This window comes from Falco peregrinus, chromosome 5 (genome assembly GCF_023634155.1).
Source record: "Falco peregrinus isolate bFalPer1 chromosome 5, bFalPer1.pri, whole genome shotgun sequence".
Taxonomy (NCBI): domain Eukaryota; kingdom Metazoa; phylum Chordata; class Aves; order Falconiformes; family Falconidae; genus Falco; species Falco peregrinus.
The window spans coordinates 4,247,859-4,316,229 of NC_073725.1; the positions used below are offsets into that span (position 1 = coordinate 4,247,859).

Below are 68,371 nucleotides of genomic sequence, written 5' to 3' on the forward strand. Positions count from 1 at the left end.
GAGTATGCCAGCAACCAGATTAAAACTTAATTTAAAAAAAAAAGTACTGTCTCAAAATCCTTCACTTTAAGTGCTCAACATCAGGTCCCCACAACAAGTAAATATAAAGAGGGGAACTAAGTCTAAGAAGAAGCTCTTCTGTGGGTACCTCTGTTCATTTCATCATTAAAATAGCGATCGGAACAGTGACAGAGGTTTCAGAGTTCAGACCCAGAATTCCACAGAGCATAAGGCAAAGAAAAAGTTGTCATAGTTGACACCTGCCAGTAGATCATTCCTCCAGTAATAAGCAAATGTGGCAGTGCTGGTGATGATCACAGGTTTTGTTTTCCATTTTGTACACCCAGATCTGTAAAGGGACTGAAAACCATCATGCTCCTTCCCACATTTTGTACGCTGGGGTGTCTGATCCTCTAACCCTTCTACATCAGGGTAGGAGCCCTAGCAAAACCAAAAGACCCTGGAGAAAGACCTCTATCACATTACTTGTAGCACCAGCAGAGAGATATCTCAGCATTAGCAACTCTAGTCTCTGCAGTTTTACAGAGATGAGCGTGAGACTTCATAGTAAAAGAAACCCTTTGCTTGAGTGAGATCTGTATCACCAAAGGCAAAGTTCAAAGCTCTGTAGTCATAAACTCCAGCTCAAGTGAGTACTGATCAATCAGCCCAAAAGCACGAGGGCTGGGGCTGACCTACCGTACAGTCTTTATGCTCCCCAAATCCTGTGGCTAGATAGAGACTGAGATAATCCCTGGCATAAAGCAACTCGGCTTTGGCACTATTCTAACTTATGCCTGGCTGACCGTGATCACTAGCCAGAAATTGCTGGGGCATAAGTCAGCCCTGGCCAGGTCCCCGTCTTCGCTGCCCTAAACTGGGAATAGGGTGAGGCTTGGCTGAAGCGCAGTAATTGCCCATTAAATGGATAAGAGAAATCTACAGTCGTTTTGCACTGCAGGAATGATGCTATCAGATTGAGCTGTACCATCAGGGTCCTAATGACTAATCTGGGGTGGGGGATTTCTGTTATGAGCGGCATGTGAATGCGAGTAGTCAAAAGCCAAAAGGATATGCTAATTCCTGCCAGAGGGTAAACATCAATTTCTAAACTCTTCTCTAAAACAATGTATCTCTGTTTCTTCCTTGACCCTAATGGGTCAAATGGATTAAGCAGTGGGCAAAAAATGGTGTGCGAGTATTTGGGGGACATTCCCTGAAGGGCTTTAATAGCCAAATAGCAGCTGCAGAGGCCAGAATGGAAGACATTTGAAAGGCTGTGGAGCAGTTGAAGTACTTTGTGTTTAGATATTTCTGTTACGGCCAAAAATGGGCTCTCATGTTTCACAGGTTTGGATTCAAGCTTTGAGCTGAACTGTAATAAGGAACCTCTAAGTTTTGCAGTGAAGTAATTTTCTTTCATTGGCCACACAGGTAAAGTCAGGATATCATGAAAGATGCCAGCATAAATTGCTACAGCCCTTTCTCCTTAACAGAATAATGCTCAGCCTCCTCAAACGCAGGGACTGTAAGGGAAGAAGTCAACAAGATGTGGAGTTGTGAAATACAGGACACAATGACAATTACGAATTTTGTGGCTCTGGTTCAAAAGGTTTTCCATTAGAACGTCACAAAAAATACACGAGGAGCAAAGGAGAGAGAAAGATTTGGAGTTATTTTTCAGGGAGTAAGGATTGTTTTACATCTGGCCGTTTTTCCATTTGTAGCTGCAGGGGTTTGAACACGGAAAGGGTGGCAGGTCATTACTTAGCTTAGAATCCCTCATGACATGTTAAGTTTCCTTTCAGTTTAATAAGGAAAAGATAACTGCTTATGAAGCAAATTACCAAAAATATGTTCAATTTGGACTTCTTTACTGAGAAATCGCAGGAGGGCTGTAAGCGTTTTGGACCCAGGGATGCATAATTCCACATGCCTGTGAAGCTCTCAGCACAGGGTAGCTACTGTAGTTTGAAGAGTTAGTAAAAATAATTCCTAAAGGAATTTTACATGCTGGTTTCCCAAGATGAGGACAGAAGATCTTATTTACTTGATGCATCTTTATTGGTCTGTCTGAGAGAGGTTTTTCATCTGCTGGCTGCTGTTCAACAATTTCTTTAATTATGCCCATCATACATACGCCACTTCTTTTGATATCTTTGGTGGCATAAAAATCAAGTTATTTGTTATCTGGTAGGAAAGCACAGTCTGAACCTGTTAAAATAAAAATTGATACCTAGTAGGTTTTCTGTTCAAACTCTACCCCCACATAGTTCTGGCTTTCCCTTCTCCCCAATGCCTCCCAAAGCAAAAGCCAGTGCAAATTGCAGACGGCTTATTATTGAGGATTACCATATGTCACACCAGGCTATCACGTATTCTTAAAACAGTATAATTAAGTAGATTACAGTCAAACTGTACGCTTGGATTTAAAAATTTCTGGAAAAGTTGGTAACAGAAGGAAAAAGTGAATGAAAACAAGCTGAGGAATGAAGTATTGTTTTGGATATGAACATTTTCTTTCCTGGAGCAAATTTTACCCTCAGATATATGATCCAGCTTTAGTGAGAATTGCATACACGAGACTGACTTAATGTTTGCAACTCAAATTTCAGCAAGTCTGGGAGTATCCAAAGGTGAGAGTCTTCACAGAGTCAACCAGAAGCAAAAAGTAAAAGCTGGTCTATTATCATTGTTCAAAGCAAACAAAATGTTTAAAGCGAACGGTGATCAGAAGTGCGGGAAAATCAGTTTTTCACTGCTGTTTCTGTCTCAGTGGTCTTGGGCGTTATTACTGTCGGGGGAAATTTCCACTCCCCTTCCCCTCTGAAATATTTGACTTATCCTTCGCCAGTGTTTCTCTCGCTCGGTGACCGAAAAGGCAGCGCCAAGCGAAACGCTGGCGCGTCCGCCCCTGGACCGGGACGGGGTCCAAACCTGCCCCGGCAAACACCGACCCCGCGTCCCGCGCGGCGTGCGTGTGCTCCGCGGCGCGAGCGCGGGGACACGGGGCGCCCGCGCCCCACCCGCTGGCTCTGACACGCCGCCACGGTCGCCCTCACACACGCTGGCGTTTACACGAGCACACGCGTGCCCCCTCGCACACCCGCTCCGCCCTGGCACACCCAGGCGCTCTCCCCTTCACCCGCGCAGCCCCACGCGCTAGGTGCGCTCCCACACGGCCGCTGCCAGAGCCTGCTGCGCTCTCACCCGCGCAGGCACGCACTCGCACACGCTCGCGGGGGCGGTCCCGCAGGCGGGCAGCGGGGCAGGCAGGCGGCAGGCGGGGGTCAGGCAGCAGAGCAGGCAGCGGGGCGGGCGGGCAGCCGGCAAGAGGCAGGCGGCGGGGCGGGCTGTGGCCAGGCAGCAGATCAGGCAGGAGGGCGGGCAGCAGGCAGCAGGCAGCGGGGCGAGGCAGAGGCGCGCGCGCCCCCTCAGGCGCCCAGCCGTTTGCTCCGGGGAGGCGGGGGAGGTGCTCGCGCGCCACCGCCGCGGAGGCCGCGCGCGCGCGCCGGGCGGGCAGGGGGCGGGGGAGGAGGAGCGCGAGCGCGTGTTACAGGCACGCCGGCGGCGCGCGCCGAGGCGGGCGCAGAGCGGCAGCGGCTGCGGAGCCGGCGGGGGAAGCGGCGGCGCTCCTGGCTCGCGCTCTCCGCCAACCGCCAGCTCGCGCGCCCGAGTTCGTAGATGGGGCTGAGCGGCGCCCGCTGAGGAGGGGACGGGGAGCGGGAGCCGGTGCCAGCCGGTGAGTTGCGGTACCGGCGAGGAGGTCGCGTGTGCGGGGGGGAGGGTTCGTCCGCCCGCCGCTGCCTCCCTTGGAGCCGGCGGGGAAATGGTGGTGGGAGGCGGGGTCCCGCAGCCATCCCGGCCGAGCCGCTTGCCCCGAGGCCGGAGCGGGGCGCGCTGCCCGGCGGAGGGAGCCGCGGCGCCCCGTGTGCGTGCGGCGTGAGGGGGGAAGAGCCGCCCGCCCGCCCGCAGGTACCGGTGCCGGGCGGGCCTGCAGGGGAGCGAACATGGCAGCGCCGGAGCCGGGGAAGAGGGATTTTTGCCCCCAGAGCGAGGATTAACCCTCCTCCTCCCGCCTCCGGATGCGTCCCCGGGAGACTTGCTCTTCATCTGCCGCTCCGGATTATCTACCCGCCCACCCTCCTTCCCCCACCCCCTTCCCGGTATTTTCTCTCCTCCTGGAGATTATCAGGATTCCCGCCCCTCCCTCTCCGGGATCCTCCGCCTCTCCGCCTCCCCCCTCCTCCGCGGGGATTATCTCCCCCCTTCTCTGTCGGATTATCCCCCCCCCCCCCCCCCCCCCGGTTCGCTGTCCCTCCCTCCCCGGTTATGCCCCTCCGCAGCCTCGCCTCTCGGGGATTATCTGCTCGCCCTTTGGGGTGATTCCTCCTCTCTTGATCTCTGCCCCGGCCTTTCCCTGCTTATTTTCCTCCCGAGGAAGTCATCCCTCCCCTTCCGTCTGCTTCGGGCTGGGGAAAGGGGAGAAAATGTGGTCCTAATCGGGTGGGCAGGAGTTTCCAGTAGTGCTATCATCTCCTGGTTCGCTGTACTAGTACTACAGGCAAGTGGATGGAGGTGGTAGGAGGGGCACCAGGGATGCACAAGGCTTGTGGCAAGAGTTCAGCCGCTGGCGTTGTGCTCCGCATGCAGGAAAATTTCTGCACCCTTTCTGCGATGTCACAGATGTTGGTGAAAGAGCCTATCCGGATCGATGCTTTATAAAGACATGCACATGCATGGCTAGGTGGTGGTGGTGGATATCGCACGTTAACCAGAAGCTGTGCTGACGAGAAGCCAACAGCCGCCTAGTTTCGTGGAGGAAGGTGCAACGTACAGTAGTGGCATTACAATGTAAGTGGTAAGGTTCATGGATGACATTGCTGCTGTCCAGGGGTCAGAGCTGGCTTGGATAGCTTGTGTCTTGGCTTTCAAGGCAGTTGGCTTAGCCTGTTGCCCTGTGGTGAGGAGGAGGGAGGCAGGTATCTTTTGCTTAGGTGCTGGTGCTTATGTGGTTCATTACTATCAACATGCTGGCAGAGGAAAAATTTGTTCCTAAAGCAGAGAGAAAAGGTTTATCCCATGTATTTGGTTCCTGTGTAGGTTAGACAATTCTGTTCTCTTTACTCCTGGTTTTACTGCGCATGGGATCGCTGGAGGAGAGTTGCAGATCTTCTGACCATCTTATAGCACAAGGCCCAGGATTATATCCATTAAACTTCCCCGATTTGGCTTTGAGAGGAGGAGAGGCTGTGAGAAATTGTAGAGAGGCTGGGCAGCTATAAATAGATGTCAGAGTAGAGGAGGCTTTGAAATCTTAGCATGCTGCTTCTGAACAGATAGTGTCTGTTAAACTGGTTGAGTTGACACTAGCATCATAATGTTTCCTTTTATTTGTGCCAAGGTGGCTGATGTTTAACACTTTGACATGTGACTGGACCGTACAACATCTGTCACAAAATTCTTCTTGAAGATGCCAAAGAGAAAATTCTCGTTTAAATGAAGCGCTGATAATTGGAGTCTAAGTTTGAGCTCATTTTAATGGGATTTTTAAAGGACTCTTCAGAGAAATCTTCAATTTCCTCTTCCCTCCCTTGAAATGTTTGGAATTGATGATCTTGCTCTCCTTATTTTGTTCTTGAAGGATTGCACTATACAGAATACCTGAGATCCATATTGCTGTGAAAAATCTGCAGTACTGAGGCATGGTGTCATAATGCTGGTACCATTGTTAGTTTTTGATTTCCTCACGTTTTCTAGGTGAGACATTTTACTACTCTCTGTTGTTAGGGTTTGGGTTTTTTGGTGTGGTTTTTTTTTTTTTTTTAATGGAACCTTCAGCATCTAACCAAAAGTGTGTATATTCAGCTTGTTTGAATTCTGGGTGCTTGCATTTGTTTCATATCTTATGGATCATTGCTGTTTCAGCCTGTCTTGTCAAGAACCACTTAATATGAAAATTATTGACAAATATACTGTACCAGCTATGTGGAATGGTGTCTGTTCTGCTGCTATATTAGTGGGCTAACTGTGCGTACTAGAAGTCTCTAAAATGATTGAAAAGCTGTTGCAATGTATGTGCAATTGAATGTTTCTTGAACTACCTTCTTGTTGCTTTTTTTTTTTCATTTGAACAAATAATGGAAGCTAGTAACTTAAACCATGGCTTAATCTTATGTTTTGGGTTTTTTAAAATAAAATAAACATGAGAAAGGAAGTAGTGAAAACATACCTGACTAATATGAAGGAGTTTTAATGAAGGCTAATAGGATGAATCTGCAAGAACCATGATTTAGGACGTTTCATATTCAAAATATAAAATTTTAATCTGATCTTTTTTTATGAATTACTGTGTATGCAAACCTCAGGGAAATAAAAAGGAACAGAAATCTAGGCAGTATAACTTACTAATTTTGGGATTTTTACTTGATGTTTAACCACAGTAAGAGCAGGAAAACCAAATAATTACCAAATAATTTGGCAGGCTTTGTTTTGAGCTGTTAAGGATGTGATCTGATCATTGTTCTCAAACACTCAGCTTCTTCAGTCAGAATCAAGCTCCAGCTTGGTATTGGGTCCCTGTGTTGGGCATTTCTATCTGCAGAAACAAAAGTCAGTGATCTGGGAAAAACTTTATGGTACCGTAATGACAGGCAAAAGACTCTTTAGCATCAGTCTCTTCATACAGTGACTCAGTCCCTGAATCATTCTGTTTTTCTAAAAAAGAACAATTCTGGCTTTCTGTATGTATTTGTAGAAATTACAGTCTGAATGCAGTTTTATAAAAGTTAAGATGTCCTGCTTTAAAATTACGCTTTCTGCTGTAGTTACAAGTGATTTAAAGTTCTGACTTGATGTGACTGTCCCAGGCTCTTGTGAGTGCCCTTTGATCCTCTGTGCAGGACACTCATCTGTAGATCAGTGAATTTTTTTCTCATGCTGTAGAAAAGAGTGAGGAGTTTCTTTTTACTTAAGAGACAGGTATGCACTTGGAATTGCCATAATGTTTGTGGTAGTATTTCAGGTGTTGCAGTCTCTGTCCAGATGTGGAATTAATTATCCTGTCCTAAGATTTGAAAGGATAAAAAACACACACATTTAAATGCCCTGTTGTGTTCTGTGTTTAAGGTAAAAATGGATAAAAATTGACTTATCCTGGTTTGAGGGAACTGACTGAGGTAGTGATGATGCTGTTAGATGAGGAAACAGTATTTGCTGCAGGAGTACCACAGGATGGACAGATGGGTTCTCAGCACTACCTACAGCTGAACTTGCTTTTTGCTGCGTATTGTTTCTCTCTTTCTTAGTCCCCCCGTGTGTCATCTGTCTGTTCTGCGCCCCCCCCCCCCCCTTTTTTTTTTTTGAGTTGGCCTTGAATGAGATGCTTGTGGTTGTTCTTTTGAGGAAAAGAGAGCCAGTAGAGGAGTTGAGCTGTAAGGGAGAAACTCTTGACTTGCAAGCCAAACAAGTTACTGTACCAGTAGGAAGTGCATGATGTAAGTTCTGTAAATTCTTTGCTAAGGCAATTTAGCATGGGATTGGAATGGGTTTGGCCTTGCACGTGTAGGAAAAAAACTGACTTACTAGAAATGTCCTGCAACTGGAGTGGCAGTTCCACTATTGGGATTATTTATGTGGAAATATGAAGTAGAAAATGATGACAGGGGTTAAGAACGAGTCTGTGAGAGGGAAAGTGGATTTACTGTCCTTCACAATAGAAGAAGCTCATAAAGGGTCCTTGGGGAAAAGTGAGTTTAGTTCAGGCTGACATGTGAGGGGCAGACTGAAATACAGATGTGCTGGTCACAAATACTATTATAGGAATGTAATGGTATGTTTTCACTGACAGGAAAGTGTCAATGTGTGACTTTTTATCACAGGATAAATATTAGATGATGATTGTTTTGGAGTGTAAAACTGATTTAAGATTTTATTTGTGTGCTAGCTAGAAGGCAGTACCAAATATCTGGACTAGTAGGTTAGTGGCTAGCTCACTACGATTGTGACTGAAGTCTTTCTAATCTGAGTTCAACACTGTCAGAATAATGTTTCAGATTTTGCGGGGAGGAGTTAAGATAGTTTTGAAGTTAAGGTATTCTCTGATGCCATGGTCATTATAGCCATCTGCAGTTGGATCTCAGGTTGTACTACAGCAAAACTGTTGTCTTTTGCAGTGGAATAAACAAAGCATCATCATGTTAGTGTGCTGTCCTGTGTCTTAAAAATTGCTTTTTTCAGAATAAAGCAATCCTGAATTATTACAGCTGATGTCATTCCTACAAGAATAATGAAGACAAAAAAAAAGAGAAAAAGAGAGGTTGGGAGAGGTGTTCTTCCATCTCAAAACATTTACATTCCTTTTTTGGGTTAATTAGTGTCTTTAAAATGATGTTAAGTGATTTCACAACCTCTGTTACATACTAAAAAAAATAAAATTGAAAGTGGGAGGTTCTCTGCTTTTACCTCATGTTTAATTATTTTCAGGGTCTCTTGGGCTTAAAAAAAGAAAAAGGTGTTGCTTATTGAGAATGCTTCATACTACCAACCATTCTGTGGCTTTTACATGCCAGTTGTTTGAAGAACTTGTTCTAGTGATAGTGTCCCGGTCTCGTGCAAGCATGGTGGAGATTAGCAAGACAGTGAAATTAGATGACATTTCAGGTTTATTGGCAACAAATGTTATTTAAGGCTTGGGTATGAAATTTTAATAGTATTGACTAGTTTTGCATTCTGACAAGCAACTGTTTGAGAGTGGGAACCTTGGAACCTCGTGAAATCCATGCTGAGTGTGGGGCATGTCTGTGATTTCTGCAATTATTTTTTTTTTGGGGGGGTGGGGAAGGAGGGAGAACACATTCTTTGCATCTGACACAAAACCATTGCTCTTACAGCTTTTGATTACCCAGATCTCAAAGGATCAAATTACTGTGTCAGTTGAATTCACTTTTGCAGTAGTAAGTGGAGACACAACTGTTGATTTCAAATAAGCTTAAGTCTTTACTTTTTAATTCCAAACATTTTGTCAAGATACTGTTGAAGTAATGGAAATGAGGAGGTAAGAAAAGTAGTTTAAATTTTTATTTTAAGATCGTTCATTTAAGCCTCTTTTGCTGAGATAGTGTTGACTGATTCCTATTTCTGTAGTAAGTGAATACTCAGTTGGTTTTAGTTTTCTAATTAACACTTTAAATTTTAAAGATTTAAAATAAATGAAATTTATTTGAAAAAAATAATCACCCACTGGTCAAATGTACATTGATGAAAGGTTAAAGTGATGCCATTTTAAATATCTAATCACAGAATGGAGGAAAGTAGTTTGAAGGTAAATGGGGTAAATAGACTGAGGGTAAAAAGATAGGGTAGAGCTTTTGCTTAAGACTAATAACACAATGTAGGGGAGCACTCAAATCTGTAGGGGAGTGAAAACCGGTAGGGAGTGAAAGAAAAATGTATCAGCTGTTCTGATTGTGTTATTACATTCCTTGACGATTTAAAAAAAATATTTGGTTGTATGTTCATTCATTAGTTGCCAATGTTATGTTTGGAGATAGGCATGCAGCTGTCATGAGAGTTTGTATGTAAAACGTCTCAACTTTTTATGTAACATTGATTTTTTTTTTTTTTTTTTTTAACAAGTCAGTGGACCTATTGGTAAGTCAGCCTTTATGTATCTTGTTAAAATTCCACCCCATGCCTTTCCTGATCCACTGCTGAAGTTTACAGAAGTCCTTTTGGCAAGATGAAAGTGCTTATACAGCAGAAGTTCTGAAAGTGGGAAGGCAAGCTGCAGTCTACTGAATGAAATAAGGAAAAAGTTTATTTTGCCTTTCCAAGAAATTCTGGCTTATTGTGTTGTGAACTATTGTACTGTAGCAAAGCACAGCATCCCTGGGCAGAAATTGCCTGAATTATATTGTTTACCATAGTCATACTGCTTTTCACAGCTTCAGTTGCATTTTTCGGGTCACTAGGAGTGCAGGAGGAGGAGGTGTAATTAACAATCAGAAGTTCAGTTTATGCATTCATTAGTAAAGAACATGCGGGCAGGAGAGATTGTTAAGTGAAACTTAATGTTTATAGAGTGTCTGACTGTAAGGCAGTCATCTGAATGCAAGCCATGCATATTCAGTTGCTCTTCCCAGATCTACTGGTACAGTTTTGCTGCTTACAGTAGATTTGGTAAGTAATAGCAAAATGGGATGAGCGCTGCTTGATTTGGTCGGTTCTGATCAGTGAAGCTCTTTTATATAGACCTGATCTATGCGGTATGTGAGCAACTTCCAGAAGCATGTTGCTTGATGTAACTGCCATTTGTTATGTGTGATCCTCCCTCAGAGGACGTTGCTATATGCGATATTTAAAGCAATGCTCAGGTGAAGCTTACTTGTGGAGTGAAACACTGGTGATATTTGGGCTGGCTCTGATTTCTATTTCATTTTTTCATAGCTTTCTGCAGGGCGGCCCGCTGGCTGCATAGATGAAATTTAACCTTGGCATGAACCTGTTGTGTGAGAGGAGTCGCCCATCGTTAGCTCTGTGATAACCTCATAGGTGTCTTTAGCTCAAGACTGATAAAGCGGACAGGCTACATTTGGAGCCACTGTTCTTTGGAAAGCAAGATAAACTGATAACCAGCGTTACTGGGTTTTAAACAGCGTTTCTGTAACATTAGCTGGTCGCGTAGGGGTCGTGATGGTGCTTGGGTTGCTCTGATGGTTGAGAAGAACCCTCGTCCTGCTGCCGCTGCCTGCAGGGATCGTGGCCATTTCATGTTCCCGGGGCTAGAGGGGAGAAATGTTTGGGCAGTTTGGATAGTCCATCCAGGCAACGGATAGACTAAGGGAAGCGTTAGGAGAGCACAGAGGAGTTGGCAGGTGAATTGTCTCTTCAGTTTGACACGTAATTAGGTAGGAAAAAATCTGTCCGTGTCGTCGTCCCCCTAGCTCCCAAGATGTAGGTCTTGGGGATCAAGACATTGTTAGAAGAGTAACTGGTGAGGAGGGTAAGAGGCTTTGGGTGTTGTGAAAAGGTGTAGGAAGGTGGGGGCTATTTTGTTAATTTCAAGTTCCGAGTGTCGAGGCCGAAAGCGGGAAGCCGGGCCCCTGCGGTGGCTCGGAACCGTGGCTCGAACGCCCCCTCTAGTGGTTACGCTGCGGCATTGCGCTGGGGAGGGCTCCGCGGGGCTAAGGTGCCGCTCTGCCCCGGTGACCGTACGGGTGCCTGCCGGCTCAGCCGTGCGCCGCGATAAATAAGCTGGTGCCGCTTAACAAGTAAGGAACTAAAGACATTTAAAAACCCCCACAAACCGTTGTAGCCAAAACTTGATACGTTTAGAGATCATGGTTTAGTAACTGGATCAAAAAAGGAATCTCCCGTCCAGTGTATTCCTTGGGGAAGTCGCTGCAGTCCGTTTGCTGGCACTTTTTGTGCTGGAAGCGTACAAGTGAACTGCTGAATGGAATTTATTAGCTATGAATTGAAGTGTATGCATTTAACTACCAGATCTTGGCAAACAGCTCTGCAAACAACACAGGCAAACTAACCAACAGCAAAATGAAATGCGTAGTTGTTACCAAGTTTACCGTGCAGTTCTCGGTCTTAGGTCAGGTTCCACGCTGTTACAGTTCAGGACAGCTGTGAGCAGCAACAGTAAAACTGTTTAACAGGGGCCTTCAGGAGAAAGTCCTTCATTGGTACTAATGTATAGGAAATGGAAAAGAGAAAGTTGGACTGTTCAGCACCTGGACTCCTAATAAAGTGGAAAGTCTCAAGATGTATTGTAAATAATTTGAAATTTCCAAGAAAACTGAGTATTTCATACCTCACTCCAAACTTCTGCTATTGTTTTGCTTTATTTCTTTTTAACTGTTCAAAACTTGAGCTTCTGGCTCCTAGTAAAGTTCTTTTTTGTAGACAAGACATAAGGTTAGGCCTATTTTGACCAAAATTATTTTGAGACAGTTTTGTATCACATTGAGACTGTCAGCATGTTGCTGTTAGGTCTTGCTATTAACTGGAGATGTTGAATTAAGACACTTTTATGTGGACTATTGAGTTAGAGCTCGTAAGAATACAGTTCTATTTTTTTAAGGTAATCTTATTTGTAAGGTACTGACAAAAACCTATATAGAGAAATTTCCAGTGAAACCAGTAGGAATTTTTTCTTTAGAGTTACAAGAATTAGTCTAATTACAAATTTAGCCAGAAGTGCTTTTGCAAGAAGTTCCAAAACACTGCTACTTAGCTTAGAATGTACAGGCACTATATGGAAAAGTGGAACTGTAAGTCAGTTCATGCTTGATGTCTGGTGTTCCACAGTCTTACCAGTTACACATATGTTTGCTACCACCTACAAAGACCATTACACAGAATGTGTACTTTTGTATACAAAATTCTTTTCTCAGTATTCATGCCATTCTGAAGCTTTTACACGTTTCAAATTAAAAAAAATAATTAAAAAATCCCATGGCCCACCCCACCCCAGGCATAAGTGATTTTACTTTACAAATATAATTACTGTACTTCCAGAAGGTAATCTCTCTGGACAGCCATAGACTAGTTTGAATTAGATTACTCTGTTTTTTCCTCCAGGGTGAGTTAGTACATTGAGTTTTATTTCTCTGTAATTACTTCAAAATTTAGATTACTTTTAATGCTTACTATTCTTCCTTATTACTAGACTGGGATAGCTAAGAATACTTGCATTCTAAAGGTTAACATTAACTTTTTTTTACCTGTAATTTTATATTCTCCAGCTAGATATCTGCTCTACTCCTCACTTAGTTGTAGAGTTTCTTAGTTTGGAAATACTGGAAATACTCACTTAATAAGCAGAGGGTAAGCACACTGAATCTTTCAGTTGTGACATTTAAGTAAGTCTAGTTAAAGCGATGTTTTTGTTAAATCTGTATTTCCAGAATTCTGTGTGTGCAAACTTTTCATGTAATTTGGCAGTAAGCTGCGTGAAGAAAACAAGTTACTACATTTTACCTCTATTACGAAACCTTGGGACAGAAAGCCAGTCAGTATGAAATAAACTGAGGAGCAGAGTTAGTCTTGGGAGGTACTACAGTCAAAAAGTTATTTTTCCCATTTTTCTTTATGAACTTCAGCGGGAAGGGCAATCCTCTGGATAGTTGATTGTGAGCCACAGTGGTACAGTAATTCCAAAATGCAAATGCTTTTATATAAATGGCCTGTTTCTATTTGGAATTTAAGAAGTAGCATCAAGCATTAGATCAGAGAAAGCTACGAAGATGAATTCGTAAGTGAACCTCATTCTTTGAGAATATAGTGCTGCTTGAAATAGGCAGGAAGAAATCTTTGGTGTTTTAAGGTCTCAGGACGTGAGTTCCTGTTTGTGTTGAATCCAAGACTAGCCAGGATATCTGTAGAGGCAGTTCATTTCAATTCTGTAGTTGGCATCTGCTAGCACAGTGCAGGAGTGTTATACAGTAATGCAAGATTTGTTTGTTAAGTGCGTTAATGGGTAAAACTTGTTACTTGCATTGTCAGTGAAGTCCTACAACCTATCTACGTAACGCTTGAGTCCATTACAGACCTTGAAAGTATTTGGCTGCTCTTTACTACATTGTTTTTAAATAGTGAGAACTGTCATTGGATCAGACTGAAGGTCCATCTGACTGACTCCTTTCTCCAATATGCAGTGGAACTTGTCAAACTGTTCAGAATCTATCAGGAGCTCCTGTTAACATTATCTCTGAGCAGAATACCAAGAAAACAGAAAACATGAATGTCTCTTGATGAGAATCAGTTGGGACCAAAAAATTTAGTGTCTGGATAGCTAGCCTTACATTCAGCTTCCAGAAGGTGGTAAAGCAGCGTATCATAATTCCGAAGTGCCTAGACATCATTAGCCAGAAACCGGTAGAGAATTTCATTGTGCTAATCTGCAACAGTGGCAGGATCCAAAACTTAATGTGTTGTTCACGACTAAAATAACATCTTATGTAATTTTCCCTGGGCCTGCACATTAACAGCTTCCAAAAAGATCTGATTGCTTTGCAGAGGGTATTGAAAACGAAGACTGCAGAATGGCTGATAATGCTGGACGTGTAAGACTGAAGGTCTCCAGAGTGTCCATCCCCTTGTAGACAACAAAGATAACACATTTGCCACCCTTTCTCTTTTTCTGTTTTTCTACAAGTCATTAGGGAGCCAGTATAAATGCAAGGAGTGATCTAAAATACCAGGCACAGGTGGTAAGCAGCCGTGGTTATGGCTATGTATAAGAAAAAGATTCCTACTCTCTAATATTGCACAGAAGAAAGACTCTGCATCAGGACCTTTCTCCTCTTTGATGTGATCTTGCTCTTTGTTGAGATATTACCCACTTGAACTGAACGGGGTTGTTGTCAGTAATGAGTTGGAGCTGGCACTCAATCCATTAAATGCTCTTTTAAAAAAATTGTTTTTGTTTGTATGTGTGCGTGTGACTGTATACATGCGTACATAAAAAGAGAGCATTTTTATATTTTATATGTATTTGATAAGAGTGTATGTGTGTATAAATACAGAGATACTTACATATGTATCTTAAAAAACAGAACACTTGTCTGTAAAGAAAAAGCCCAGTATCCTTAAACTGTCTAGGAAAGTATAAAACCAAAGTTAAGCATACATGCTGTTTTCTCCAGGTAGTCTCCCAGAATCCAGCTAATGTTTAACTTGAAGAATTTTTGAACCAAATAACGTTTGTGGGTTGTTTATGTAATTCATCTTGTGTGCTTTTACTGTTCAAGATGTTTCCGTTTCAAAACTAGTCTGAACTTCTTCATGGACTAGTATTCATATATAAATAGCTACTGTGCACTGAAGATCAGTTTGATTAAATGTGAGAAACTTCTCCTTGGACTGGATTTACTCTTTAGTTTCTTTAAATAATTGACATGGATTTTCTCTGAAGCGTTTGATAACTGAGATGTGATACGTGTATCATTGTAGCCTGCTGTGAGGATTGAGCCAGTACTAGTTCTTGTTTTGGTAATAAAGCTGGTGGTAGCTTTGCAGCAAATTAATGATTACCCATATTTGTAATTTAGGAAGCATGTCAGACAGACCAGGATACCCACAGATTGTTCTTTGGTTGGCCATTGCTTTGTGCTGCCTAATGATGTGTCCAGACGGAACAGCAGAAATAGATGTTCGGCCTCCAAGCTGCAGCCTGTATACCTGTTGACATATTTACCTGCTCTCCAGAAATCTGACTGCTGCTGTGTGACGTGCTCCTTCTGATCCCATCTGCCACACAGGCACTCAGCATAAGGTGGACCTAGTCTTGGCCAAGGTCTTGGTGTGGCTTTAAAGGTTCTTCTGCCCTCACTGTGGGGTTTTAATAAACTGGGAAAAGATACAGTGTGATGGGCCTAAACAAAGAACATTTTAATAGTTTGAATTTTGGGTTCGTTGGTCATAGAGTCCTTTGAACTTACACATCTGTGCTGATAACAGGTGGTCACCTGAAGCTAAAGGAAAGACTTCTAGATTAGCAATAGAAATAGTCTTTCAAATCAGACTGACAATATGGTCATAATCATCCCATGATTATGTCATAATAAATCCCATGCTTGGAAACAGAACTTCAACCTATCTGTGGAAATGCAGAAGGAAACATGTAAGGAAACAGTGATCTGTTTTAGATTGCTGTGATTAAAAAAGAATTCTTCCTAAGGTTCCTCTTCACATTGCTCTATATCCAGAATTGGGAACAAACTGTAGCAGCTGGCTCATCTTTCACTCAATTTGGTCATTCTACAAGTAGCTAGCAGTTTGTTATATTCAGAATCACTTGGAAAACACTTCCAAGTTTGCTGTAATACCCAATTACTTGTAAGCTTCTTGATTCAGTCTCTGATGCAAGTAAGAAGGATGGAGTCAGGGCTTCTAGACCATGTTGTGTTAACAGTGAACAGGAGATGTATTTTGTTCTGTCAAATCAGCTTGATATGAGATTGTAGAAATTCAAGCAATGATTGCCATAGAGAGTAGAGACTCATGCTAAAGAAATAGTTTCTGCTACCTGTTGGAAATGTATGACAAAGACACAGATGTAAAGAGTTCTTTCCCCTTTGCCTTTCAGTATTTCATCTTTTAACACCTGCTGGTAAAAGTCAAGGTTCTTGTGTTTTACCCTTTCATCAGTCAGTTGAAGACACAGTAAAGAAGCAGTGCCCCAGTATATTTTTTTTAAATGTCTAAAACAGTATTTTTTTCAAGGTGACTTTCTTAATACCTTTGAACAAGAAGAGCATGCACTGGCAAACCCCTAATTTAGAATAAATGGAACGTAGAAGTTCTCAGGCTTGACATAAGTTGGGAAGTGTATAAAAGTAAGAGCAGTTCCGTTACCAAGAACTTGATCTAAGCTTTTGAGGTGCGCTTTCTTCTTGGGATAAGAGATTCTGATAGTGGTAGGTAAAACAGATAATTGGATATTTTTTTGTTTTGGTTTGGTTTTGGTAGTTTAGTAATAATGCAACAGCAGAGTTCAGGAAAAAATGACTAACTTTTCTTAATCCCAAATTGCACCAGTATGGTAGTAGGTGTTTGTCTAACTATTGGTACATCTTGCTCAGAGAAGTGGTGACAGTATACCTAACTTCTATTCTCAAAAACAGCTATAGTTTGATCTTCTGATGTCTTGAAAGTGAGGCTTGACTCAACTTGTCTCTTCTCTTGCTTGAGAAATAGAACCTTTGGAAGAAAATTGGGATCAAGTGCAGCATGCATATACTTACTTGTGTAGAAATAGGAGAAGAAAAAAAAAATAAAATTTACCAGCTGTACACTGAATATTGTCCGTTCAAGTGATGTCCAAAAATACTCTTGTGCATCTGAAGATGTTGAATGCATCATAAACCTCAGCTAATATTATCTAGAATTACTATACTTGGTTATCTGTGACCAAAATTAGAATCCTGCTGCAGCTTTTATTATGTAGTTTTTAGAGTTCATTGGCAGCTTCTGACTGAGTTAACAAGAACAAGAAAGGAAAAAGAAATGAAGAGTCATCAGTACTCTAGATTCTGGCCAAGTTTTAAAATAGAATTTAAACATGTTAGGAAGATCTCTAAATTTCTATAGCACAGATTTTTTTTAATCAAACTACTCATCCTTGTAATGCAGCTAAGCTGCCATTTTGAACGTTAGTCTCTACTCTTTTTTTTTTTAAGCATTTGGTATACTTGGGAAACAGGAGGAATACTTCCTTGAACAGAAATAGGCGGTGAATGGAAGGATAGGGAGAAAATATTGAGTATATATGAGTATGAATAACCTTTGTGAACCAAGCGGGTTAATCAAGAGTTATATACTATGTGACATTTCACAGTTTGTACTTAAGGAAATATATGCAAATACCTCCTGTCAGCCTCCTTTGAGGCGATCTGAGCGTATAAACCTCCGAATGAGTCTTTCATTCAAGTAGGTCACTTCCTTCCTTCCTTTTCGCTCTTTCTCTCTGGCTTAATTCCCCAAAACAACTTCAACAGATGACTTAACTTTGAAGTCCCCGGGACGACTTACCTGCTTGCAACTGAACATACACTTAAATCATTTCAGTAATACTTCAGCAAATCCCACTTCTCTGTAATACTGTCTAATGAACTGTTCTAAAGGCAGTAGGCTGAAAAAGGAGCACAGTGAGTGGCAAGTTGAACCTACTCAGCTTTTGGAACCTCCCTCTATTTCCCATCAAGGAAGGAACTGGAAGAATAGGGTCATCTTCCATGTAGAAGTGCCAGGCTGTACACATGAAGATGACAGGCCAAGTGTGGTTCCTGGGCCATCAGACTGAACATGCTGTAACCTGTTTAACATTCTTTCTTTGTCCTTCTGAGCCACTCCTTTTGCTGTATCTAGTTTTTCTAACTTCATCATGATCTATTGCCTACTTTCCAGCCATTTTTTTTTGCCTTTATTCAATACATATCCAAATAATTAGCTTTTAAATAGCTGTTCTGGACTTCTGGACCTCAAACAAAATTTTAGTCTTGTTTCTGTGTTGGAGAAGTGACCAGCTTTTCTGTGTATCGTAGGGCTTAAATTTTGGTTAAATATTGTTAAACACTGATATTGGGGTGTGTGTGCATGCATGTGTGTTATGATGGCTGGTATAATTTCAAAGTGTACAAAACAGATGACTGCAAAAAACCCATGAAAGTTAATCAGACACTAAGATGATGAATTTCTGCATCTTAGTGGTGATTAAACTCATTAAAATGTATTTTCTGCCCCTCTCAAAATTATAATCCAACAAAAAACTTGAAAGGATTAAAATCAGCTAGTTCTGACACCTTGTACAAATATGCCTCTATAAAAAGTGCTGTGTCTGTAAGTTTGTTTGAGGTACTCTTATTGTAATGTCTGTCTTTCATGCAATCTATTTCCCCTCCTTAAAAATCGTAGGACACTGTGTGTTGCATTGGCTTTGCTGTTTGCACTGTAGATTCAAGTAAAAATTTTTAGGGAGAGCAAGAATGTCTCAGATGCAGTTGCAGTGGTATTTCTGTGTTTTGAATTTATGGCAGAGTCTTGCAGCTCTACATAACCGGCAAATTTGTGTGCACTGTGCACTTCTCGTCAGTCTTTGCGTTGTTTTTTTTGTATCTATCATACAGAAAACCCTATATCCACCTCTTCTTAGAAAGCCCCATAACTGAAGAGCAAGACTGGCAGAATTACTTTGCCGATTTGTTTATTTTATTGAGTCTTGAACTTGAGATGTCTCTTGATTTAAAGTATCAGGAAGACTGTCTGACATATGTGCCCATACAACACTGTATGAACGTTCCTTTCTCACGACAAGATGCCTGTTTAGGTTCAGGTGTCTGTCTAGAACAAGAACTGTCTGCTGAGTGATGAACCTGGCTAAAGAAGAATTAGGAAAACTGACAGACAGTGCTTTCTCTCTAGGTCTTTGGTGACAGTCCTTTAGTGGAAGGGTTCTACGGTTTCCTGCTGTTCGTCAGTATTGTCTTCAGAATGAATAAAAATATAGGAGTTACATGGAGCCAGAGTATGGGTTTACAGGTAATGTCAAAGCAAGAAAAGCATACCAGGCACAGGAGACCAGGAAATTACAAAGCTCCTTGGTGTACTCAAACTTGTTCAATGTGTTAACAATTCATTTATTAAGCACAGGAAAACCACAGTTTTGAACACACGTGAAATTTATGTAATTGCGTTGTGAATTTCAAGTAAATAGATTCTATACTTTAAAAAATTATCATTAGACTATTTAATTCTCTACTTTCAGTCATAATTTAATCCTATGTTGAGCCAACATGATGCAGGCTTGATTATAGTTTTTTCCTTCATAGCCCTTGATGTCTGTTGTTCTGGAAGGATCATGGTTCCTAACCTGGCATTTCTGATTGTACATGGGAGGGATTTAATTAGGCTATTTTTAGAGTTATCTCCACTTCTGTTCTGTTGGTGGCATTAGTAAGTAATTCTGACCGCTGATACCCTAGTAACTGGGTCTCGAAACTTGTGCAAATCTGAGAGGTTCCCTCATCAAAAAGCAGTGAGGTTCTTGGTTCAGCCAGGTACTGCTTGTACTAACATCTTCCTCTCTTCTCTCCTCCCATGCCTTTCTCTGAGACATCTCAGCAGTGGGGGAAAGAATAGAAAAAAAGGACTTAGGTCAAACCCAAGAGAGTGTGGCTTTTGTTGTTTCACCATAAACGGGATTGAAGAGAGTTAGCATATGTATGAACTGCTTTCAAGAAATTGCAGTTTGCAGTCTAGAAAGAAATTATGTTAAAATTTCTTTAATTTTTTCCCCTTTGTAGACTTTCTCATTTTTCAGATGCACTCAAAAAGCCAAGTTCCATCATGGCCTCATTTTTACAAGAAAACAGATTATAGAAGAGGTCATGAACTAAAGTAAAAGTTGTGGTTTTAAACATATCTGCTTTCAGACATTACAGCAATTTACCTGTCTCAGAAAATGATGAAAAATATAAAATATTTTGATAGACTTGATAGACTCTATTCTTTGACTTAATTTTTGCAGTGGTGTGAACTGTCCAAGAAAAGTTCAGCTGCCTCTACGTTTGCCAGAATTTCTTTCGAAAAAAAAGAAAATAATTGAACTGCAGATGTGCAGAACTTGACTTGTGCAACAGTAATTGAGGGAGCGATTTGTGTAATGTTGGTGACTGGAAGTATGTACTTGAATAGTTACTGCGATCAAAGAAGAGAAATAAACAAGTGAGATGACTGCGTTCCACTACAGTTATTAGGCTTTGTGTGCTTTCATATCAACTGGTGTGGGCTTGGTACAATAGCAGCAGGTTGTATCTGGGCATATAGCATGTTTATAACTTCCCACTTAATCTTTAGCTCTGTCAGTAAGCTGTACTTCATTTCAGGGCATTCTTTGGACACTGGGAGTGAAGCCATCAGTACTTGTTGGAAGCAGGATTTTTGTTCCTATACAAAGCTGGTCATTAAATTTCTGAGCATGAACTATATTCCCTTTTTTTTTTCTGCAGCCTTTCCACTACTCTGAAGTTTCAGTTATGCTCTTGAGTTTCTGTCATCTAGTATCCCACTTCCCAAAGGAAGAATTGAATGGAAAGATGTTTAAAACGTAGTGTGTAATTCGAAAACTTGTAACTATTTGGTCATAGGTTATTCACCGCAAGCCTTTACTTAAAAGTTCTCTGGTTTTCTTCAGTTAGGGTGATAGAGTAAATGACTGAAAACTCAGAAGTTCTTAGGCAAAACTTAATGAAACCAAACCTGGTATTATAAGGAAACAGAGTAGAAAATTTCAGACTTGTCCGTATGCATCACAGGTACAAGTGCAAAATACTGTTTTGAAGATACCCTTTGCATTTCTGTTCCTGTGTCCACATTACAAACCACAAAGTCTTGTCATTCCTGTTCACAGCAGGGAGTTGGAAACTGACATGGAAGTGAAGGCGGTGAACAAAGTGAATGTTTGAAGTAGAAATTTCCTTAAAAAGGTGTAGTTCTTAATGCAAGCTGTCCCAAGGCTAGAAATAACCTTTTCCCCTGTTATTGTGCCCAGATATTCTTAAATTGAAATTACATTTCCCACTTTTAATTAAGCATTTGTGATCCTAAATAAATCCTGACTGCATATTGGGGGAAGTAGTCTGGGAGGTGAAACATATGACTTAAGTGCAGTGTGGCTTACTCCATGGAGTTTTTAATTTCCCTTCAAAATCTGACTGTCAAGGTGATCTTTTTATTCCTTTTCCAAGGTTCTTGAACATACCACTTAAAGGACTAAAGGAAAGTAACAGTTGAGGATATTGGATAGGTGATTGCGTAAATCTTGACTATGTTAAATTAAAAGTTTAGAATAGAGTCTTTTACTAGGGCAGTGACTGAGATTAATTTTGGACACTCTTGCCAGTCAAGGAAGTATTTAGCATGCCATCATGTTTTGCCATCTCTGTATTAAAGTCAAAGGTTTTATGTGGTACTTTTTGCCATTTAAAAACATCAGCGATGTTGTTCTGCAAACACTTTTGGAAAAGCCATTTTCTATCCACTGTGTCATTACTAATATTCCAAGTGTGTTTTGGTGAATTTTCATTGTAGGTAAGGCTTTATCTTGTGTCCTTAGAATAAACAAGAACTGTGTCATATGACAAGGGTAGTAAAGAAAACATATTTTTTTTTTTCTGCTGCAAGTCATCCTGAACCATAGCAATTTAGCAACTTGCTTTTACAGCTTCCTGATGTTTGTTTGGACAGAGACGGGGAGTGCTTGCGTGAGATAATTTAGTTTAGTGGAAGTGGGAACATTGGAGTTTAGGCATGAACTTCAAATGAAACTTCTGGAAAACGTACCAGGTGATCCTGTAAAATTGAAAACTGAGGTCCTGGGCCAGAGATAATTTCATTTAAATTTTGTATTTTTTGCAGCTTTATTCCTGTCTTAAATTTTCCACTTGCAAGTTGCAATGCAGAGGAAGACTTTCAGTGAAATTAAGTAGACTCTGAATTAACTGAAAACTTCCCTAAGGAAGTTTTGCATGGTGGGTGTTTTTCCTTCTAGAAAAATGGAGTAGCTATAATAATCAAATATATTTTCTATTTTAAATTAAAATAACTTTAATTTTTGATTAAAAAATGTGTTGAGATAGTTAAGTCTTTTCTAAAGTGCTTTAATTTATTTTGCACTCTAAAAAGCTGCCTTGCGTTTCTGTTTTCTGCATATGAATTTATTGAGCAATTTTCAAATGCTTGTGCAGCATCCATAATAGAACCTCAAATAAAAATATTTTTATGTCTGCATTGATGCAGATCTAATTTAAATACTCCAATGTTTTAGGTTGGAAGGGATAATTCAACAAACACTTCACAATAACCGAAGTCTGAAACACAGCATGTGTGAAATGTTAATATATGGATGTGATGTATTAAAAGGGCATAGGTGTAGCTTTTGAAGTGGCTGCATCATAATGGGGCAATCAGATTTTGAAAGTGCTGTGTTTGGACGCTTTCATTTAAAAAAGCATTCTGCTGCTGTTATAAGACTTGAGAATGTGTTAATACAGCCTTACTTAAATAGATATCAAAACTCTTCATCATAAAATTCTTAACTGTTAGATTCCTTAGTGTCTCCTACACTTAAAGCTGTAGAAGGACGTAGTGTTAAAAACAGCAAAAGCATCTGGATGAAAGGTGGTTTCTGGTGAAATTAATTGTCTAAGTATCTTTTCTGAAGCAAAAAAGGATCAAAACCAAAGTGCCAAAAACTGATTTGAAGCCCAGAGTAATAGCAGTAGGGCAAAATATACATGTAGTCTTTTGCACTTAAGGAAGAGGACACTTTGTTCAGCTACAACTTTAAGGTTTGGAGGAGACAGAGGTTCAGAATGATCTTTTATATTCTTTCGTGACAAACCAGTAGATTGAGCTGACAGTATGATGTAACTGTGAGAAAGTCAAGGTAGATCTCATGATCTATCTGTATTAGTAGAAAGGGAAGTATTAATGATTTTGCACAACGCACTCATGAGACTCTTGTCTGATATAATTAGCACAATTCTGACTGTCCATATTGAAAAAAGGTGCAGACTAGAAGAGGTACAGGGAAATTATGCCAGGCTTGCTTGTTTCCCAGTCAATATAGGAAAGGAGAAAATGCCCTCTGTAGGGCGGAAAATTGCCCTCTTTAGGTTAGAAGGATGAAACCCAAGGTATTGTTTGCTAGATACAAAAAAAATTGGGTTGAGAACAGGGATCAGAAAGAATTGTTTAAGCTAAATTTCATATTAACCAAGACTGAGGAAACACACAGGTATCTGAAATGTGTTTTTTTAAAAATTATTTCCTACTGGTAATCTGTTGAGCGATCAGGTGCTTTCAGATGGAAGGATGCAAGCACCCCTGCAAACTCCAGTTGAACCAACAAGATCTCTAGCGATCAGATTCATTGTGGGTCTCTGGAGATGCAGTCTTGTTACTTTGCTATACAGTAGAGTATCCAATTTTGTGTATTAAAAGGACCTTGCCTTGTTTACAGATGTGCCCATACCACATTACACAATAGCTCTTGAGGTGTTGTGAGCCATGACATTTACACCAACAAAAGAGTACCTTACAATCCTTCTGAGTCTTAGCTTCTTTGAAAAGATACCTTTATAGTGTGACTAGATGAGAGTGCAAATGGTTGAAGAAACATGTTCCCAGCAGAACTTGAACCTCCCATTTTGTTGCTGCTGGGGTGTCTGTTCTTAGGAGTGGGGCACAACATACAACTTGAAGTTTCACAGCTTACCTTTATTCACTATGACACTGTTGATTGGAGGCTAGTAATAAGATGGAATCTTCATTTCTCTTCGGAAGGGTATTCACTGTTTTCTCTTCAGGTCTAAATTTAGTATTTGTGTGAGGAAGGGATCTGATTTAGGAAGTTCTCTTAATTGATTTCCAGTTGGCCTTAGGACAAAGTTATCAATGGGATAAAACTGTATAGATGGTTCTGCATGACTTCACCTCAACTTTTCCACCAATAAAAGTGGTAGGATAAACTGAATTATTTTTTTGTTACACATAACTTACTCCTGTGGGTATATAACTGTGATCTTTACTTATGTTGTTAGTATTTTGTCAGTCAGTTGCTCTGTCTTCAGGCTCTGTCACCCTGCAACAGATAAATAATTTTGCATCCTCTGACAGAAATACAGATACAAAGCTTTGGTTCATTTGGGAGGGTACACACTGGAGCTGAAAAATTAAGATACAGAGAAAGGCATACTTCAAAAGCTGTACTTTGTTGCATCTGTTATGCTGGCATTTGGACTTCACAAATACTGTCATTAATTGCCTGTGTGGCTGCAGAGAATATATGTGTTTTCATCCAGCTGTTTCTTGTATAATACCAGGGAGGATGACTGATGTGATCCAGTATGTTCAGCCTGTTGTATAAGTTGAGTGGAGTGCAGGATGCGTCTGAAACTTTCTGAATTTGTACTGAAACTTGGGGTACAAAGTAGTATCTTAGACTGCATATCCACTGAATGCGTTTTTCCTTCATGTAAAAACCAGTTTTAAAATATCCTGTAGTACCTGAAGCATTAACGCAGTTGAGGAACTAAGGGAGTCCGGTCTTTGTTCACCAAAATTGAAATTTCTGCTGGGGCATATGCTAATATTCATTTAAAGTGCAGTAAGTACAGTAGTCTTTGTGTGACATCAATACATGTTTTTCTAACATCTGTAGCTGAAAAGTAAGAATATCACAATAAATAAATAAATAAATCCAGCCTTTTAAGAAAGCTTTGAGTTGACTTGCTTTTGCACACTTCAGTTTGTGCTGTATGGTGGTTGAAGCTTTTGCATTAAATTCCTTGCATATTTTATTTCAAACACAACTGCTGTTGGTAATTTGAGGCATAATACTGTTAAATTTCTCTCCTCTTGGAACACTGAGGTTTTTTTCCTGCAATGGAAACTTTTACATGTACAGCCCTAAATGTCTAGGCTATAGGTAGAGGCTTCCAAAAATACAGCATATTTCCTTTTCTTTCCACTGACCTCCCTTGCCTCCTGTGGATTACTTGAATACTTTTTAATAATTTCTTCAATGTCTGGAATATTTGGTCTTCAGATGCGTGCAACTTGGCAGTTGCAGAGAAATGCTTATGTTTTGAAGTTTTCTGAGATCTTCTCAAAGACTATTTCTTCAAATGGCAACATATGAACATTTGTAATAGCAAGAGGAAAAGTAGTGGTTTCCTTTAAGCTGTGCCTTATCATAACTGGGGAAATGGGACTGATTTCAAAATTTGGCTCCTTAGTACTGCCTTTTAGGAAGACTAATGCAAATACTCAGCTAGAACAAAAGCTTCATATGTTTAGGGCAATGTGTAAAGTTTTCAGAAACTGTGGAAGTAAATTTATTTTGTTGGCAGCTGGCAGTAGTAACGTTCAGATTTAGTGTAGTTATTAAGTTCCTGATGAACAGTATTTAGAAATGCTGTAAAACAGCATATTAGTGATTTAGTATCAGTTCATAAAGTAGTTATTTGGAGGCATAGGTCTGATTTTTTTTTTTTTCCTTTTTTTAAAATGATGTGCAAATTTTTAAGTCCAGCTCAAAACGAACACTGATGGCATAGCTTTTCCAGTGCTGCCTGAGTTGCCCTGCAGAAGTGCAGGCATCCATAACTGAGCTGTTGGTGTTGATGGGTTTATACTGTGGCCTTTTGTATTACAGAAAGAGTGATCTGTCTTTCAGTATAGTATCAATATGAATTTCCAGTTTTTATTTAAAGGTAGTATTTACATGGTGTGAAAAAGTATATAGCGAAATTCAAGAAGAGTAATAGTAGTGAGCAGAGCTTTCCATCTGAATGAAGGATGCCAGGAAATAATTACAGAATCACAGAACCATTGAGTCTGGAAGGGGTTTCTTCAGATCATCTTGGCCCAACCCACCTGCTCGAACAGGATCAACTGGAGCAGGTTGTTCAGGACTGTGTCCATGGGGTTTTGAATACCTCCAGGGATGGAGACTCCACAAATTCTGTGGGTAATTGTTCCAGTGAGGATGAGACACAGATGACATAAATGGAATCAAGAGAAGTTCAGGCTGTAGGTAAAGAAAACCTTTTTCATCATTAGGAAGCAGTAGAAGCAGTTGCCAAGAGAAGCTGTGTAGTCTCCATCCAGGGAGGAGAGCTTTCAGCGCTTTACTGGGTACGGTCCTGAGCACCGTGGTGTGCTGTCATAGCTGTGCCTTCTCAGAACAGGAGGTTGGATTAGAGACCTCGTGGGGACCCTTCCCTCTTAAGTTAGGCTTTCATAACTTGATTCAGTTATTTTCCTGAATGTACCCCTGGGAGGAAAATGTCTACTTTTTAGTAATTGTGTTTTAAACCATTACTCTCAAACAGTTGTATATGTTGTGATTCACTAAGAAACGCTACTTTTTTTAGTGGCGTATGAAAGTGTTTAAGCAGAGAAACAGGAATGTGAATGCTCTTTTAAAATAATTGCATCTCCTGAACTTTTCAGAAGTCATCTTAAGCCCTCCTGCCTCTGCCAGTACAGCACTAATACAATAATGAAGAAGCAAATTCATTAGGTGGCTCAGACTACAACAGAGGAATTGCTCTGCAGCTTTCTGCTGTCCTACCATTTGTTTGCTGCAGAGAACTTGTAACTGTGAGGTTAGACCTGTACAATTTAAACCATTATATGAGAAACTTCTCTCTGTCAGAAAAGACATACTCAGCATACTTTTGTGTATGTGTATGCTTCCTTAGTTAAACATCATCTGTTCGTGAAGTCTTTCCTAATTAAAAAAAAAGTCACAAAACATGGTAGTATTTAACACCTGTATAGGCTTATCTTCAAAGCATCAAGCTTAGTGAGCATCCAGCTAAGTTAATTGCCTTTGTACTTTACAATTGAGATATTTTTCTTAACAGCCCTTTAAGAAAGAAATGTCTAACACAACTTCCTCAGCACTGGATTTTAGTGTATCTCTTATCAGTATCTTATTGTTGGTCATGATGTATTTCTTCAAATAAGATTTAACCTTTTAATTCAGCTGGTTTTGGAGATGTGATGCTTCATTCCTTTTTTTTATCTTTGCTGAAATAATTTTAAAGTAGTGCTTTTCTTTCCAAAAGATGCAGCTGTGAGGTCCATCTGTTCATCAGAAAATTTGTGCTTCATCTCTTTTTTGGACAAACTTCACAGCCTGAAAGAGGCATGGCAACAGTGTTTGGGATGTGGAAGGGTTATTCACTCTTCCCTATAGCTTCTGTGACCTTAAGCATCGTGAAAAATGGGCATGTAAGATGTAGTTGAGCTAGGTTTGATAAGCTGAGGTAGGTTTTGACTGCTCAAGCATCTATTTATAGTATGCTAACATAGCTCAATTTTGACTTGACAGGAAACTTGGAGAAAATGAAGTAAAAAAAATTAACAAACATTTCTAAGCATTTGTGTTATTTCTTTTCAACGTGCAAGAAGTCAATGCATAGTTTTAGAGTATCCAGAGCAGCATTCATTCTTATCAGTTAAGACTTTTCCTCCTTTACTAATTAGCTGCCATACACGCTATTCATGTCTCTGATTCTGCAGTCAGTAAAGTATGCATGCTGCAGACAACAGCTTCCTTCATTAAGCAATCTGACTGTCTTTCTAGAGAAGTTCCATTGTATTTACTGAATGAGGAGGGGTCCTGTTCAGAAAATGTGCCTACGTGGTGGTATGGTGGGCTGCCACCCAGAAATACTTCAGGTGGTTATCAACGGGGCTATAGCTGCATTGGCCCTATGCTCCCTTCTTGGCAATTTTTTGTCAAATACCCTGGATAAAACCTCAGATTGATGTAGATGCAAAATCTGTGGATGCTTGAGAGCCCACGTGTCAGTGTACCCTACTACAATAAGCAACATAGTCATGCCTTTTTATGGCATTGTGTAACTAATTTGTAGCCTAGCGCAGAGGAGCAGAGGGGCTAAATTGCAATTGTCCATCACTTCTATAGCACTTCTCTGGAGGTATTTCTAAATGTGATCTCTGATCAGTGAATACAGTTGTTGGCTGTAAAAACTCAAACATGCTGTTGTATGTGCTCAATTGCATAATTCTTTCCCAGAGACTGTTATCTTAAAACATGGTTTCTGAAGCTTAGCAGTGGTAACAGTGCTTCATATATTCTAGTTCAGTAGTCTGTTACTGAATGAACTTGTTTGTGCAAGCTCAAAATGTTAACTTGTTATAGGTGCTCCTTTTCTTAGACCTGGGCTGCCAAAGACATTATCATTTATAACTGGGGAGAGAAGTGGCCAATACAAAATAACTTTTTTTTCTGCCTTATGTTAAAGCATAAATCCGTTTTTTTACAAGCGTGAATACAAATGGCAAAATTTTACACAGCTGCCATTGGTTGAGGACAATATGAGTTAAATGAATTTTCTTTTGTTTATGCATATTGGGTGCCTTGTGAAACTTTTCTTTGGATATATCCCTCTTAAAAAGTTTTTAAATCACACAATAAATTGTTTCCAAACTTTATGTTGTGATGAGATTTTAATGTAACTTTCTAAACTGTGTAAAGCACTAGCCTCACCAATAGCCCTTGAGGTATTTATTATACCTTCCCATCCAGATGAGTCGGGCATGTGGAAATAAATATGCATATATTTATTTAAATGTATTATACATAATTTTCTTTTCATTTCTGTTAGTTTTTAAGCTTGGAGACTAATAAAATGGAGCTAAAAAAAAAAATCCGTGCAAGATACTCGCTCTGCAAAGCTTTAATTTTCCCCAGTGAGTGACACATTTGTCTTCTGTCTGCAAATCTGGAAAATTTATTTAAATATATGCTTCCTCTTTCCTTTACATAGAATTAATGTAGACAGGAATTAGGCACTGAAAGAAAGAGTGAAATCAAATTGGATAGAAGAGTCATAGTTGAAAGCGTGGTGAAAACCTGTCTTTTTCTTACAAATAGAAAAAGAGTTATCATAGTATCTTGTACTTCTATTTGATCTGAATTTACTCTTGTAAGGTACAGTATGCAGATTAAACCTTTGAAGCATCCTTTGGTTGTCTGAAGAGCTATATGTGAATTAGGAGTTAATTTTGGTCAGTGCATTTTGCATTAGAAAGTGGGGTTTCTGTATTCTTATGTCTCAGGTTGCACACTGTTTGCTACAGAGGTCAATTAACTTGTCTTCCCTTCCCTTTCCCTTTCCGATGTGGGGTTCAAACAGCAAAATAGTTTCTCTGAGTATGGGGTCATATGCATAATAGGATTAGATTGTTCAGTGTGTGTACACAGCAGACGAGTATGCTTTTGCTGAGTCTTGCTTGAGGCTTTAAAATTTCTGTGGTTATGAAGATGTTCTTTGAAAATTGACTGTGGGAATTCATTCTGCCTCTGTGTATGTTCCTTGTCACCAAAGCCAGGGAGGGGAGCGTGGCCCATTGTAATCTAATTTTCTCTTCAGATTCCCAGCTCAGACTCAGTTCTGTTGTCACTTTTTCAACAGCCTCAACTGAGAACCTGTTTCTGCTGCTCAGTTCCTCCACTTCTGTCTGGATGCTGTTGTCAGTGTGTGTTTCTTGTAATATGTATATTGTTAACTGTTGTAGTCAGCCATGCCTATCTCATGGTGTCCTCACAATGTGATGAGAATTTAAAATTTTACCCAGGCGAGTCTTTGAATATAGAAAAAGAGAAAAGGAGGTGCATGGTAGAGCTCTCAAAGTTGGAGTGTTCTTACCAGTTTCCTCTAAAAGATGCGACAAGAGAGGAAGAGAGACCCAAATAATTTTCCACCGAAGGAAAAGCAAACATTTGCTTTTTAATGAACACCAAAGTATTCAACAATAAGGAGTGCTCCTGGCAACCTGGTTTACTCAGTTTGTTCAGTGTAGTCCTTAGTTCTTGTACGCCTGATTTACGTTGAAGTTCTGCAAGTCTTCCCCTGGCCGCCCCCAACCCCCACCCCCCCACCCCCCCACCCCGAGTAAATTCTATCAACATTTCAAGGGCAGATTTTCCAGAGAAGAGAAGGGAGGCTCAAAAGGCAATTTTTGATAGGGTATTTAGATTTGGTAGTCTCTAAACTCCTTAGTTCCATCTGTTCCTTGCTTGATAGGACCTGCTCTTTTAAGTAAAACTTTTCTACGTGAGTACTTATATCTTCAGCTTTCATTCCTGCTGCTCAAAGATAAGATACTTTTCTAAAAGAGCTAAGGTGGCTTTGCCCCAGGAAAGAAAAAAGTGAAATTGTTTTAAAGACTGCTACTTGAAATTCCATGGATATCTACATTATTCTGAAAGATCATTATAATTAAGCCTGGAAACAACGTTTCTCCTGCTGTTTGTATTTTAATAAGATTTCTTTTCCCTAGAAATGAATAAACAAAAGCCTGTTGAATAGATACATAAAAAGAGGGTTTATAATACATTAACCAGAGTGTCTTCCCCCCTGAAATTGTCTTTGAATAAATCAAGTTGTTGGGAAGTACACATATGAATATCTAAGGCAAATGTAGATCAATATGTTGCTTAGACTTTCAAAGCTATTATCACATGTGAGCAAATATTAGCATTTCACAATAAATGGGAACTATGTTTGAAGCTGGGCCATGACTTGAATAATAATTGTAGAATGCTGGAATTAAAGTACTTAGTCTAGTCTGTCACAAAAAGTACCCAGGTATTGTTTCTATTCTTTTTAAATAAACCAGCTGACATAATTCCTGTTGGAAGATGCTCATGATGACTTTTTGAAAAAAAACAAACAAACAAACAAACAAAAAACCCATTTGGTTATGTTCTGAATTTCACTGCCAGGTGAATGTAAAGCTGTCAAATTGTGAGGTATATAAACACAGTGAACTAGTTGCTCTAGTTTCTAGTTACTGTTGCTCTAGTTTCTAGTTACTGTGTACTAGGTAACGGGTGCAAAGACTTTGTTGAAGCTGCTTAAAGCTTTCTCTCAGGCTAAAAAATTTTTACTTAGTCTTGTAGCTGGTTAAAATAAAGGGTTACTTAACTATTTTTTTTTATTCAGCTGCTTAGAAAGTTCTTCCCTTTAAGATGGCTAGCTAGACTGAGAATACAGAGACCCACACTGTGTTCAAACATAAACATTCCAGGGTGAGTAAAAGTGCCCTATTGCAACTTACATATGCCTGCCTTCTTGTTTTTCTTGTGGCAACACTATTTTTAGCTAAGACTCCTGTCATGATGGCTCTGCCATGAGAGCAGGCAACCATTAGGTGCACAGCAATAGCAAGCTATTGCTGAAAACAGCTGCTTTTGGTTCTGATCACCTGGGATGCAGGTCTGCCTTTGTGAATTTTTTGAACTCTGTATGTTGATAAATGTGTTTTCTGCTTTCCAAGAGTGCTAAAATATAAGCAGGTTTGGTGCTAGGATTTGTGAAACTTTTACTAAATACAATTATTCGTTTGAAAATATACTGCCTAGCTGCGCAAAGATTGAAAGTCATTCTTTTGAAGCTTAATGTTGCTCTTAACAGTTTCTCCTTGATGATAAAGTTTTTATGTAGGGATTTTATTTTTTAGTTTCATCATTCTAAGAGAAGCAGAATTCTGAAAGGGTTATGTAAGAAACAGCTTATTAACATGGTAATAGATACGGAATGTCTTTTATTACGCATGCCTGTCAGCACCAAGTGCTGGAACTGCAACTGGTAGTTGAGATGCATGCTTTGACCTGAAGGAAGCTTTATATTTTTACTCAGGTTATTTATAAGAACAAAAGGCTAACCTGAAGTCCCTTAAACATAATTTACATAACCATTAAAAATGTAAAGAAAGCTTATTATTGGAGCTCTTGCAGTGCAGCACCTAGTGCACTACACACATTGCCTAGAAATATCTGTCTCCTGCAAATACTGTAGCTTGCATGATTGCATTAAGAGTCATTAATCTATAACTGGGAATTGAGAAAATGTGGAACAAGGCAGTTGCACCTACAGCTGAACTTGTCAAGATACAGGACATGCCTAGTCTGAGGCAGGTGTGGACTATTTACAGGTTGATTTGGTGACTTTATGTAATGTGTGATTGCTAACAGCACTTTGTCTGTTATAAAATAGAAGTAATATTACTTCAAAATCTGAAAGCATGAAGTGTCATTTTCCCTCCTACTCATGGTTTCACAGAAGATTCACTTTTTGAAAGCAAGGAGTATGGTTAAAACATCCTTTTTTAAATGCAGTCTTTTGACATACACTGCTGTAGTTAAAATGTGGCACACCAGATGATTTGATTGTTGAAAAGTCAGTTCCACTTGACAGAAAGAATGGCCATAATTTTTTTTCTTGGGATGGAATTTTCTAGGAAGAATTGAAATTAGAAAGTAGGTGTTGAGAAATGCTGTTTGTTCTGTTACTGTACAGCGTTTCATAATAGCTTTCATTATAAAGCAATGGGGAAAGTTAAGGGTAAATTCCTGTGTGGGAGAAGGAGCATATACGCTTTCTAATTCTCTTGAATTATGCTGCTATGCAACATGCAGATCATTGCAGTACACAGTGGTTGTTCTAATGCTTTTTAGCTTGTTGGCAACCTCAACAGAAGGTGGTTTTTTTTAGTATACCTGTGTATGTGTTTGTCGGAGCCTGAGCATGCACATATAACTCAGCAGGAGTGCAAAAGAATACAGTTAAAAACGTGAACAGTATAGGTTATTCACTACTAAGATATTACTACAAGATAAGAATATTTAGTCCTGTGTTGGAAAACAGAGAAAGAATAACCATTTACCTTGTGAAGGACGTCCTAACTGTCCCCAGTGCTGCCCCGTTTTGTGCTCAGCCCAAGCTGGCACATGTGCATCTTTGCAAACTTGAGGCTAGTTGGTGTAATGCCAGCTAAGGGCTGCTGCATGTGAGCCCAGATGTGCAAGAACTCTGTAGTATATGAACACACTGAACCTGTTGTCCAGCATAAAAGGTGTGTTTTGTTCAACTTTATCTTAAATGGGAGAGTTTTAAACAGTTTTTTCTTGGGAAACAGTTTTAAAATAAATTCTCATCGTTCAACCTCATGGGATAAGGCCGCTGGGATGGTGGGACTCCATCTTTCTGACTCTTTCTTGGGCAACGTTGTTCATTCTCACCCAAGCTGCTGCAGTTCTCTGTGAGTCTGTGGATAGCCGGGAAAATCACTGAGGGTACTGGGCAGGCACGTGTTTCGCACTGTAGGATACGCTCCCCATTGCAGTGTGTTGTGGTGCCCGGGTGATGTTAGCATCTGCACCATCTACACTTGGTGCTGGAGTGCAATAAGTCAGGCCTGGTTGTAAAGGACTGCTGGGCATGGGCACAAGTGTTGCCACGGTAAAAGCTGCCTTAGAAGCAGATTTTTGGTTAAATTAAATTTGGTTATATTAGTTTGGAGCTATGTGTTCGTTTTAAAAACAGTGGCATATAGCCTATACAAGCATTGTAAAACCTGTAGCTGTTTGGAGTATATATGAGGGCTGAAAACTTCCTCTGAAAGGGAGTTGAAATGAAGAGTGTCGTGAATGAGTTGCTTTATTGTATTTGCAAGATTATGCATACCTTATACATAGTTCATACTTGTTTGTTTTTTTAAATCTTTCAAGTAGTAGTGAATCTTGAAAGGAATGTGCTGGGGCTGGATTTAAGTTGATCGTGGTGATAAGGATTTGGATAGATCCTTTATTTCCATCTTTCAAACACACAAAAAAAGTATTTCTTCTGTTTTGACCACTTGCCTGTCTACAGTAGATGTAGTTGGCTGCTTAATGTCTCTAAAGTTAAAATTGTGATGTTTCCCAGAGCTTTTGCTATTTATGCAAGCCTGTTTTGGTCAGTACTTACTTTTTGCTTTTGTTTTGTCAGCAGCCATGCAGCAGGTCCTGGATAACCTTACTGATCTGCCGACATCAACAGGCGCTGAAGAAATAGACCTGATTTTTCTTAAAGGAATTATGGAAAACCCTATTGTAAGATCACTTGCTAAGGTATTTCAATTTGCTGATTTGAGTAGAATCTGGAAATATGTTTACTCTGAAATTGCTGTGTGAACATTGAGTATGGACTGAGATATTAACAATGGCACTATGTATGGTACATTTTATTAAAAGACTTGCAGGAGTTCTTGAAGTTGAATATTTGGTGTAATGTAATTTCTGTACACAGTGATTTATTGTTATATAGAAGATTCTAGAGGAAGAAGAAAAATTCAGAGACTCCAGAAATTGTGTGGTAACATTATTTATGAAGAAAATGTCAAAATACTTGAAATTAGAAGCAGTTGGTTTTGATATAGTCTCATGACCACTGTTGTGTGCAAAACCCACATGCCATCTGACCTCTACCATTTTTGCCAAAAGTGAAAAGTGAGAGCAATAACCTTCTTTCTCCCAAAAAGTTTTCTTTTTTTTCTTTGGCTCTGATCAGCCCAGTGAAATATTGATTCCATGCCCTTTCCTGGATCTCAGATTAATGCTGGTACCTTTAATTGTCAGCTCTGTGAGACATGGGCTATCCTTAGTTTTGGTCTTACATTATGAAAATATTTTATTTAGAGCTGGTAGCAATCAATTATAAATATGTAAGGTAATATTTACAAAAAATCGTTGGACTCTGTAATTAAAATGTAGCTGATCTTACCAGTAGGAGATGCAGTCAATATTGCACAGCACTTAATGTTCTTTCTTAATTTTACCTCATTAAAAAAAGCTACTTTCATGAGGAAAAAACCAGTCAGCTTAAATGTAGCTATCTCTTTAATATGAATAGACATCTGAAAGCAGTGCCCTCTGGGCAGGCATGAAATACTCTGGAAAGGATTGTTGTGCAGGGATTTTGCTCAGTATAAAAATCTAAAAAGGAAAACTTCTCATAACAATTCGTGTAAGAATTTACTTCTGTTTAGCTGGTCAAAAAAATTGGCTGTAAGTGGAAGACATTGCACAGTAATAAAATTAGAAATAATGGAAGTGTCTCATCAGCTAGTGACTGCAGAAGGAAAGATTTGTGTACTAAATTTGCTAGAGTAAGTAAAACCATTTTCTTACTTAGAGTTGTTTTGAACTTCAGTATTTGCTGCATAGGTCATCTTTAATTTAATATTTATTATGAAGAAAATGTTCATTGCAAAGCATTTTTTTCGTATCAAGAATTTGTGCTTTAATGGCCAATTACAGTTACGTGGAATTTAATGACTAGCAGATGTAAGAAAGTGCTTGTAATGGAAACAGATTCTTCACTATAAACTTGCTTTATCTAGAATGCTGAAAGGTTTCAATTGTGTTCATATGGCATGACTGCAATCATATTTTCTTTTGAAAGTATTTGAGAATTAAACTGAAAAACTCAGTTCTAACCAGCAGAGCTAAATAAGGACAAGATCAAAATGAGAACACATTTCATGAAGTATATATAGTTCATATATATCCATTTGTCCCTAAAGATACGTAACACCTGTTCTTCTATTAGAAGAGCTAGTTTTAATGGAATAGGCAATTCTCAGGACCCTGAGATGGTCACATTATTTAAGGAGATGCATTTCAGACCAGGCCAGAAATGCAAAAGCTTTTCATTTCCCTTTAATTAGTCAGTTTTTAAGTCTAATCATTATGTAAAGTATCCCAAAAAGGACCAAAAGAAACTTAAGGAAATGTGTCATGAGCCATACAAGCCTTATTTTTTTTTTCTTTTTCAGCCCTTAAAAAAATGAAGGCAAGCTATAAGCATAGTCATTAGTTTATAATATTTTGCAATGCTTGTTTGGCTAATCTTTTAAAATTGTTCTAGGTTAATTTCACACTTGTTCTGTCTAGAATAAAGGCATTAAGGTAGAAAATACAGATCTGTTTTGTGATAGGGTTCTTTTACTGTGCCTTTCCATTCTTCAGTAGGTGGTAGGGGAAAGGGAAGTAACCGTAATCACTGTAAAATGTATTTTCCTGTCTTTTACTGATGTTTATAGAATCATAGAATAATTTTGGTTGGAAGGGACTTCCAAAGATGATCTAGTCTGACACCCCTGCAATAAGCAGGGACATCTTCACCTACATCAGGTCACTCAGAGCTGTGTCCAGCCTGACCTTGAATGTTTCCAGGATGGGGCATCTATCACATCTCTGGGCAGCCTGTTCCATTGTTTCACCACCCTCATCATAAAAAGTCTTCCTTTATATATCTAATCTGAATCTACTCTCCTTTAGTCTAAAAAACATTATCCTCTGTCCTATCACAACAGGTCCTACTTAAAAGTTTGCCCCCATCTTTTTATAAGCCCCCTTTAGGTACTGGAAGGCTGCAGTAAGGTCTCCCCAGACCCTCCTCTGCTCCAGGCTGGACAACCCCAACTCTCTCAGCCTGTCTTCATAGGTGAGGTTCTCCAGCCTCTGATCATCTTCATGGCCCTCCTCTGGATCCGCTCCAACAAATCTGTGTCTTTCCTGTGCTGAGGTTTATGTTCAATCCTAACTAGCCTTTAGAATTGTTATGCTTTTTTGAAAACAGTTGTTGAATTTGGAACATGCATGAATTGTACTCAGTTTTACTACTGAACTGTCTTATTAAAGTTATTTTCTCCTGGGTTGTTAACTGTTCTTTTGAACGTCACAACTTTATCTACTGCTTTTAATATTGTAGCATAGCCTAGAGCACACCAGGTGAATGCCTAACTCAGACCAAGGAAACATCTCGAGGGTAATCTATAAACGTTGAGTCCAGTATTTAGGATGTCAGATGGTTGGAGGCAAAGGCCTTACTATTTGAACATTTGGCAAGTATAATAAATATTGAATGAATCAAAAACCTCAATTCAGTATCACTATTTTTGAAATTGTAAACTGGAATAAAAAAAATAGTTGCAATACCTAAGTATTCCTTTTTTAATTTTTTTTCTTTCTTAAATTATTCATACCACTCCATGTCCTGCTACTCCCCAACATAATACAGGATCAGAGGTTGTTGACTGATAAACTTTCTGTTCCTCAGTATATACATGGCCTTGATTTTGGGGTGAAGGGTGAGGATACTTTAAATTATACTGTGTTAGTGGTAGTATTATAAAGAAAATGAGTGACAAAGGAGGTAACCCATATTCTCTAATCTTATAAAGGTTTTGCAGTGGGTGTATGTTTAAAAGTCAATAGATTTATGGGTTTACTTGCTGTAGAAGAAGCAGACTTTAAAAGAAGGATGTTGTTTACTGTATGTATTATGTACAAAATAGCATTCATTCCCTTCTAAAGGAGAATGTGTGTAGGTGCCAGGCTTCCTATGACTTCGTAATCATGGTCATTTGGTTTGTGTGTGTTGGTGTTGGGAAATGTTTGAAATGTCTTTCTCTATGTTAAGTTAGCCTTTCCAGTGTTTGATCATCGGTCCTGCACAAATACCATTTTATGGATATGAAGTAGAATTTAATACTCAGATGATTTCAGGAAACGAAGTTTTCTGGTTTTAGCAAAATCTTATTTTAGCATCTATTTTAAAGCACTAATAAGAAAGTAGATGTGTGCACATACCTTTAAATTATATATATGGGAAGTATGTATAGATGACTTCCGAATATATCTGTTGTTTGTTGTATTTTTACATGCCAAAGCGATTGTTCTTTTTTGAACTTGTTGCTTCGGTGTTGTAAATAACTCTTATTTGAATGCATTGAGAATCTTAATTATTTTTGGCCTCCTCTTATTCCCTAATTTTATGGTACAGCAGTACCTGTAATAAATAAGATGGTATGTTTCTCTTACCACTCAAAGCTCCTACCTTTCAATGAATCTAAGTATCTGCAGTGTTTAAGAAAGGATTAAAAAGAGAAAGAGATTAAAAGTTATCACAAAATGGTTGAGGTTGGAAGGAACCTCTGGGGGGGCATTTGGTCCAACGCCCTCCTCAAGTAGGGTCACGTGGAGATGGCTGCCCAGGACCATGTCTGATGGCTTTTGAATATTTCTAAGGAGGGAGACTCCGACCTCTCTGGGCAAAGTGTGCCAGTGCTCAGTCACCCTCACAGTAGAAGAAGTGTTTCCTTATGTTTAGACAGAGCCTCCTGTGTTCCACTTTGAGCCCATTGTCTCCTGTCCTGTCACTGGGCACCCGCTGAAAAGAGCCTGGCTCCATCCTCTTTGCACCCTCCCTTCGGGTATTTATACACATTGATGAGACCCCCCTGAAGCTGTCTGTTCTCCAGGCTGAGCAGTCCCAGGTCTCCCAGCCTTTCCCCAAACACTAGGTGCTCCAGTCCTTTCACTGTCTTCACGGCCCTTCGGTACACTCTCTCCAGTAGGTCTACAATTATAAACAGTACTCCCGGTGTGGCCTCGTCACTGCTGAGTAGAGGTCGACCTTCTGGCAGCACGCTTCTTAATGCAGCCTGGGATGCTGTTAGCTGCCTTTGCTGCAGACTTTTCTTTAGCATTTCCTTTAGTTATGCAGATTTCCTTTTAAAATTTGCTGGTTTGTAGGTGTTTTAATAGGAGGAGCCTGTGGTAAATGCTGCTCTTGCAGACTTTGTGTCTTCTGAGCAGGTCCCATAGTTCCTTTTTTATCCTTCTAGAAGGTGTACTTGTAGTGGGTTCTGAAGCAGAAGAGATCTGAGGCACTATACTGTTCAGAGAGGACTGTTTGGTGTATATAGCATGAAGGTTGTGGCAAATAAGGATGTACAAGCGTCTCTGACAGGTGCCATTTATGAGGTTTGTTGGGTCATGCAAAATGTAAGCATGTAAAATACACAGATTACACGAGACGTAATTTTTCTGGCTTTCCTGCTAAAGGTTGCGCCAAGAAATTATTTTAAAGGTTTATAAATTGGAGCTACTTGAAACTTAACCACACACTATAGATATATGTTTAATCTTACAGGCTCATGAGCGACTGGAAGATTCTAAACTTGAGGCTGTCAGTGACAACAACCTGGAGTTGGTGAATGAAATTCTTGAAGACATCAGTCCCTTAGTAAATAAAGATGAAAATATTGCAGAATTGGTTGGAATACTCAAGGAGCCTCATTTTCAGGTGCCACGTTTTTACTGTCTATTACCAGCTTACCGTGTCAGCGTCCACATACGGATCTAGGAATAATAACAAAACAAAACCTGAACTGTAGTGAACTTTAGTATGTAGGATTTTACTGCAAATGACAGGTAAAACAGAAGCCATGTGAGGTTAAGAGTGCGCATGATTTTATCCTTTAATATCACTTCAAGAATATCTTCACTTATTGTATTAAAATCCACTGAAGTTTCTGTTATAAATCTTGGGCAGGACAAGTATTTACTTCCTGTATAACTGAAGTTTCCGTAACAGTTCCCTGAAGGCTTTATCTTCAGCATTTCCAGGTGGTCTCTAGTCCCTGATATTGACCGTTCTGCATTTTGGTTCAGCTGTTGGCATTCATACTCGTGCAAGATAACACAGTTTGTGGAGTGAATGAACGTGATTCTTCTATGCTGCAATCTGCACTGCAGCTCAAGTTGAGACTTTGCATCCCTCTCACTATTGCTGTATTTAAGTGAAATTTTGACATCTGCTTGTCAAAAGCAGATGTTTTTCCATACTGCCATTCTGTTACCAGCTTCTGTACCGACCCTTGAAGGTTTGTAAATCCTTGCTAGATTCTGGACCTCCTAGGCCAGGCTTCAGCTGACTTTGGGACTTAGCTGTAGGTATCCTGTAGAAGAACACAAGGAAACCTTTTGTCACAGTATAAATGTGCTGCTTTTGGCATAGAGTCATAGATATTTTTGGGGGGGGTGTGAGTTTAAACACACCTTCCCCCCCCTCCCCCCAAGTTTTCAGTTATACGTTATACAAATGTAGCAGTGAGGTGCGTTACAATTTAACATAAATAATCACTGGATATGCTGCCAAGCTGTGTTGTGGCCTGCTGGAAGAGGAAACACTTCAGGAGCTCAGCTTTTGAGGTAGTAGCTATTCTGGATGCTGATAGTTCCGCTGCCTCTTCTGAAGAGTCTCCCTTGTGCTCTTACTTGTCCAGAAGGCTGTCATAGCCAGTGGATCAAATTGGAGGCTTACGGGTGAATAAACCTGCAAATCAGTCTTTGATCCCTTAGCAGAAATGGGTACTCAAAAGGAGAGGATGAGTTTAGAGGAACTGGTCGTTGTAATGCAAAAAGATTGGCTTTGGAGGCCCACTGGTGCTGTGACAGACCTGACAAAGTTCCGTTGTGTTAGACAGAGAAACTAAAATTGACAAGTCAAAGAGAATGAATCAAAAGATCAAAGTGACTTAAGTGCTGGAATAGACTGACTTTGAAAGGCACTATAGCAGTGATCTCTGGAGAGAGATGGCAGAGACCAGAGACCAACCAGGCAAAGAATTTTTGTAGTGGAGACTGGAAATGTTCTTTAGGAGACGGAGATCAAATAAAAATTTTAATTAGCGTGAGTAGCCAATACTAAGGCAAACCCAGGAGTCATTCTAAGTCATACTTAGAGCGGCACAACGTGATGCTGGAGTCATGTTCTCCCTTGGTTCAGGCTTAAGCAACCCACACATTTAACATAGAAGTCCCAAAGCAGCTGCTGAACAAAAATGCTAACATTTATGCGATTCCTTGCATGTTTTTTGTTACTCTTGATTTGAGAGACCTCACGGTATATGTCTGTCTGTCTGTCTCAAATAAAAAGAAGGGAAGCAAAGCTGTATACAGCTTCCCAGAGCATTCACAGCAATGTGGATTTATGAAGTGGTGTAGTAATTTCCATTACATCTCCTACTCATTGCCTAAAAATTCCTAGTATTTAGTTTGCCTTTTTAACAGCTGGTGAACAGAGTAGAATAGAATACTTCATTTGGAAGGGACCTACAATGATCACCTAGTCCTGACAATATCAGGGTCAACAAAATATTAAAGCATGTTGTTAAGGGCATTTTCCAAATGCCTTGGTAAACACTGACAGGCTTGAGGCATCAACCACCTCTAGGAAGCCTGTTCCAATGTTTGACTACCCTCTTAGTAATGCAGAGGTACTTCTAGGCTCAGTAACCGTAGAGGTGGGTTGTTTTTTTCAGTTTGCTTTGCTTTTCTACTGTTTACACCTCTGAGATACCACTTCTGAGTCTCTCGGTTAACACGTTATATTAGGATTGTGTTTTTCCTTGCAGTCTGTGTTGAATTTGATTTACCTTGTTCTTACTCTGTTGCTCATGAGGTGCTCCTGCATGTTACAGTCAGTTGTTTTACTCCTTGAATAGTTCAGCAGCACCAGCAAACCCTGTCATTCATTTCTCTTCCGCGTTTCGTAGACCACTTATCTGACATGTCAGCGTATTTGGCAGGTGCAGAACTCAGAGCCCAGATGCCTCTGAGAAATCCCCTGGTGACATGAATTTTGAAAACTAAAAATACTATATTCCTGGGCCCAGTTTTTCTGTCTTTTAACCATCCACTTGAGAGCCTTACTGCTTGCCGTGTAGTAGCTTTGTTTCTTTAAAAGACTTTGATAAAGAAGTCTATCTAAGGCCTTTTGGGAATTCATCTATCTCATCAACTGTAACTGCCTTGTTACCATGCTTGGTGACTCTTTCAAGGAACTTAACTAGATTTGAGAAGCATGACTTCCCGTTTTAATGCATGTTGATGCTTTCCCATGATCTATTTTGTCCAATCATTCTGTTTTTTATGGAAACTTCTCATTTGTTTAATATCAACATCAGACTTACTGGTTCACAGTTTGTTGACTCTTCCTTGGAACACAGTTTAAAAACTCATGTCACGATTACTGCGTGCAAGATTGCATGCCGTTTCTTTCGCTGTACTGTTGGGCAAGTCATGGGTAAGAAAGAGAAACAAGCTATTTCTAGGGTTCCCTGCCGCTTTTGCCGCATAACCTGGATGGTACAGAAAGAATTAGGTATGAAAGGAAGAGAAATGACTGTTTGATGGTTAAGATAGTTAACTGCTGCCCTGGTGAACTAACCTGTCCCTCGCTCTGTCAGAATAAGAGTTCATTAGAAACAAATTAAAAAAAAAAAAAAAAAAAAGTGAAATAGCTTTAGCTTGGGTTTGTTGTTTTTTTATATATTTTCTGAGTGCCTGTTGAGAGGCCTTCTGTCTCATTTGCAGAAACAATAAGCAGTGTTGACTGCTGCACACAGGCAAAAAGCAGCTGGCTACTTACTTTTTAAAAGTAGATCTGATCTGATTCAGTTTTGAAGCCTAAAATTAGGGTGTACTTTTTGGCCCTTAATTCTGTGCTTCCATTCCCCATCTGGAGGAAGGCAACAAAGACAACTGAGGCCAAAGTATCTGTAATTTGATTAAGTGATTTTATTTAACTAGTATCATAGTTGTGACCACTGTAGAAGAGCTTCTAGGCCAATTTGCAGACCAAAATATGGATACAGTATTCCTTCTAAAGCTTGAGGAGGCTATATATGTCTCAATGAAAAGGAAACAGAAAACTAAGAATGTAAGAAGTAAGTGCTATCCTTTCTGTCTCGTTTGGTGCAAGGAGACATATTCCAAATTCTGTAAGAAGGGACCTGTAAGGAAGAAAGGAAAAATACAGTGTAATTTATAATTACTGGAAATGTAATTTGCATCCGTTCTCTAGTTCAGTAAATGTGTAAACAAGCCACCTTGACTTGACTCTTAAAGTTTCGTGGACAGTATTGTGTAACTGTTTGAGGCTGATTCTATATTTTACAAATAAATAGTGCCACTTTATCACAGCATCACCTAATAGTCGTAACCTACCTCAGCATACAGGTATCAAATATGGTATACAAGTCGCCAGTGCAATAGCCTATTTGAGTGTATCGTTTAGTGCTGAAAATACCAAATTACAGAACTTCATTTCTTTTACATGTGTTTCTAGAAGAACCTTGAGGGGGGGACTGACTTAGGGAGTACAGGTGCATGTATGGTTATGCTATTATGTTTGACTGTTCTCTCCCTTTTCTCCTTTTCTCATTTTTTCTTTCATTCCTTTCTTCTTCTTCGCTTCCACTTTTTACCCCTTTTAGTTTTAACTGAACTCTTCGGGGGTCAAAGCGTAAAAGACACTAAGTTCTCACGAATTTCACAGTATCGATGACCGGCCGTCAGGCCAATATATACCGAAGAGCCAGCTGGCACGTGCCATGCATAGAAAAGGCTATATGGCAAGTCTTTCCATACCAGGCAATAGCTGCAGAGCAGAAGAGAGGAATGGTAAGAGAGGTTGCCTTGAGGGAGGAGAGAGGAGCTGCAAGTATTGCATTGTTGGAGCAGTTAAATATGCAGAAGATTCACTTCTGCTGCTTATGGAAGAACTTGGTCAGTTACTTTCACCTTTCCAAGAATTATGCAAGCCATCCATCCTAAACAGTAGATTCTGCTGGCAAGAAAATGCTTAATCTGAAAAGCAGCCACTATTTTCTTCTAATAGTTAGCTTTACAAGGGTTAATCATACCTTTAAAATGTTTCATTTAGAAAAGTGATTTTAAGTTGCTTCCTAGACATATCTTAATTTATAGGGTTGTTTTTCCCACATATTCATGCTTCCTTACCAGTCCCCCTGATATCTCTAGGATCCTAAATGATTTCCTCACTTTTCCAGAACAGCCTTCAAAAATACCTGCTTTTGACATGTATGTTATGGGCCTGTAGTCCATTTATTAAGTTCTAATATCTAAATAGTGTTACCAGAGAAGACTAGCACATATTTAGTGCATAAAAGAGGAATGGAAATATTTTAAGTACTTTTGAGTCCTGAATTCAAGACCACAGAGTTGTTCTCTTGTATATTAACCCCCAACCCCAGCCTCCAATTTGTAATGTAACTGTTCTATTGGATCACAGTCAGGGAAATAGTTATCATATAGAGCAGGCAATGTTTCATAGGTATAGATTGTGCTGAGAATTCTTTTAGGAAAAACAGATTTTGAACTAGAACTTGGCTTCAGCACTGTAGAGAGCCTTGGATGTTTAACGTGGTTTAGTTTGTTTACTGAATTTTGAATAACTTCCTTTTTATAACCTGTCAAATAAGTACAGCCACAGAAAACTACTGTAAAGGAGTCAATATTTTCTAAGTTTATGGATTACTTCATGACAGTCTGCCACAGGACTGTATGTCCGTTGTGCGAGATCTCTTGTCATATGCAGGGAGTTCTTCTAACTGCCTTATTCTGGCAGCATTGCCATTTTTTCCATGAGAACCTCTCTACAGTTACCCAGTCTTGGATAGTCAGCTGATCCTGTATATGATCATATGTCCGTATGGATATATATCCATACGTATGCTGGTATGGAGGAAAACTTTGAACTGTTTGATGGTTGTTGATGATTCAGTTCATGTTGCTTTGCAGACTTTTGCGGTGGGTTTTGCAAGTGTTCCAGCACCAGTATGGGAAAAGTTGGATTCCAGGGGAGCTCTGGAGGTGCAGGAGCACAGAGTATCACTTTTTCCGATACTAAGAAAAGTTTGTGCAACTGTTTTTCTCAGATCACTCACCAGTATTACTGAAATAAGAAAGTAACTGAGCAATAGTCCCGCAGTGGATACAGACACGTGGCCCCTGTTGCCAGGTGGCTTTGTTTAAGTGTTCTATAGGTCCGTATGCTGACCTGGCTGGCTGGAAACAGTCTTATAAAACTGGTATAGATTCCTGAGTTTCAGAACTGAGAGGGGTGGGAAGGCAGTTAAGTTAACTATGGCTTGCTTTGACAAGGCCAATAAACTACTTTTCTTAAAGAAACCATGTTTTATAATTGTGGGCAGCGATGTACCATCTCTGATAGTCCTTCTGTGACTCAGCCATCATGTAAATAGCAGGAAAAAGATTTTGTGGCCCAGAGATGGTTAAGTACTAGTCGAAAGAATTCATGCTTATCCATGAAAGGAGTGACTAAATAGGATCAGAATGTGGAATGCTGTCAGATTTAAGAACTGAAGAATCTTACAGAGCATGTTAATTTGAAAAGGATGACACGGCCTGTTAGTGTAGTCGTCTTTTTTGACTGTGGATCAGATTGTAATCCATAAGTTTTATGACTGTTAAAGCTGTAGAAGCTCGTTATGGGTAAAGCTGCATGAGAAATCTAGTGGTTTGTGGCCAGAAAGTTTGGAAACAATTTGTTCTAGCATGTGACCAGAAAGGAAAACTGGAAGTACCATACTGATGTATCTACCTGGTTTTGTAAGCGCTAATGTGTTGAAATGTGTAGTTGATGCTAGTTGGTTTCATTTCGGGATTGTGGAAAGATCCAGAAATGTTGCTTGCAAAGAGAGATCTGTTCTCCTGGTTTTTGAATTAGATGTGTCTTGGATAACGAAGAGTTATAAATTGCTTGGTTTAAATAAATTATTGGCTTTTCTATTTTATTTGATTTGGTTTATGTCCACAGTATCATAGCCACAATAAACAGCTTTTTTTACTCTCTTAATGGCAGGGGCAGAATCAGTGAATTAGTACCTCTTCCTAATCTCAAGCTGAAATATCAGCAGGGTCATCGTGTAATGGGCAGATAAAAACGACTGCTCTGGTTTGTGACCCTTTGAGGGCTCGCATGTTGAGATTAGTTCTGAACTAATAGCGTTGTACAGCTTCTAGGGTAGAGGTGGCTTACAGAAGGATGGAACAGGCTGCATAGCGAAATTATTAAGTTGGCTTAAATGTTGCCTGCTCACCTGCTCTGCTTCCTAGTAGTTTGTGGTCTTCCTCTGGCACGGGCATGTCGCCATCAGTGGTAGTCCCTGTGGTGGCTGCTTAGAGTGACTTCCTCGACACCAGTCGGTGATCTGACTTAAGACTGTATCTCATCAGGTCACTGCTGGAAACAAAGCTATGTTGTTGGAGGCTTGGTAGTCATCTCCTCTGCTTACTACTGCTCCCCTTTCTGTATCTGTCAGTGAGACTATCTGTGCTATAGTATGCGCTGCCTTCAACTACTGTATACGGTCGCTATAGAGTGTCCCTTTTCCTCTTGAAGACAGAAGGTCTCCGCTGTTTAATTTCACAAGTTTGATCTTGTTTTACCTGTATGTATTGTCTTGTAAGTCTTTAAATCTTACAGTATCTTTTATGAGAAAATCAAGTCTAAATTGCATTGTCTTCCAAAAATGATTGTATTTATTTGGATCTCCTCCTTTTCACTGTATTCATGTATGTGGGCTGGTGAAAACACCATTAACTATGAGGTCTGAGCTCTTGTCGTACAGAAAATGAATTCTGTCAACTTGGATTCATTTGGTGCTAGAATTCTGCTTTGGCTTTGTGCAAGCAGAAAGCACTCATTTTGCAGATTGCTAGAAGTCCTTGCATACCTGTAATTATCCAAATTACTGTGGGGGAAAATTTTATTACATTAAACACAAGTATCTAATAATGAGTTATCTTCATGTTTTTTCCAGTGGGTTGTTCATTTCCATTAACCATTTGCTCAGATACTGTCTCATTAGGTGAAAGACTATTTTAGGTACTCCTTTTTTTCATCTTCTTCCCTGCAAGATCATGTATTCTTCCCAAATTCATTACGTTTCTCTTGTACTTCCTTTAGAAGAAGCATTTGTATTTACAAAAGAGAGCATATTTGCCAAGACAGTAGGCTTATCAGTCCGTGCCAGTTCTTGTGTGGCAGTTTTTGCTCCATTCCATGTGAAGTAAGAGTTTTATAATCTGGTCCCAAAAGGGCAGATTCAGTGGTTATTCAGCAGTAAATACTTTTGCAAATGTTTATTTCATTATTTTTAAAAAGGCTTTTTCTGTTCCTTTGCAGTCACTCTTGGAAGCGCATGATATTGTGGCTTCAAAATGTTACGATTCCCCTCCTTCTAGCCCAGAAGTCAATAATTCTTCAGTGAACAATCAGATTGTTCCAGTAGATGCTATTCGTATCCTCGGAATTCACAAAAGAGCAGGAGAGCCACTGGTAAGTAATAAAGATGAGCGTGTCTTTAAGTTGTGTGTGAAAACGTTTGCATGTGCCTGATTTCTTGCATTATATTCTAGTTATTTCCATTATTATGTTGTGTAATTTAGTGTGTGCTAAGATCAGTACTGAAAGGTTGAAATAAGAAGAAATATGTGTGTTCTCCATCCTGTTCTCTGTCAAAAATGATGAGATAGTGAATAGGCAGCCACTAGGCTAAATGACTTGCAAACCTAACTGACTAACACAGCATCTCTTTGGTTCTGATACAAAATGACAGGATTGCATGCGATCAAGGACAGCAGAGTCATAGCTCAGTTATATGAAAACCTTGTCTGAAAGCACTTCTGTGTCACCTGATGCTTATCTGTGTATTAGGAGCTCTTACACTGTAGTAACTATTACTGTCTTTTCATTGGGGTAGATAGAATATTCCATAGCTGTATGTTTTTGTTTGAGATAATGGTAAAATGAAATTGAAATTCAGACAATGGCAAACTAGGTGTCACGTTCCTCTTTCAGGGTGTTACGTTTAGAGTTGAGAACAATGATCTGGTAATAGCACGAATTCTTCATGGTGGAATGATAGATCGACAAGGTCTTCTGCATGTAGGTGACATTATCAAAGAGGTGAATGGCCATGAGGTTGGAAACAATCCAAAAGAACTGCAGGAACTGCTGAAAAATATTAGTGGCAGTGTCACTCTGAAGATTCTCCCCAGCTACAGAGACACTGTTATTCCTCAACAGGTCAGTAGCGCATTTCTAACAATTCTGTCAAAAGAACTTCTACTTGGTACTTTATTATAGAAGATTATTTTAAGGTTTTGCGTTCATTATATTTTGATTATTTTGTGTACTTAAGATTAGCAGGAAGGCTAAAATATAGATACCTGTATTCACCCTTAATTACATTTTGGAAATGCGTTTATTCAGTAGATTAATACCATGGCTAACAGGCCTGCCTAAAAAGTTCTAATGTGTATCTCAGATTGATAAGCATTTGTATACTACATATAAAGTATGTTTCTTTGACATGGAGTGACCTTTGGTGACCTAGCCACAATCACACTGAACTGCAGTGAACCGCATGTGTTTGTAACGTGATCAGTGCCCAAGTACGCCGTCTCACAGAATTTAGAACCATTGAATTCAACAGATGCGCTTGAGCTTGCTGGCTTAAATAGGAGCTTGGAGGGTGGCTATTCCTTATCCTTTCGTCATTGCTGTAGACTGGCAGTTTCTCCACTGCAGAAGTTACTTGTTGCTCTAAATCGGTGCCTTTGAAGCATCTTGTAAGACAGTCCTTCAGGTAGCAGGTCTTAATGCCCATGACATAACAGACTACGCTTACGTTGCGTAGGTGCTGGGGGAATGTGCTGTATTTGAGGAAAGCGCACCGTTTCCTTCGCTCCCTAACCTGGCAGAAAAATGTCAAAAGACGTTTCCAGCCTGTTGATGCAACTTTACTGTTTCTTGCCCTGCATCAGATTTGAGTCTTTTGAGTTCATAGCAAAATCAATTCTTAAGATTCCTCAAGCCTTGAATAACTGCTTATATTCTGAGAGTTTAAGTAATCTAAAGTCAGAATACTAATTGAGTTGTATATACTGAAATGCAAAAATGAGTGGTTTGTAATACATTGTCCAAATAGAACAGGGTTGGGGGTTTTTATTTTTATCATGAAGCTCCTTCAGCCAAGGTTGGCACTGCTGATTATTCTACTCTCTCAGCTGGTATATACCAGTTTTTCCGTAGAGTGTACTTCACTTGCCAAATGCAACTTTGATCACGTCAAACTTTTTATGCTGTAGCTATAGACATCAGTTCAGTTTGACAGATAACTTAGTAATAATGTATTTTACAATGTTTAAGCTTTGTAAATTTTTGCACATTTCAGGTTTTTGTGAAGTGTCATTTCGATTATAATCCATATAATGACAACCTCATCCCATGCAAAGAAGCAGGTTTGAAATTTTCTAAAGGAGAAATTCTTCAGATTGTAAACCGGGAAGATCCAAATTGGTGGCAGGTTGGTAAAAAGCTTTTAGTTTTTTATCTTACTTTTTAAATCTTTGCTAGTTGCTTTAATAATAAAGTCTTTAAATTATGATCTACTCCCATTTAAGAATAGATACAAGAAAAAATATTTATGCTGCAATCCAATTTCAAGCTAATATTGTGATATTAATCACAAATACTAGAGAAAATTGAATGGTATAAATTGTGTGTGTAACACTCATTTTGTTATCACTGCTATTTGTTTGTCTTTGATCTTGTATCATAAGGCTAGACATTCCAAAAGCAGTTTAAGAGGGCAGTTTCTAGCAGAAAGTTTTAGGTGGACGATATTAATTGTGGTTAAGCCTTCCCTGACAGTGACTGTGAAGAAGCGGACCCCTTCATGAGTGCTCAGTGTTGAGAGCGGGAAATGAACCCCGTGGGTTTGAAGAGGGGTGAGAGTAGCTATTTGGAGGCACTGTATCTTTTATTTCTACAGTGGCGGTCAGGGTCTGTGAGCTGTAGTGTGTGTGTCCATCATCAAAGTGTTTGGCACTATTTCAAATATTAACAGCTTATCCTGCTTTAAGGTTGTGTTTCTACATTCAGTCCTTCAGTGGAAATGTAACCCAGCGCTTATGCCGTTTTTTATTTTTTTTTTCCAAGACACTATACATGCAATTAAATATCATCAGTGCTTTTGAAAGTGGGACGAGTGAACGTTAAAGACAATTTTCTTAACCGAGGTACTCAGAATTGCAAGTGGCAGTGGCAATCCAGGCAAAGAGTTTAGCATTATTGATTTCCCTTTCTACGCCTAAATTGCACACCCTTTGCTACATAACAAGCAGTAGTGAGCCAAACACTACTTGAAAGCAATAATATATATATATATATATTCTTTAAAAGCAACAAAAATATTTGAATATACATCAACAACTGTTGCTGAATTCTGTTGCTTGTCAATGACAGTAGTAACAGAAAGAAAAAGAATAAAAAGTGTGAGGGAAGGCAGAAAATTTATTACTGCCAAGTTAATTAGTTTCAGAAGTTAGATACTCCAGAACTCTGGAGTTGTCTGACGTTTAGCTTACACGCTGTCTTCTGTATTGCTGTGTACATTCTCCAGGTGTAACTTGTGGGAGTCCAGCAGAAATAAAACTTAAATCCTAAACACTCGGTCAGACGGAAAAGTGAAGTGTGTTACACTAGTATAGGGTGTTGCAAGTAATACTGTGCAGATCATGCCACTGGGAAAGAGAAGTCAGTTTTTCCTTGTGCTTACTAAAAACCTGCTAACTGTAAAAAGTCAGTTAGTCATAGGTAGAAGCGTACAAGTTGAAAAGCGAATAGTTCCTCTTAGCAGGAAGCAGGCCAACCAGTTGTGGAGAAGCAAAGCATAACGTCTTATAGCTGTGTCTTTGTCTGTGTTAAGCTTCCTGAGAATTGAGCTTGCTGTGAAATTATTTCGTAGAGAATCTTAGCCAAACTTTAGTTACTAGGAATACATAAGTTACTAAGATTTTAAATCTATAGTTAGAGTAAAAAGCTTGGAGGCATGATTAGGCATGTTCTAAAATTCATTGTTTGTGAAGTGACAGTTAATAAGCTGCACTGGAACCTGTTATGAGCAGCTCAAGAATACAAAGTAAGTGTACTGTGTACTAGAAAATCTTGAGTTTTGTCACTTGAGAGTTCAGCATCTGGAGCCATAGGATTCCATTCAGGGTTTTGATGCCAAAGGTTTATGGCTGTAAGAGCTTCCTAACTTAATGGGAACCAGTAATGTAACTTGTATCTATTTTATTTAAGTTTCCTGAATTTTAATACTCAATTAAAGTATATCAAATAAAGCAAGACACTGTTACTGTAAGACAGAATTTTAATATCCACATCTGATTTCCAAGTCTCAGTAGTAAATATATCGATACTCACCATTGAGAAATTTTGGCAGTGTGAAAAATCAGTCAACACCCTGTGGATGAGAAAAATGCTTCTCACAAGTTACCCATGATTTTATTTTCTTTTTTTTTCCCCAGGCTAGTCATGTCAAAGAAGGAGGAAGTGCAGGGCTGATTCCTAGCCAGTTCCTGGAAGAGAAGAGAAAGGCCTTTGTTAGGAGGGACTGGGACAACTCGGGTGAGATTTAATAAATTTCAGGAATAGATTTTGCTCTGACTCCATTTGTTTTGCTTTTCCTGCCTCCATAGATACTAGAAAACTGCTGTGTGAGAATACATAGAACATTGAGAAATGCTAATTATTATATTTTTGGCTTTGACTGAAGGACAAAGGTTAAAGTCTATGCTTAGTCTTCATAGATACATGAATCATTTTTGCCACCTACTGATGAAAACCTAAATGAGGTGGGAAAGGCATAAGAATTAGCTGGTTTGTTAAATTATGTTTTTATGGTATACGCTGAAAGTTAATAAATTAAACATGTTTGATGGATTTTTTTTGTGCTCTTTAGAAAGATTTCTAGGAAAATTAATTTTTTCCTCTGTGTTCAGGTCTTGGTATACCATTTGATGTGTACAAAAATAGGTATGACCTCCTGCCCTAGAATATATAGAATTCTAAAATAGTCCTTGTAAATTTAATGAATTTAAACTTGCATATGTTCATATAAAAAAGCTTTGGAAAAACACATTTAACAAAAATTATTAATTTGTCTCATTTTATTTCTAGGGCCTTTCTGTGGAACAATAAGCAGCAAAAAAAAGAAAAAGATGATGTACCTCACTACAAGAAATGCAGGTATCTCTTAATATTACATAGCAGTCAAAGTTCTTTAGGCTTCTAAACTTGCAGAGGCTAGTGTATCCAAGATTCACAGTAAAATATTTGATTATAAATTTGATAGATCAGATGGGTTTTATAGTTTAAAAGCAATAGTGACCTGTGAAGATATGGTGATGCAGAGTACACCTTTTGGTAGGAGGAAGTCAGAGAAGAACGGTGTGTTAAAAGAGAAAAAAGTGAAAGCTTTGTTGCCAGCAGGTTGAGGGATGCGATCCTTCCCCTCTACTCAGCACTGGTGAGGCCACACCAGAAGTGTACTGGGCTCCTGCAAGAGACATGGACATACAAAGATGATGAAGGGACTGGAGCATCTCTTCTATGAGGAAAAGCTGAGAGAGCTGGGACTGTTCAGCCTGGAGAACAGAAGGCTCAGGGGGAAGCTCCAGTGTGTATAAATACCTGAAGGGAGAGTGCAAAGAGGATGGAGCCAGGCTCTTTTCAAAGGAGCCCAGTGATGGGCCCAGAGGCAACAAGCAACAACACAGGAGGTTCCCTCTGAACATCAGGAAACACTACTGTGAGGGTGACTGAGCTGAGCACTGGCACAGGTTGCCTGGAGAGGGTGTGGTGTCTGCCTCCTTGAAGATAATCAACAGCTGTCTGGATGTGGTCCCAAGCAACCATCTCCAGGTGGCCCTGCTTGAGCACTGGGGTTGGACTAGGTGACCTCCAGAGGTCCCTTCCAACCCCGACCGTTTTGTGATTCTGTGAAAGGTCACTGATTGTTAATCGCAATTTCCCCCATTCTGATCAATCTCAAATTTTCTCCTTGAAAGTAAAGGTAATAATCTGACCTTATGCTGTCCATGATGGGTGACTATTTTATTCCCATACCGATTTAAAGCAAGAAAGCTTTTATCAGACTTGTTGCCCTCCGAGTACTATTTGTATTCACACCCGGCCTGTTGATGTATAGCGAGACTACTATTTTTTTCTTACAGTACTGACTGTGTATTAATGGTTTTTTGTACGCTTCTCAATGTAGAATTTGATCGTCATGAAATCCAGATCTATGAGGAAGTAGCCAAAATGCCTCCTTTTCAGAGGAAAACACTCGTCTTAATTGGGGCCCAAGGAGTGGGGCGAAGAAGTTTAAAGAACAGGTTTATAGTACTGAATCCTACTAGGTTTGGAACTACGGTGCCGTGTAAGTTATCAGCATTCCTATTGTAATATACTTTGAGTCTCTGATTATCTGGAAAATACCTGATGTTTCTCTCAGTGATTCAGGGTGGGAATAATTTTCTCAGAGTATAAAAATAATACAGAGTGGGAAAACAAAAGGTTTTTCATCAGACAACTGAAGTAATGTTGTAATGACAGTGAAAATATTGGTAACCAGCGGTTAAATGTTACCGACGCTGCAGAAAAACAATTTTTGTATGTGCAGTGTTGCAGTCTGCTAGTTTTCTTCAGTGTCAGTCACCATCAGCTACTGAGGGGATTCTGGAAGTTGCTATTAGTCTTCTGTAAACAGGCAGTAGAGTTTCTTGGGTCTGCCGTCTAGTTTCCCATCTGTAGAAGTACCCTAGGCATTATAAATTGTTACTTCAGTATTGAGGAATGTAGGGAAGAGCAACAGACTTCCAATAAAACTGGAATGTTTGTGATCTCCAAGATCTGTATGATAGTCTGAGGTTTTAACACATCTAGCTTCAAGCCCATGGTCTTTTTTTTCTCACTATCAGCTTCAGACAAAAACCTCCTCCCTTACTGAAGTACTGCTTTCTTGACTTCCTTCCAGATACTTTGCTCATTCACAAGATCTTTTTTTTTTCTTTTTATCTGCCTCCTCTTTAACTGCTGACCCGAGAATTCCACCCTAGCTACATTACTATTCTCCTCTTGCCACCTGCTTTGCAGAATTTCAACAACAGTCTGTTTCCTTTGTTTTCAGTGGGCAAGAAGCAGATCTGATAATGGAGGAGGAGGGACAGGTCTGAAAGATAAATTGTGCGACGTGAGAGAACCAGTCTCATTTGCTGAATCTCTTAACGCCAAAACTGGCCAGGGCACTAAGAATTGGTATGGGTGACCGATAGTAAGGTTGACTTCTCAGTGTTACTTTTAAAAAGAAATCTTCCCCTGGGAATCTCATTGTTTTATAGTTGTAAAATAGTAAGAAACTCTTTAGTATTTCTAAAATTCTTAATTCCCTTTTAGAAAACCCCTCAAAATGACTGGTTTCTCTAAAATGTTATACAGATTATTAGATATATATAAGTAATGCAACACAATGTTAAAATGCTTTTACTTGGAGCTCTTGAACACCCTTCAAAGGCATAAAAAATAACTTTCTACTCATGCACATGCAGGACAGTCTCTGCTCTACTTCATTACTTTGTATTTAGATTTTAAGTAGGATAGTCAGTAATCCTAGCTGGCCTCAGTTTCTTTGATTAGAAGACATTTCTCCTGGTTTTTCACAGATGAATATATTTGGGAGTTTTTTTGTTTGTGGGGGTTTTGGATTTGGTTGGGTTTTGGTGGGGTTTTTTTTTGGTTGGTTGGCTTTTGGTTGTTGTGGATTTTTTATTGAAAATGGCTGAAATGGATCCACTTTGCTGTGGGGAGAAGCATGTCCCTGGTGTTGAGTTCTAATAAAGCAAATGGTGCTGGGTTTTTTCTTCAGTGTGGATAGCTGAACTTTTAAGTTACTGTAAAGTGTTAAAGCTCATTCTCCAAAATTTATTTCAGGCTGTTTTTTTTTATTTTTATTTTTTAAATTGTATTAACCATTATAGTTTTAATCTTTCTGTAGAATCTTGGCTAAATCTAGATATTCTAGTAATATGTTTATTGCTAACAGCTTCAGAAGATTGTTTCTTGTGGGACTTGAGTTTTCTAGAATAACGAAGTTGATAGGAATTATTGGAAGACAGGGAATGCTTTCCGCTTGTATCGCCAGGTTGCACCAAGTGGGGGTATGGCAACAAGCGATGATACAACTATTACCAAAGGGATCCATTTACTGTTACTTCAATATATTCTGGAGTTCAGATCTAATGAAATGCAAGTAGTGGGCAGGTAATATGGTGATAGGACAGCAAAATCAGTAATAATCTGATTTTTTTTTTATTATTTTATTTACATCTTCTTGCTTAAATAATGTCTGTACTGCACAGTGTAGCCAATACCCAAGATAGCTGCTAATATTTTACTTAAATATTGGCTTTAATCTCTCTGCAGTGAATTTACCTTGTTTTAAAAAGGGTAAGTTGACCTGGAAAGCAGCATTAGCTGTCCTCTGCTGAAGTTCTGCTACAGTGGCTGGGCTTCTTCTGGTATTTAACTTAACTGCATAGCTAGCTCAGGTGATTCGAACGTGAGTAACAGGGCAAATACAGTGAGCAAAGTGTGTGCTAAGGTGTGGAGGGTGGGGTGGGGCAGATTTTGATGTGTTATTTTCAGAAGTACATCTGGCATTTGAGAGTTAAACTTCCATTTGATTCCCAGGTGACTTAATTATTCACTTAATAAATATTTTAAAAGATGACATGAATGAGTATTGTACATGGTGCGAAGGAGTAATACAAAGGAAACAAGCAAATGGGTGCGTAAGGAACATATAGAAAGGAATAGAAGTAAAAGGAACAAGAGTGGCTATGCTCAGTTTTGAAACTTGCACTAGAATAATTAATCTGCATATGGAACAATCATAATTGTATGTAATGTTTATTATACTCTCCTGAACTTAATAGGCAGTCCAGTCTCATATTTGTATTCCAAATATAAGAAGAGAACATTCAATTTATATTTTCAATTTCCTGTTTAGTTACTTCACGGAAGCCAAGGGATGATGAGAAGGATGGGCAAGCATACAGATTTGTGTCACGAGCTGAAATGGAGATGGACATTAAAGCTGGCAGATATTTAGAGCATGGAGAATATGAAGGAAATCTTTATGGCACCAAAATTGATTCCATCCTTGAAGTTGTTCAGACAGGAAGGACCTGCATCTTGGATGTAAATCCACAGGTATATCGTTTGTAATGTTACACTATAAGTGTAGGATTGTAATATTGAAGAGGTGCCTTTAAATTTGAAGGCTTCTTACCTGCTTTAAAGATGACAGTATCAACTGGATTCTGGCATTTGTGGCACTTAGTTGGAATGAGTTAGAAAGATGGAAAAAACCCAACTTAGATTCTGCGTGAAAGAGGAATCTTGCAGGGTAGTAGAGTCTTTTTAGCCAAGGAAGGAATTACGTTGTGTGTTTCAAAAGGCAGCGTATGAGTTTCTAAAATAGAAGAATCTTGGCTTACATGTTTCTGCCCATTGTAAGACTAGTTTTGCAGTGCCCCTGAAATAATGGGGACATGTGGTGCGTCATTCTCAAACTTAGGGGTTTTTCCTTTTCTTTTTCTTTGCTTCTAGGCCCTGAAAATACTGAGGACTTCAGAATTCATGCCCTATGTAGTGTTCATTGCTGCTCCAGAATTGGAGACTTTGCGTGCTATGCACAAAGCTGTGGTAGATGCTGGAATTACAACCAAACTTCTCACTGTAAGCAGATTATTTCGTATTTACCTTGCTTTGAACAGGATGGTCTTAGATTTTTTAATTTTTTTTTTTACATTTAATTTTAGACAGAATTTGTTCTGAAATGTCTCTAAGAAAAGTTAGGCAAGACTTTTGTTGTTTATTTAGTAGAAGTTAATGATATACTATGTATATGGCAGATGGCTTCTTAGACATCTTACAATTGTTTGTAATGTGTTCTTTGGGAAACGTCACCTTACCTTTGATTCTTTGCAACTAATAGTAAATATTTGATGGTGGGAGCTGTTCTTCTATGTAAATGTCTTTACTCTCCCCCCAAAAAATTTTGTTCACGTTTGTCTTATAATATAGATGTGCGTTAAAAATGGAGCCTCTAATCCTCAGTAAATTGCAGCCTGCATTAAAAAAAAAATCCAAAAAACCAACAACAGAATGCAACTGGGCTTTGTTTCCACTGTTGCAGCAGCACATGCTGCACTGAGAATGGCTGGGAGCTGCCAGAGTAAGAAGTGTGGAGTCGCTTCTCTTCCCCTTGGCTTCCTTGGATTTGCCATGTAAAGCGAAGTGGCACATTCTGTTCATTAGATCTTCTCTTTTTCTGAGACACAGCGTAGCAGAGGGAAACGAGACACGCTTCCTCCAGCACAGCAAATCATACATGTTCTGTATGGGCATTAACTTTTCCAGCTGCAGGACCAAAGCAAAATAAGACAGTCGGAGCGGTTAAGAAAACTGCCCTCTGCGTTCAGCAGTAGAATTTCCCCATCTGATAAAGCCGACAACTCACAGCAATAGTGCAGCAGCTGAGATAGCAGCGATGCCTTGCATAATGCTGACAGGGCATTTAAAGCAAAAAAATGGACGGTAGGTTAATTTCACATAAATTAACACAGGATTTTTAGTATTGACCGCCCCCCCCCTCCCGCCCCCTGCCATGTGGGAGACTGTCCAGTTCTAGTAATGGATTCTGGTTATTACAGATTCTAGTATCCCTGTGGGTGCTCTGTCTTTCCTCCTCCCTGCCCCAAATGACCCCTGAATTTTGTGATGTGTATAAAAGAAGGCAAGGTTAAAACTGTCCAGCCAAGTATAAAAATAATTTCCTGTACTTCCTAATATTTGATTCCCTAAGGGACATCCTTGCCTTTGTTTTACTTGTCCTTCTGAATAATAAAGAGGATAGTTACATTTAAAATACACATTTATGTATCTTTACAGATATGATTTAGAATCTGTACACGTGTGTATAGAGTATGATTTCCCATTTCATATTCTTCTGCTTCCTAAGCAAATGAAAACCAGATGTCTTTTTAAAGAAGTGTTATCTTTTGCTGGCTAGTGGGTCTGTCTACATTTTTTCTAGCATCCTAAGCCGTTCCATTGCAAAAATTCTGGCTTTTGTGGCAATACGTTTGCTTGTCTTCTTCATTTACTGTGAATAAAAGGTGATTCACAAATTTACTTTCTCATTTTGGCTTTTGTATTTACAACTATATCAAGACTTGAAAATATTAAAATAAATATTGTCAAGGGGACAAATCTCGTAAGTGCTTACAAAAAATTGCTTTTGTGCAAAAGCGGAGAGGAATTTTCTGAGGATGTAAGGCTAATGAAACAAAAAAACCACTCAGCGGTAGCACTTCAAGAAGGCTTCATAATGTAGGAAAATAAATTTCCTGCGTATTTTGCAGCTCATATCAGAACTAAATGCAGCAGTAGTTGACAAATGAGGAAATTATGTCAGGTGGTCGAGGCTGAAATGTAGCCTCTACAAGCAGTAAGGTTTTCTAGAGTTTAATTCTATTAGACATACATCTTTTATTTCATATTAAATTCTTTAATTTTTTGGTGCTTTCTCTGGAAATAATAAAGGGCACAAATATATTTGCGCAACTGATATATTCAGTCATTCCTAAAGCATTAATTTTATGTGGATCGGATTGTCAGTTGCCCATACAAAATGATTAATTGCCGGTTGTGCATACCAGCCCAAGTTCATTTTCTTAAGAACTGTAAGATTTGCAGACGTTTGGTCACCATATTTAACATTATTGGCGCAGCCTGTAACTTTTTCAGCCCTTTCAATGCATTTTAGCTTAAGTTCTGTGCGGATTTACTATAAACAAAAAAAAATAATTTTTAAAATGTATTCAGTATATAGCTTTAGTCAGTTGCCGTATGTAATGAAGGGATACTTCTGTACTGTAAGGATTTGCCGAATCTATTCTTAGTAACGGTTAAAATCTCTTCAACAGGACACGGATTTGAAAAAAACAGTGGATGAAAGTGCACGGATCCAGCGAGCATACAACCACTATTTTGATCTGACCATTGTAAACGATAACCTAGACAAAGCCTTCGAGAAGCTACAGACTGCTATCGAGAGACTGAGGCTGGAGCCGCAGTGGGTCCCAATTAGCTGGGTATATTGATATTTCTCAAGAGGAGCTTAACAAATAAAATCAACTGCAGCAGATACGCTAACGTGATGTTGTGTAGATACTGACGATAACCTACGGCACCTGTGCATTTTTACTCTGTGTATATTCAAAAGTACACTATTCTGAATTTTTATAAAAATGTTGAAGGGAAAGTGTACTTAAATATGTAATTTATTTTAATTTTTCTAACTTTTTACAGATAACCTTTCTATTCATATCACATGAAGGAAATGCGTTTAAGCATTTTTATATGTTTTGATTTAGTACCTTTGCCTTTTTTGTCTAAGAAACTTTCGGTCATTCACTTCAACATTTACATCTTGGTCTTACATTTTCACTGTGATTTAAAAAGAGGATACTTGAAACAATTTTTGTAAAACTTGTTAATGTAAGTGTTTAACTGGTCAAAAGTCTATAGCTCTTATTAGGAAAGAATACTAATTTCTTTGGGATTATTCTTTTCTTCCTTAAAAAAGTAATAATTTCATGGGAGCAGAATTTTAAATACTAAAAGCAGCAACAAACACACAGCTCCATTGCTCTAGCTTCTTTCAGCTTCATGTTGGTGCATCCTTGATGTTTCACAAATTCTTGATGTCTCTTGATTTAGACAACCGTTGTGTAGGTTCCCTGATACGTGTCTCTTAAAATAACATCAAGCAATACCTTGCAAGCTGCTTATTAGGCTTTGCTTGGGAGCCAAGCTGTTAGCCTGTTGTGGTTGAAGTGCTGACGTTAGAAAGCTTGTCCACAAGGTAATTCAGTGCAATTTGAGTAATAGTGAAGTAGCCTGAGAGAGAACCTGATAACGTGGAGCACCGTAGAGTGATGCATAATGTTTAGGACTATTTACTCATAGTTGTGAAAACACATTGCTTTTAACAAAAAAAGAAAAACCAAAAACAAAAACAAAAAACCACCAAGAAAAAAAGCCAACAAAAAAAGGCATTTTCTTTTCTTAGGACATTGTTTGATATTTGTATAGTGATTTGTGGCTTAATTTCCTGCACTATCTAGCTGGGTTCTATATTATCTTTTTGAGTATTTGTGTGTGATCAACTGCTGTATTTTTGAGTGTGATGTAGTGGAATTTCTGTGCTTTTTGCTACATTGTTTTTAATGGCATTTTTCATTAGAAAGCTTGTGAAATAGAAGCTTAGGGCTAAAAAGCAATGTTGTTTATACCTTTTTTGTTTTACAACATACTTCCCTTTTGTTTAGTGACAGTTCTCCCCTTAGTAGGCTCATTGATGTAATTCGTAATAAGTTCAAGTTCATCGATCGAAACTTAGTGATGTAAATTTCTGCTTAATAAGAACAAAATGAAAATATAGCTTGTTCCTAAGACTAGCTTTTTTGTGACCATATTTTATATAATGTCAGCTGTTGTATGTAACAACATTCGCCATCACTCACCAGGTTAGGTGTCTAAACTGAAGTCATCTATTTGTTTAATTTCTCATCCATCTAGTGACAGGCACCTGCCTTCTGAATTCTTTTTCGACACCGAAGTGTGATGTGGAACGCTATCAAAAGGCAGCTTCCTCAGAACTATTTCTGAAGGAAAAGAGGCTTAGACACTGTAAAACAGTATTGTTTCCTGGGGCTCTTAAAGACATGTATATGCACAAGGAAAAGAAAAGTGGAGTTGATGTGGTATAGGAAAAGTGTAAGTCTTTAAAAAAAAAAACAAAACAAAAAACCCTCAAAACACCTGTATACTACAGATGATTTTTACAAAGCCTGTCAGGTTGGTGGTTGTGGAGGAAAAGCAGCAGTGGGGGCTTGAGATCCCCATGTATGTGGAAAATGTTAGTCTGACCTGTGTCTAGCACAGGCAGTCTTTGTGGCTGTTAATACTGAGATTTCAGTCTTTTAGAAGGGATCTGAAATTCTCGAAGGAAAAATTGTACCACTACTTTGTTTTATTGTTATACTTTTCAGGATGTTTTTTCTCTGGTTTTGTTTAAGTTTGACAGATCTTTTCAATGTGGCACCAGCATGAGACACTTGTTTTCCTTTCCCAGGAGACATGTTCTGTGATCCCGTTGCTTAGAGGCTGCTTTGAGAAATGGATCGAGTGTTGTATGTAGCAGCAATGACAGCAGAGCCATTGCTTGACTATTTAACGATTTGCTATTGGCACTACATGCTAAACGTGACTAAACTGTATCTGCATACTGTGTAATAGGAGACCTACTTATGCTGTAAATAAGATGTGCTATCTGGACAGATATGATGCCTTTTCATTATGAGTTAGAAAATAATCTATTTGTGATGCCAAAAGTGGGCTGAGCTCACTCTTCCCTAATGAATGGAATGAGAGGATTCTTCGTTTCCATACCATAGTACTTTATATTGCAAATATCACTTATTGTCATCTTTTGGTTTCCCCCCCCCCCCCCCCCCCCCCCCATGAATTTACTTAATCAAATAAAACACATGAAACATGGGCACCAAGGTTTAGTCAGGAAAACCTCTTGCTCCTTCTGTTTCCATCCCAGGGAGAAACACTGCCAGGAGAGCCTCCCTAGTCAGCTGTCTCCACACAGCCATGGATTTGCTGAAGCCTAAAGCTTTAGCTTTCGCTGCAGGTTCACATGGTGTTTGTAAAGCAAGCAGTTAGCCCAGCAGGGCCTGGCGGCTCACTGGCTGGTGCTGTTAATGTAGATGCTGATGAGAAGTACAATTCTGAAGCAATAAGGGAAGATGTCTTGTTTAGGTTGTACACAGAGATCGGATCAAGGTATCTGCAAGTTTTAATGGGATGTCCTCACGCACTTGGGGACACCCCCCCCCCCCACCAACTAAACCCAAATTAAACCCAAACACCATGCTCCTTGCCTTTATTCGTTAATTCTTGCAAACTGAGAGTTCAGATTGGCAGGCATATAATGTTAGGAGGTAGAAGAGAGGCTGGGTTGGTTTGATGGTGGTGGGGTTTGTTTTTAGCAAAATGAGGTTTTCATCAGATTTTCTGCGTAGTTTGTCACTACCCGGTAGGAGGACTAGAATGAGAATGACAACTTTTTTTTTTAAAGAGCATTCTTGGAGGTTCTTAGCATGATGGTGCCGTTTCAGTCACATACACAGCAGCAGCAGTCTGTCAGGTATGCTAGATCAGGTGTTAGGTAGACACCTGCACATCGTGTGATTAGGGGAGAAAGACACTAAGAAAGGCTAGTTGTGAGCAAGTGAAAATCCTTCATGTGACAGCTGTTTGAAGTACTTTGAAGGAGTTCGGATAAGTAGGATTTCACGTATCTCATTCTATACTAAACATTCATTTTGCAGATAATAACAGGAAAACTTTTTACATTGACTGTTAATGATAACAATAGGTGTGTCTGAGCGAGGTGAAGATGCTGCTAAATGTTTAAGATGTGGTATGTATCACAAGATAAATATTTAAGTAGTTTAGAAAAGTAAATTATCAAATAGTTGTCTGTGTATATGTATGTATGTGGATGGTAAAACAAAAAATGCTCATGTCTGTTGTCACATTACTAAGCTACCATGACTTAATCCAGAAATGTACCTGCATGTGAGACTTTAGAACTGGTACACTTCTCTACCAGGTTTATTGTGTTTACTAATGTATATTTTTCTAAATATACAGCTATTTCAATCTAAAAATTCTATATTTATCTGTAATTTCTATGTTTTGGACAGTGCATGAGGTGCTGTAAAATTCTGTACATATAGAGACTTATAGAAGAAACACTGTAGTTGCCCTGTGAATGAAAAGTTATACGTAAAAAGTACAGTCAGTATGCCAAGACCCATAAGTTATTTCCTTAAATGCACCAAAAATTCCCTTAAGCGTGTACCAAACTCTAGTGTAAATACTTCGGTGCACGTGTTACCCTAGCAGGTCTACTTCAGGTTCTACGTCATGTGACAAGACGCAGTCAGTTGAAGTTTAGTGGGATAATGACAATGGGCTATGTCATCTGGCACAGATCTATGAAAGTCATTCGAAACGTTCTGTAAATCTACAATGAAAGTGAAATTGGAGCAGAATCACAGACCGATGTAGGCAAGGGAAATTGAATTTATAACCAATGCAGTGTCCTTAATTTGTGCCGTATTTTCAGATCCGTGCAGCTCTGTGTATAAAAGCTTTGTGGAGCAGGATGGCAGATCAGCTCACCCCTCTTGAATTTGTGTTTATATAAACTGTCACATCTTGGATAGGCTCAAAATGTGATGCTTTTTCCCCAATCTTCTATACAATTCTAACTCATTACATCTTCTGAAAGCACACCTGAATTACTGGATGTACAAATCGCCTGCAGCGCAGTGTTCAGGAAGTCATCGGGGTTTTGTTTTGAAGCGGGTGATTTGAAGGGAGGTCAGAAATAGGGAAGTTTTTTCTCTTTGGAACACGGGTATTTCCTGGCTAGGGACCCTTCTGAGCCAAGCCTGCCTCTGTGCTGCGCTTAAGGACCAGCAGAGCGCAACCAAGTAGAGCACCACGCCAGAAAGCAGGAGGTGCAGGTTACCACCTGTTTTTACACGTGAGCTATTATCGTGAACATAACAAATTCACACTTCTTTACCTACTCCTTGGGTTCCCTTCCAGGCTTCCTCTGCCTTGCTGCTTCGCTGGGACTGCTCTGAGGCAGCTCTGCTCCGTGCGGCCGTAGTGCCTGCTGCTGCACTAGCTCCCCTGCCACTCGCTGTGCCTGTGGGTGCAGCTGTACGACAGAGCACAGCTGGGCACACCCAGGTGGCTCTGGACCGCTTGCTTCGTGCAGGGTTTCTTGCCTCACCCAAATTCAGGAGAGCTGAAGGACCGTATCGTTATTGCCAAACTTCACGATACTACTTTTGCAAAAGGTCAATTTATGGATGACAGCTCGTGGTTACTGGATACAAAGACTGGTATCCTGCTGGGCCTCTTGCCTTAATCGCCCCTCCGGCTCTCAGCCCTACACAGCACCTCGCCCGGGCCCCTACAGGGCTTTCTTCAGTTAAGGTATTTTCATTCGCTTTGGCTGGTGGACTGTCCTTACTGAAGGGGGTGAAGTCCTGGCCCAAACTTTTTTTGTTGTTTTTTGCCGTTTCTTTTTTTGGCGTACTCTTCATTTAATAAGCTTACTGGTGGGAATCATCTGCGATCCTTAGCTTGCGTCTTGTAGAGGAAGCAGTAGTCAATATAAACATTGGTATTTAAGACTGGCAGAACTTACTGGTTTTGGTCTCAAGAGAGATACTAAAAATAAAAATAGAGCGGGTGAAAACACCTGTGAAATAACTAACTTTCAGAGGCAGCTTTGGCTTCCGAACCATATTAAAAGTGTGCCCCTGTGCGTGCACACGGATACAAATAAAACTTGGGGGTAAATACTGCAAGAAATTCATAGACGGGATCTGCTATCTTACCCGAATCCTCCATGGTGGGATGCTGTTCCCCAACCTGTCACATCTTACTTAAATGGCAAGTCCAGTTTGTTTGCTGGTACTGCAGCCGGAATTTGCCTCTACAGGCTTAAAAACAAACTTCAGCTTGGTGAAGGCTATTAAGCAGTTTCACCTCCAAACAGAATTTAATTTTTTTTTTTTTCAACAGGGTCTCGGCAATATTTATATTCTATAGAATAAATTACACTTGAAGTAAATACGATTTTTGTTCCCAGTATTTTTAACCTTTTCTCGTACTAGTTGGGTTTGGGTTCCTTTTGCTGCTGAGGCCGTAGGTTGGATGTGACTACCTGCTGACTAACCTGCCAGGCTAACACAGTTAAAGTAGACCTGGAAACACTTTCTCCCATTTATCCTTTTCCTTTTAATGTCATTAGCTTCATGCTAATGCTTGTCCACGTGAGTTCAGCTGTCCTCATGGCTGATCCAAATACTACTCCCTGAGTAGCCAAGTTTTACCTAAAATACAGTAAAAACCTCTTCCAAAACCCCAAGTAACTTCTCTGTTACTTGACCTCTACGTGATACAGAGTGTAGAGCAAAATGAACGGCACTGCTTTGGACAGTTCTGGGGTGGCAGCAAACCTGTTGGCTGTAAAAAAAAAAAAAAAAAAACCAAACCAAAAAACAACACTTTTTTTTTTTTCTGGCTGATTTTTGTTTGTTTAGGTCTTGTACACGGTTTTATATGGAGATAATGGTTGAAATGTATTTTTTCCCCCTTTGAAAATGCATGTTGAGCATTCCTTCCCCTCCCCCACTCCCTCACCCTGTATTGCCTGTGTGTAACATTTGTGTACTGTGGTATAAGAGAGGGGACCACTTCCTTAGGTTTTAAAATAGAAGAAGGTTCACTGCTCTCCCACCCCGAGCTGGGCTAAGAACTGTAAAACGTTAATTGGGGTTTACATGTGTATTAGAAGTCTGTCACCGTGTATTTCCTTACCTTGCTGCTTCTCACAACTGTTTTTTGCCTGTTCAAAGCTCTTGTGGTTTTCTGTTGGGTTTTGTGGTTTTTTTAATTCTACAGCATATTAAAATGAAATTGACATTTTAAAACTTTAAAAACTGCTTTCCTGTAAAAAAAAAAAAACACCTCTTTCTTTAGCTGAAAACATACTAAAAAAAAAAAAAAAGGTCTTAACTATTAGCTAAACTTTCTAATGTAAACCTGAAGATAATTTAATACCTGTTTGAATACAATACTGTAGAGCAGACCTCGGAGATGGGACTTGTTAGCATTCTGACTTTATCAGTGTCAAGTCAGCTAATACATAGGAAGTTTTTAAATTGTGGCTTGTTTTCTAAAACCCCCCTTGTCTTTTTCATAGCTAATATTTTCACAATAAACACAGCCAAACGTAAAAATGTTAATGTACAAATTGTGAAATTCTCTTTAATTCCCAACAAAATATTTTTGTATATAATAAAGATTTAATATTGAAAAAATGTAAATTAGCTTTTTTTCTGATTTTTTTGGTCATACTCTGAATGTTAGCCAAATAAGCTATCAAGAAGCAATCTGTGCACACCTGCCTTCTGTCTTTACCCAATTCTTTCCTGCTGAAACTTGGCTGTGCATTAACACACTATTCCCTGCTCGTGTGCTAGTACCAAATATTACGCTGACGGACTCGTCTGCACAGATTGGGCTTTGCGCTCTGGGTGCTGCTTTGGGATTTTTTTTCAATGTAGCAGGCTGGACAGGTAAGTGCGCGCGGCTGGTGTTGCGTCTTTGGGTCTCATTTAGTGCTGACAGTTCAGAAAAGCAACTGCTGTTGGTCTTGTTGCAGCTCGATGTTCCTCAAATACCCACGCGGTGTAGGGAGCCCTTAGAGCCTCTTCAGCCATCCTGTAACTGTGGTCGCTGCTGCATCTGGGCCTCTTCCGAGCACCGCAGCACTGGGAGAGTCGTTCTCCTGAGCCTGCGCTGGAACTGGCCGGCGTACAAAAGCCCAAGGGACTGAGGACTGGAGTTTGTAGGAGGCAAGTGCTTGTTGGTGACAGCAATGCTGAGCCTGCTGGCCTCTGGAGACAGCGCAGGCTCTTTGAGAAGAGGCTGCTGACCCCATCTTCCCTGGTCCCGGTTGTGAACTGCAAAGGTGCAGTTTCTTTCCCCTTCCTCCTGGGGAATGCAGAAGTTTTGCGGAGGCAAGTCAAGGTGTGAAATCAAACCTTTTATGAGACAAGCTCCAGTCTTCTCTGCAGGACCTTACAGCCCTTTTACCACCCCCATTTCCTAGGGAAGACCCCATCTAACCTTGAAAAAGCATTTTCTGTACGAGGCCTGCCTGCCACAAGAAATCGCAGCTCTATCGAAGATATAGTGGATGCACATCCAGCTCTTCTAAAGCGGATTCTGAATCCATTTGGATCAGCGCAGCGCAGGCGGGCTCCCTGAAGGGGCTGTCCTCATCTAGCTTAGGGAAGGGCAGGACAAGAGTTACTTGGAGAGAGACATGTTGCTTCTGCTGTCCCCTTGGATCTTCACACCCCCTGCCTGAGCGATTTTTAATGTTAACGTGCCTAAGGATCCTACTTTCAAGAGCACAGGAGGAGGAACTGGAGAGGAAGTGATGAACATATAACCTGCCTTAATGTTTCTTTCCCCTGTCGGCTGTGCTGCTTGCTCAGTTCTAAAAAGGCCATCCAAGGCTGGTGGCTGGTCTGGAGGTGCTTCCGTGGTCACCAAAGTGCTGCCAAAGGAGGAAAGCTGGGAAACGCCTCCACAAAGAGCACACAAAAGGACAAAGCCAAGGCTGAAGTCAGCCAATGACTGCTGCAGGCACACTGATCGATCCTGGAAGTGTGGCAGCAGGTGAGGCGCGGAGCCACGACGCTCGGGCACCCTTCTCGGCTGGCAGAAGTCCGGGGTCTCTGGGGCACACCACCATTTGCCCAAGCGTCTCTCGTGCTGTGGGAGTCTGAGAATGCCCTGGCTCCTGCCCTGTCCTCCTGAGCAGAGGCCCCAGTGCTGCCGCCCCCTCACCCCTCCTTTCTGGGTGTCTGTCCCCTCCCTGCTCCCACCCTGAGGTGGGTGGCACAGGACCGGGGGTATCACACACAAACGCCGCCCGCAGTGGTGCCTTATGCAACGTTTCCCTGCGTCCCCGTCTGCCAAAGGGTTACAAGTGGCAGGCCTGCAGCGAGTACGCGGCCTTTGGCCTCCTTGGCTGTAGCTGTGAAGCTGCTGGGGCCCCCCAGCACCAGAAACTCTGCCAGCGCCCCAGGCGCCCTCACCTTGGCTCTGGCAGCAACTGTTAAGTCCCCAACGTGAACCTGTTCAGCAGATTTAACTGAAGGAAAAGACTGATCTAAATATGAAAGCCAAAATAGCAGGAAACAAACAAAACCTTTTTTTAATGATGTTTCCATAGAACACCGTGAGGGGGGGGTTCCCCCCCCTTCAATAAATCTCCCACGTCTATGACAGCGTGCACAGCCTGAAAGCAGTTACGCAGCACAGTGCCCGTGAGGCTCACACCAAAACTCCGTAAGGAAGATCACAGCACGCAGAGGGTGGCACTACGTGGATGCCCACATAACCACTTGCCAGCTGTGGGCACCACCTCTCAGGGGCGTGACTGGAATCTCCAAAAGAACAGCAATGGAATTCAAATGCACGAGGTTATAAGTTACTCTATTGTTTTGACATAATATTTAACAGAAAGTTTTGATAAATCAGTCAGTCAGAGAGGCAACTTTTGAGTAGTGACTGGCAAAAGAAGCCCTCCCCATTTACAAACACATAGTACCCTCAGAGTAACGCGCTCCCATCCTCCTAAAGGTCATTTCCACACACACCAGCGCAAGGTTCAGGCAACACCATCACTGAACAGATGAGACACTGAAACGCCAACAGCTCGGCGCACAAGGCTCATCCTGCGCTCTCAGGGTATGATCACGATGCTTTTTAGCAAAGTCCACTTCCTCAGGGAAAGCTTAGCTGGCAGGAGTTTTTAAAAGACCTCCTGGATAATCTGCTCAAGACCATGTGGGAACAGAGCAGAAAAGTGAACCCAGGACTCACCCCCACTAGCTAAGCCGCTGGGCCTGGCTCCTGCCCTGGCACACGCAGCTGCTTGTTTGTCCATCAGCCATCTCACAGGCTCAGCGGCAAGCACCGGTACACCGCTCGCCTGGCACATCATCTTCCCAAGCCCGTGTTTACCTGTGCTGCATTTCCGTCCCATCCACATGATTACAAAAAAAAATTGAAGAAAAAAAGGCAAAATAGTTAAAAGCACAAAGTGCTTTATTAACACTTTGCTGTTAGTCAAAGAAACAAGCAAAACA

The 68,371-nt window shown here is 39.9% G+C and overlaps 1 protein-coding gene across 3 annotated transcripts; it reads left to right on the plus strand.

Moving 5' to 3' along the window:
• Positions 1–3,577: 3,577 nt before the first annotated feature.
• PALS2 (protein associated with LIN7 2, MAGUK p55 family member) lies at positions 3,578–59,998 on the plus strand. 3 transcript variants are annotated; one of them, XM_055804647.1, is made up of 12 exons: positions 3,578–3,742; positions 33,891–33,991; positions 38,880–39,032; positions 46,746–46,898; positions 47,421–47,648; positions 48,799–48,930; positions 50,939–51,038; positions 51,591–51,659; positions 52,690–52,851; positions 55,480–55,682; positions 56,082–56,210; positions 58,463–59,998. In XM_055804647.1, the coding sequence occupies exons 2-12, from the start codon at positions 33,893–33,895 to the stop codon at positions 58,637–58,639; spliced, it is 1,605 nt and encodes a 534-aa protein (XP_055660622.1). In that variant the 5' UTR covers positions 3,578–3,742; positions 33,891–33,892; the 3' UTR covers positions 58,640–59,998. The 3 variants fall into 3 exon arrangements, with proteins under 3 accessions (XP_055660622.1, XP_055660619.1, XP_055660618.1); XM_055804644.1 differs by having other exon boundaries at positions 3,579–3,742; positions 33,888–34,009; XM_055804643.1 differs by having other exon boundaries at positions 3,579–3,742; positions 33,891–34,009.
• The last annotated feature ends 8,373 nt before the right edge of the window (positions 59,999–68,371 follow it).

Bases quoted from the DNA above. Each gene is read 5' to 3' on its own strand.
- PALS2 (XM_055804644.1), top strand. From the start codon at position 33,893: ATGCAGCAGGTCCTGGATAACCTTACTGATCTGCCGACATCAACAGGC. The intron at 48,931-50,938 runs GTTGGTAAAAAG...TTTTTTCCCCAG, and splicing joins AAGATCCAAATTGGTGGCAG to GCTAGTCATGTCAAAGAAGG. The intron at 51,660-52,689 runs GTATCTCTTAAT...TTCTCAATGTAG, and splicing joins CCTCACTACAAGAAATGCAG to AATTTGATCGTCATGAAATC.